A 72,089-nucleotide genomic window follows, 5' to 3' on the forward strand; every position below is an offset into this window, starting at 1 on the left:
AAAATACTATGATCTAAATAATTTCTGACAGCTGTATTTGTACTTATCTAAATTTATAAAGAACGATGTAGACTCTGGTAGTGGTTATAAATCCCTCAATACCCTCAGATGTTACAGTCTATGATTAGTGCACTGTGAAATCTAAAGATTATTTTCAGAATGTGCTTTTAAATGAAAAAAAGCCATGGCAGCTTCTTGGGGAATGCTGTTTGCAGTGGCCAGGCACTTAATTTTAATGCTGATCCCTAATCCTACTTCCAGTAATTCAAAAGTGGAAATAAAATTGTACTATTACACAATTACAAAGGCAGTTAATTCTGCCATCAGCAGATGTGAAGGCTAAAGATCCCCTTAATCACAGACACATGATGTCTGAATGATAGACTCCTGGATGAGAGAATAAATACCAATGTGAAAGTGAAACATTAGCAAACATTTCACGTAAAATGGAAGTTACGTATTGTGCAAGAATGTCTGAGTCACAGATACATTATATTGTAATATCAGATGTTGCAGACTGTGAAAATTATACCGTTAGTATAGGCAGAAACTCCTTCTGAACCCACCAGGCAGATATAACACACAGAGATCAGTTAACCTGCAACAAGCTGCGTGCGTTGACTATTATAGCAATAGTATTTTAATTGAATTCCTATGTGTAATTTATCTCAGGAATACATAGATGAATAAATGGTTTTGTATATGTGTGTCACTATTTTGGGACTGTTGCAAACTTCTACTATCATACAATAAGGATTTCTCAGAGGGACTCACGAGTTAGTGGTGTTTACCCCAGGGTAATTACTGTCACTCCATATGTTCCTTTCATCTGTCAGATACAGTAAATCGGGACAAGGTCTGCCAAGTGATGAATTCCTGCTTTCACGAATTCCTTTAAAGATGCTCAAACTTCAACTGTTCTTCTCAGACACCAGATGAAAGTAGCTTCAGCCATTAGACAGCTGAGTTTTGCTGCGTATATTCTCCCAAGACCAAGAGAATGGAGATTCCTTGAGGACATGTGAAGGTGATCGCTGACAACATATTCTCAGCTGGCAGTACTTCAGCACATAATAAATAGCTGGAATAAATCCAGCTATTTTGGGGGAGTTGTATAAAGACTAATCTAATTCAGAATTCCTGTGCAAATGTTAATAGGTAAAATGACATAAGATTATTTTAAATCCAGCCTGTCTTCCTCCCTCCTTCTGCACTCTCTTTCTTTTATTTTTCCTAAACATGTTTTTTCTTGGCTTTAAAGTCCCCAATCACATTTTCATAGTACATAATTATATATGGAAAAATCTGGAAACTGAAGGGCTGTTTAATTTCTGTGTATGCATATGGGCTATGCTGAAGTCCATGTGAGTTATTATATTCCTCCTAAAAGCATTGGAAACAGCAAAGGACAGCATGTTTCTGCAACTTGTGAAAGGCTGCAACTGTCTATTTAATTAGTCTGAGATGGCATTTTTTCTGGAGTCGGTTGAGTTAAGATGTTGTAAGCTGTGGACTGCTAGCTGTCTAGGCTGGCATGCAATAGCTTCAGGGTATTTGAACCTCTGCATTCACAGAGGAAGATAAGAATTTTCAAGGCTGCATATAAGCAATATGCTTTATAAAAGAATATTTAAAACTGTGCAGCTGGAGACCTTATATTCATCGTCAACAAAGCATAATTTTATTTAAGAGACTGAGTGTCCAAACTTACCTAGATATTTCTCTGTTCAGCACTCGATGAGTAAAAAAAAAAAAAAAGTACAGCTTGGTCATACTCCTGTTATAAGGCATGTGCTGGAAAAGACCTGGCTCAGATTTTGCTTGTTGCGTAATTTCACCATTACAGTTATCTGTAGTTCAAAGCAGGTTCCAGGCAATGTCAGATGTCTCGGTGTTACGGAAAACAAATGTTCATCTACACGTACGTTTCTCTCTGGGTATGTCTGCAGAATGCATTTACTGTATGTTCTGGAGTGAACTCCTGGGCCAAAACTGCTGCTGTCAAATTGTTATATCTCACTGGCAGCTAGGATCAGGCCATGGGGTGGCAATACTCTTTTAACACATTCAGCTCAGCAGATGTCTGTGCTTCAGATCACAGAGAGAGGAGTTGGACAAGCACAAGAAAAGGGAGGGAGCAGAAGAGTTAGTTCATGCACAATATGTTAAGGATACAATAGGAAATGCCATTCTCTGGTGAGACTTTATAAGCAACTCTAATTAGTGAGAGAATTGAGCACCTCTTGCTGGTTCAGGTAGTCCCCTGGGAAAGCAGATTCAATGTCTTTGAATACAGAGACAAAGCACTTTCCGTGCTTGCTGAACACTTTAACCAACCCTTATTGGCAGTGAAGCAGGGATCTGGCTTGCACAAAGGACCATCTTTGAGGATTAGAACTGGTACAGAGGGACAGAGTCCACCTGATGAGGTGGGGCAACAGCATCTTTGTCAAAAGGCTGGCCATGCTTTAAGAGCTAAAAAGATTGGGAAATGGAGGTTATGACCCACCGTTAAGTGAGGAAACAGAGGTTAGCAGTGGGAAGCAAATGATGCAAGCAGGTGGGAATGAGAGATATGTCAGGAATGATAAGAGAGGGGAAAAGGACACCTACCTATGTAGGAGGGGTAGATGACATGTTGGTTGAGAGCTTGTGGGTTAGGATCAGAAGACAGGCCAGTAAAGTTGACATTGTGGTGAGACTTTGTAAGAGAACACATGATCAAGGTGAGAAAGTGGATGAAATCTTTTTCTAACAGTTCATGGAAGTCTCTGGATCACAGATGTATTAGTTCTCCTGAGGGGTTTCAGCCTGACACCTGCTGGAAGGGCCACAAGGTGAGATGTCAGCAGTACAGATTTCTGAAGGATGTGAGGAATAATTTCTTAAACAGGAACGGAATGGGCCAACCAGGAGTGACATACAGCTGGATCTGATATTCACAAAGAAGAAAGAACTGCTTGTGGATATCAGTGGCAGCCTTGGCTGCAGTGACTATGAAAATAACAGGGTTTGAGATCCTGAGGGGATAAGGAAGGCAAAAAGGACAGTGTAGACCCTGTGTCTTAGCACAGCTTTATCAGACTTCAGCTTTATCAGACAACGGGCAGGTGGGATCCCATGGGAAACAGTTCTGAAGTAGCTCGGGAAAGCTGCCAAGGCCCTTAGTACAACATCCTCCAAGAACAAGTGCAATATACAGGACGTCAAGTAGCTCTGTCAGGAGACTGGGTGGTGTAAATAGGGAACTCATGACTACGCCCCAGTGCAATCAAATAGCATACAGGAAGTGGAAGCAGAGATAGGCACCAGATGAGGAATTTAGAAGGCACACAGAGATGGCGTTAGGAAAGCCAAAGTTCAAGTAGAGTTGAAACTTGCCAGAGATGTGAAGGGTAACAGGTACTTCTACCACTACATCAGTAGTAGGAGGCTGAACAAGGAATATATGGAACCATTGTTGAATGGGGTAGGCTATTTAGTGAGAGTGGACACAGAAAGCTGAGGCACGTAGCCCCATCTTAGCCTCATCTTTTGTTAACAAGGTCTCTTGGGCATCTGGACTGAAAGGCCAGGTTCAAGGAGGAGAAGAACTACCAGCAATTATGAGGGTTAATTCAGGGATGATTTGTAAGGATTCAACCCATCCAAGTACCTGGGACCAGACAGGCTGCACCCAATAGTGCTGAGAGAATTTGGCAATATTGTAGTGAGGCCCTTATGTCATTTTTGAAAGGTTGAGTAGATTGGGGAAGGTCCCCAATAAGTTAAGAGAGCCAAATGTTTCACCCATTTTCAAAAAAGGCATGGTCAGCATCACTGTAATTTATGGGATAAGACCATTTGGAGCCCATTTATGAGCATATGAAGGAGAAGAGGGTGATTTGGAACAGTGTGCATGGTTTCTGGAAAGAGAAAATCATACCTAACCAATCTCATTGTCTTCTATGATAAAATGATTGGATTTGTGGTAAGAGGAGAGAAATGGATGTAACTCACTCTCACTTTAGCAAGGTTTTTGACATACTGTCAATTTGATGTCAAATTACATAAAATTGACAGGTAAGGAGGGGGAACTGGTCAGTATCCTCAAGGCCATGGCAGCCACTCAGAGGGACCTGAGGAGTCTAGAGAGCCTAGAGGAATGGACCACTGGGATTCTTCCAAGAATACACAAGGACATGTGCAAAGTTCTGCACCTGCAGCAGAAGAACCCCACGCAACGATACAGGTTGGACACTGGCTGCAGAGCAACTTCACTGAAAAAGACCCGCGGGTCTTGGCAAACAGCAAGCTGAACATAAGCCAATGGTGTGGCCTGGCAGCAAAGGCTGGCAGCCTCCCGGAGTGCATGAATAGGAGCGGTGCAAGTAGATTGAGCCAAGTGATTATCTCTCTTGGCATTCATTAGACTGCATCTGAAATACCGCATCTGCCCTCCAATACAAGAGAGATGCTGATCAACTGGAATAAGATCAGTGGACATTCAGAACAATCAAGGGGCTGCAGCAGATTCTCCAGGAAGGGATGCTGGGCTTCTGTAACCTGGAGAAGAGAAGGCTCTACGTGATCCAAGGCAGAAGAGCAAAAGATAATGGGCATAAATTGAAACAATAGAGCTTCAGACTGGATATGAGAAAAAAAAAATCATCATGAATTTTCAAAGTCTAAAGTCTGTTCTATTTTCAAATAGAACAGATTGTCCAGAGAAGTTGTAGAGTCTCCATTCTTGGAGGATTTTAAGAATCAACTGGATAAAGCCCTGAGCAACATGGTCCAATCTCAAAGATGACTCTAAGACCTCTTAATGTCCCTTATAACCTGAATTATTCTGTAATTTTATGCACTTCATGGAGAGCTCATTGATGTTGGAGCTTGCCTCTGTGCCTCACTCTCAGTGGGCTTGGATGTGACACACCATGGATTCAGGTAGGGACTGGAAGAAATTCTAATGGCTTTTAGTGGAAGACACCTTCAACATACACTGGCCTTACAGTAGTTTGTGCATTGTGGTGCTGGTCAGTGTGAAGTAAGAGGTTCCTATCTTGTTTAGTTTTACCAAGTTCTTATTTCTTATTACCAAGTTCTTATTTCTTCCATCCTTTCCTCCTTCTTCTATCATACCACTGGAATGGTTCTGCTGCTGACTGCTTGGACTTGTGGGAATGCCAGTGGGACCTGACAACAGGTAGATGTTTTCCAAAGAGATGGAGAAGGGGACATCATAGTCCAGGAAGTTCTGGAAAAGGAAAGGGGAGTGGGACAAAGTGCTACACTGATTTTTACCACGTAAGGTGAATAAATGTAACTGCAATAGCACTGCCAGTAACACCACAACACCAGGCCAATTACAGGAAATGAAAGCAGATGCTGTTCAAAGGAGTTTTCCTCCCAGAACTGCAATCACAATATACATAACCAACACAACAGTTGCAGTATGCTCTTAACCACAGTAACTGATGTGATGTAACTGATTTCTGAACATAAGTCCTCTCCAGCTGATGACAAAAAGGGAAAACTCCTCTTTAACAAACCCAGTACACTCTACCATCTGTAGGTGGTCTACAACAACAAGAATGACGGGGACAGCTTTAAAAAAATGCTTGCATTCACAGTTCATTCCTTTCATGTCCTTTTCTCCCTTCTCTTGGGATTGAAGCAAATGCACAAAGCAAGGCAGTCACCAATGTTAGGCTTCTGGGTAGTCAAGAATCATGGCATGAAGACTGAAGATGGTGGTGACAGAAGAAAGAAGTGGTTTCTTAATTCCACTGGATGGACTTCACCTAGATCACTGTTCTTGATGTTGGATGGGAATGACAGTGTCCCAGGTTTCCTCTACCATAACAGACTTTATATGAAGGCCAAACTACAAGCAGCACCACGATGAATGCTCAAAGTTTTCATCTTGATCATCTTAAGTGAGATCATTTTTGACACATTCTTGACCATAGACCCCGTATTCCAAAAAAAAAAAAAAAAAAAAAGTAGTGCCTGTGCCAATGGGTCCTGCCTGTTGAGTGCAAGGCTTCTTCTTTGAACTACATTATAGGTCATTGAATAACACAAGCAAAGTGAAGTCAGAGTGAGGTATGCAATGACAAAAGCCCAAGAAAAAATGGTCACTCTACCAGGTGAATACATGGAATAGAAATCAAGGGCTAAACATAATTAAATACTAGAAACTGTTCTGAACCCAGAGCCTGGGACACAAACTTTGCCTCCCAAAAAAATCAGTGGACATTTAAAAAATGTTTACAATTCTGTATGCTTTAGTTTCCCAATTTGTTAAATGAAAATAATGTCGCCTACTTGGTATATTTTATAGGCTTCTTTCCTTCAATGTTCAAAGGGCTCTAAGATCTTAAAAGGGTAGACTGATGTTGAACTACAAAACATATTCTTTTTGACTGCCATCTTATTGATCAAAATCTATCATATATTTGGAAATACTCTCCCTGAATTGCAGTGACATTTCAAAACTACACAGCAGTGTCTGACAACATATGAAAAATAACCTGAAGACCCTTATTCCAAATAAGCTGAAGAGATGAGAAATTTATTCAGAATGCTGGATTAATGTTCTTATGTGTAAAAAATCTCTAAGATTCTGTAAGATAATAAAGCCACAAATAAATCAAAGTATAAATTATTTCATCTCAAATCTCTTTGGGTTTCTGATCTGACTGCAGCAAGAGGCAGAAAAAATGTTAAATTTCAGATCCTGCAGGAAAAACAAACAAACAAACAAAAAACTATTAAAGAAATCTGCGTGTTGTACATACCAAGCAATGTCTGTGTAACCAAGTTTCCATTAAGGACGTTTTCCAATATCTGACTGCACTGATGACATTAACAAAACCTTCCAACAATTTTTACATGACAATATAGTGATGTGGACACTTTTATTTTCATTCTTTAATGCTAGACTTGGTGAATATTGCATAAACAATCAGTGTCTGATACTTGTAAAGTAAAAACGCAGTCCATTTTAATAAGGGTGTGTACCTCTCATCTTGTCCACTGATAGTCTGGAGAAGGTAAAAATCTACAACTGTTCCTGCTGGTGCTTTTAATACTGACAAACCCAGCTGTTGGGAGCTTACTCAGATTTAATTTAATAGTCTTGATTTGATATACAGTCATGATAATGTGAAATACAGCAATTTTATTTATTATTTAAAAGACATAGAATCATAGAATATCCCGAGTTGGAAAGGACCCACAGGGATCACTGAGTCCAGCTCCTGGCTCCACACAGGACCACCCAAAGTCAGACCCTGTGTCTGAGAGCGCTGTCCAAATGCTCCTTGAACTCCAGCAGCTCGGTGCCATGCCCACTGCCCTGGGCAGCCTGTCCCAGTGCCCGACCACCCTCTGGGTGCAGAACCTTTCCCTAACCCCCAGCCTGACCCTCCCCTGTCCCAGCTCCATGCCGTTCCCTCGGGTCCTGTCGCTGTCCCCAGAGAGCCGAGCTCAGCGCCTGCCCCTCCGCTCCCCTCGTGAGGGAGCTGCAGGCGGCCATGAGGGCTCCCCTCAGCCTGCTCTGCTCTGGGCTGAGCAAACCAAGGGACCTCAGCCATCCTCATGCATCTTGCCCTCTAGGCCCTTCACCATCTTTGCTTTATCAAGAATGTAAAAAGAAGTATGTTATTCATACAGGTCTCTGTTGATCTTTGAAAGACTTAATTGTTATTATTAAACAAAGCTGCATGGATCAGGGGGAAAAAAAGGGGGGGGGAGGTTGAAATGCTGCACTAATTAAGTCTTTAGCCTTTGTTGAATCAGAGTTCACATGCGATAATATATTTTACTTTAACCCTAAGGGGCAAAGTTTCAACTTAAATTTGCAAAATTCTGTAATGATTACACCCGTTCTACATAGCAGTAACCACTACTGAATTTAATATGCTTATGCCTCATTTATATCAATATAACAGAGTGAAGCAAGGCCGAAGTATTTTAATTTGACTCTTCTTAACCTTTCCTATTCACACCGCAATGTGTATGTAATTAGTATGTATGAACGGAGTAAAAGTTAATGCTCCAGCAGTGCCCTTAAGAACTGGACTATCTGTACTTGCTCGATTGCCACTAAGTTCCAGGTAGAGCCATGCAACCTGAGCTATAGAAGATTAAAGCACTTCAATCCTGCTGCTTCTGTGATAACTGCTAGGGGTTGCTCAGAAAATGTTAAGTGAAGTTCAGGTTTTCCCCAGTCACCTACAAGCCAGAGCATTAAATCAATGCAGGAATTCGCTATCATTTCCTAGGTAGCCCCGATGATGATCAGAAATTTTATAGAAGATAAAATACAACATGATATTTTATTCATGAGTAATTCACAGTAGTGTTCACAGAAATATTGGGAGTTCTTGGCTCCTTATGATGAATTTACAGACTTTAAAATCTTTCTCAAAAAGTAAACAGAAATATCTACATGGAGAAAGATTTCAGTATGTGTTGCTTGTACAGACTCGTCCCACCATCTTGAGCTCATTTCCTGAACTAGAATAACTGATTTACTTTCACATGAACTACAACAATCAGAGGAAGTAGTTACTACAGCAATTAGCCAAAGGTATTTACATTGCTTGTAGTGTCCTTCAAAAGTGTTCTTCAGGCATGCATTTGCATACTACACGCCCTGATCTGATGGGTCTCCCAGTCTGCTCATCGCACCCATCAAGAAAAGAAGTGTGAGGTTAACCTTTGTGAGGTTATTGCCTGTACACAGTAAAAGGGTAACAGCTGATTCATGTCCCACATGGTAGTCATCTTCCTCCCTTGCTGGCATAACATTCAAGTCTTCCACAATCTCTGCCTGTGGTGACAGAGATCACCATTTATTGTGATGCCAACGGCCTTTGCTGTAACCTCCACAAGGAAGTTAGGGCAGGTGCAATGAGCTAACTGTTCATCACAGAGCTCACAAAACGCCTCCAGCTGCCCACCAAGCTTGGAATTACTCAGATCTGTATGGTTACAGTCCCTCAGTAATGTATTGTCTGAGCAACTGGTTGGGGAGTTTTCTGATTTAACAGGTATGAGCCACTGAGTAGATAGAACTAACAGAGCTCATAAATACATACAAGCTTTAAATATTTTTATTATTATTTTATTATTAATTATGTTATTATTATTTTATTATTATTTTATTATTATTAAAGAGAAGTTAAAATAAAAGCTTTCCTTGATTGCTGCCAACTGATTTATTAGGCAAGAGCATGCTTGAACTTCCAGGAACCCCCAAAAGCATAGAAGATCCGACTTTGGTGCTCCAACACAAAGTGAGGACCCCAGAAACCCTGCAACTGCTGAGTCTGAAGCTTCTAGGTTCATTCACTCTTCTCAGGGCTTCCAGCCTGCTAATTCACTTCATCTTTCTGGAACTCCAAGCAGAGCATCCAGGTTGTGCACTGCAGCTGAAGTGGGTTTCTGAACGCTGAGGTCTCTGCTCCAATTTCAACATTTTTAAAGTCTGTTTTTAATAAAATATTTGTATTTATGTTAAAAAAAAAATATTAAGAAATCCCTTTGCATCAAATACTGACATTTCTACCTTTGTTTCTAACATAAAGATTTTTCATCACACACAAATTGCCCACAAGGCAGATATTTCTGTTTTCACCAGCTCTGCTCAAAATTTGTTCATGTATCTATCATTATAACATGCCTGTAAGACAGAAAAATACAACCACCCTCATGTTACAGGGAAGAAATAGGCAGCAGGCTTGCCAGCTGGTAAAGAGGACTTCAAATGATACACCAGAGAACAGTGATAATAGCTTGCAGTTAAGTAAGGAAGGTCAGATTGGTAAGTACATGGGACAAGCTGATGGGAGCAAGAAAGCCCTTGGGAAGGATAAAACAGATGTAAAAGGGCCACCTCAGATGCCTACATGTAAACATACGCAGTTAGAGAAACAAACAGGAGCAGCAAGACTCCACATTTGGATACAGAGCTATGATATCACGTGAATCATGGAGACATTATGAGATAAGTTATACCAGCAGAATTCTGGCATGTTTGGATGGACAGATGGATGGACGGACAGATGGACGGACAGACAGACAAAGGCTCTGTATGGAAATATTAAAACATTGCTCAGGAACTCACGGATGAAGTCAGGAAAGGCAGAGTTAAGACTTGTGAGGGACATCAAGTACAACAAGAGCTTCTACTGCTGCATTAGTGAATGGGATGGGTGATTTACTGACTGTGGGCACAGATTAGTCTGAAGTACTCAATACTTCCTTCACCTCAGTCATCACCAGCAAGGTCTCCCAGGCCACTGTGTCTAGAAGTAGGAGCAAAGAATTTCTTTCTCCCTGGAAGAGGATTGAGGCAAGTACCTCTTGAGACATCTTGTCTCATCCAACATGATCAGATCACTCATACCCTGTGAGGTGAGGCTGAGCTTTTTTAGCCTAGAGAAGGCTTTAGGGAACACCTAATAGCAGCCTTCCAGAGTCTACAAGATTGAAACAGAGGAGGTTCTAGATGGATATAAGGGGAAAATAATTACTGGGAAGATGAAGCATTTGGAACAAATTGTCCAGAGAGACTGGGTAATCTCTGTCCTTGGAAATTTTCAAGACCTGACACGATAAAGCCCTGGGCAATGTGGTCTGAATTCCGTATCGACCTGCTTTGAGCAGCAGGCCAGACTAGAGATCTTCAGAGGTCCGTTCCAACCTGGACAGTTCTATGAATTATCACACAGAGTTGAAGTGATTTGCCTGATATCCATCAGGAAATGGTGAGAAAAGAAATGGGCTAGAGATTTGCCAAGAATTCAGCTCACTTTTTTTTCTTTTTTTTTCTTTTTCTTTTTTCTTTCTGATGCATGTCCTCTCTACACAGATCAAAATAATGCAGTATTTTTAGAGACTATTTAGTACACTGTTGCAGCCAGGAATATCTTATAAGTCCCAGGTCTGAATGTAGAACCAAAGCTCATCCTGATTGTATCTGGAGCTCCCATATCACCCTTGTGAGACTGGAAATTCACAGCAGTCCTCCTTGCCCTGGCCCTACCTTACACGCCATACAAAATAATCCCAGGTACATCTCTTGGAAAATTGATCTGCTAGAATAGATGCTAAGGTGGATAGTCAGCAGCCAAAACACCCATGTATGAAAATGTGAATCGAAACATAAATGAACATTCCTGATTTAGTGGAACTGCTGAGAACCTCCCCGTAGCCATGACTCATCAGAGGGGTGGGGAAGATTGCTCCAGCAGTGTTTGCATAGCAAAGGATCACTGACCATTTCTTCTACATATAGACTCTCATTGTTATCTTCTGGATCATCTATTTTCAGTCTTTCTTTTCACACCCACTCTTTTACATTGCTCCAGCCTAGATAGTTTATCCCTCACTGTTCTCTGTACATTTCCCTTGAGGAGGAAAAGTTTTGACTCTTTAGCAGTTCAGCATGGAATAGAGCATTGTTTCTTGAGCCACACAATCAGATTTTCCCCCCACCCCCTCCAGTTTCCATTCTCTATAAAAGAAACCACTGGGATTAACAAATGTACAATATTTATCAGGCCATCATAATGTAAATCTTAAAAGCCTCACAAATATAAACCTTTTAATTGGAATCAAATTGTTATCAAATGGAAGATCTTTGTGACAGTAGGAGTTAGTTGAGCGGATAATGCAAAACCACTGAGAAATATAAGGTGAAACAGAAATAAATCCTCTTAAAAGGAATATGGATTAATTTCCACTACTATGATCAGGTTGTAAAAGAAAGAAAAGAGTACTATGTAGACCATAGAAGGAGATACCTACAGAGAAAAAATAGATCAGATATCAGAAACCTTCTGCCTCCCCAGCAAGAAGAAAGGAAGTGTTGCCAGGAGCAGGAAAAGGGCTGCTTTAGACAGAGAAAATGTATGAGAAGATGAAAATATAAGGGACTGATTCAATGTAGTAAAATTAACAGCAGCTATGGAAAGTTTCACATTTCATTTGACACCGAGGGTTGTCATAAGCCAACTATTCACCTCACTGGGTTTGTGGGATCACGATACCTGAAACCTTTATGGAATGAATATTACTTGCTACCTGGTCAGCTAGAGACCTGACTTTTTAATTTTGTGCTAAAGGTTATCCTATTTCCATGTCTAAAAAGCAATAATGCCAGAGAGCTGATTATTGCTTCATCCCAAGCAATAACCTCACTGCTGGTTTGACACATAACTCCTGCCTCTAAAATCAGCAGTCTAAAACCTCACGCCTGTTTCTACTCACTTGGATATCTTAGGATCTAATCTACAGAGACATAAATATTAAAAGTCACCTTGCTAATGATCCCAGAGGAAGGACTAGCTATAAACAAGTGGGGTTTCAGGGGTGTTTTTTAATTATTTGGTTCATTTCTTGAGAGCACTGAGGAAGAAATGAGACAGTAGACAGGAACTGAGTTCAGGGAGCTTGGCAAACCAGGGTGAGAAGAGAAGCTGGCAAGAAAATACCGTGTGCAGGGGGCCGTGCTGTAATTCAGCTCCATGCAATTTATCGGATTGACAAACTCTCCAAACGTTGCCAAAGTGAAAAGGGAAAGCCAGACCCTACAGGTACTTGTTGGGAAGGCACAATCCAAATAACATTGCTCAAACTGGGATCCCACGTTGATTCCCGATGCAGCACAAGCTGTTACATAGCATGGTTGCCATCTCTCTTCCTCCTGGGCTCAGGCAGCTTTTCCTTCCTTTCCACTGCTCAGCACCCCTTGTAGCTTCTCATAATTTGAGGTAATACAGTGGTTGTTTTTTTATTTATTTGTAGAATCAGAGAATGCATCAATCTGGCATGTATTGATCAGAAATTGATGCACAATCTTCATCCCTATCTCCTCCTGCCACACAGCAGTCTTTCATCTCCATTTTTGATTTCATGTTTAAACACAGTCTTAAAAGAAAAATAGGACAAAGGCGAATAAAGTAGATTTTTTTTTAAAATAGCATTCATAGAAAACTCTGTGCAGCTGTATATAACGGAGTAGGTGCCTTTGTGTTTAGCCCAAAGACTTTCTTGGTGCTGGTCATTTTGCTTCTGTGCACACCCACAGCTGCTCCAGCACCTCGGCCTGCCAGCATCCACAGACAACATCCCTCTGCTTGCATCCAGCGAGCATTTCTAGGCCACGCTTCATGCACGCTAATGGGATTAAGGTCTTTGCAAAATGCAGCTGCAATCTTTCCCTTCGTGGAGAGCGAGAGCTGAAAACTGCCCACCCATTTAAATGACAGCCCAGCAGAAAGAGGCTGCTGCTCCCAGCGTGTGCCCTCCAGCTGAGCTTCCTGGCCAAGGGAGCCTAGGCTGCCTGCCAACCTGCTCAAGGTTGTCTGCCATAGAGAGAATGGGAGATGGATTGGGTCTGAAAGGGAGCAGAAGAGACCTATGTCTAATCTATACCCTAAAATCTGTGCTGGGAGCCCTGTCTGCTGCTCCAGTGACTGGATTTTGCATAAACCAGTCAACAGAGATCTTGTGAAGCACAGTGTCCTGTGCCAGTGCAAATATTGTGTAAGACCGCTGTTTTTTTAAAAAAATAACTTTTTTTGCCAAGATCATTTCTGTCTGGGACATCAGAAAGAAAGATCTCCAGCTCTGCAAAAGCGTGCACACAGTCACACACTACTTCATCACTTCTGCGATTATTCACCAAACGTGCTGACTTTAATCCTGCTCAAGTCAATAAATCCACTAACACCCTAAATTTAAGCACACAAGGTGGTTTTTGTGGGTTATGGGTTTAGGCTATTGTTCTAAATCCCTCTGTTTTCCTTCATTATTACCTTCAGAAGCAACAGAATGCAAACCCGAATATCATTTCCCATGATTTCAATTTCAAATTCCCTGATCTGAAGGTATTCTCTTAGACAATTACCACCTCTTTTATTTTTTTCCAGCTTTCCACTTCTGCACGGGAGAAGCAGAAGCCATGGCACAGCCAGCAGCAGTTCAAATGCACCAGCACTGAGTGAGCAGAAATGATTCTGCATCCGCATGCAGGGCTTGCTCACCTAGAGCTAGGATGACTTAGCAGAACAGCCCTGCATCTGTATGCAGTATCTCAGCTCCAGCCACAGGTACTAATATCCTTGCTGACGGCCTGAAAGGGCTTTAATTTTTCCCATAGCCAAATCCTAAAGCCTGTGATGAGCTGTTATGAAAATGGACATCACTTGGGGCTCAGTCCTGGTCCCTTTATCATCTAAATATTCGCACTCCTCGGGAACAGTAGGAGCGAGATCTTGTTCCCATTTAGAAAGGGTGCAAGAAAAAAAAAATCACACATTTCTTTAAACTTTTAGTGCAACAAAATTTTGTAGCCTTGTGATATTTTTTACCAGAATACTCTCTGCTCAGTGCTGCTTGCCCTCCGTACCATTCTTCTAGAGAGCAGAAATAAATTATTCATTATTTTCTCTCTTTAAAGAGACAGTATGCAAGGTCCTGAGCTCACTGAAGTCAGCGGTAGTTTGGACTACTGACTGGAGAAGTGCTGCCTGTTATGGGATCATGCCTAAGTAGAAAGTGTCTGAGTATGTTAACACGACCCCAGTTCAAGGCTGAAGTTCATGTGAGGAGACTGGTTGATGTCACCGGCTGTGAAACCGCCACTCCTACAACCGACGGGTTGAAGCACAATGGTAGTAAGTGTCAGGGCTGCCTCCTGTTTTTTACAAATCTGTTGATTTATCTCATTTATCTGAAAAAAAAAACACAGCACAAATGTTACAGAAACTGGGTGATCACCAATCTTCCATGTTGCCAACACAGCAAAACCAGAAATTCTGTGGAATCAGAGTTTCTAAGGTACTACAGGTTTTTCTTCCTGAGTATACGGAAGTAAAATAAATAGAAATATGACCTTCACCTTGCTAGAATGAGCATGGAGACCTGGATCACTGGGAAGCCATCTCTGGGCTTTCTAAACCTGACAACTGTAGTTTGGTGCTCAGATCTATCTGTGGCAGTGTGGTTGGACTTTGCATGTTTTGCTAACATAATGGCACATTGGGTGTTGTTAACCTGTTAACCTGTTGTTAATTCTTACCTGGACACACAACTGGACATCTCACTCTCTTTGGAAATGGTTCTTTCAAATACACAACAAAAGACTAGCTTTGTTTGAGGTTTCTTGTCCCTCCAAACCTTAGAAAACTCAGTCACACTCCATGGACAATGCAGTTGCTGCTACTGCAAAAATGCAGAGGCTCTGGTTTGAATCAGTCCTTACCACATTAGGCGACAAACAAACACAGAACTAGAAGTGGTCTCAGCTCCAGAGGACTTACAATTTATTGTTTTACTCCAGAGCAGTAAAAAGTGATTAAATTACAAATGTTATTCTACAAAAATGACAGTAAAATCTTCACACTGTACCATAACAGCACAAATTCTCCATCGGCCAAACAATGCTGAAGAAACTATTGAGAAGTACTTCTGAATCCTGGAATAAATTTACTGGAAATGGTTCCCTCTTCTTCCTGTAAAAGCCAGACGCATTAATTAACATGAGCTCTATTTGCCCAATCTGAGCCTCAGGGCACTCTAATGAAGTGGAGGAAATTTGGTCTGGGAGGCAAAGAAAATACTCTGTGCTTACTTGATTTAAAAGAAAAAGAAACTGCGCTGTTGGGATGTTTGGGAACCTTGACGTGTTGGCAAAGCACAAGTGATCCAGTCTAATATTCATGACAGCTACCCTCCTTCCTCCCACAGTCCACAGATAACATTTAACTAGCTGTGGAGGGTGATTTCAGCTGCACATTGTGCCTCAGACACAGTCGGTGTAGCTCAGAGGTTATCAATACAAAGTTCATTGGCTCGGGTGCAGCGCTGCACAAACAAGGTTCAACAGCGCTGAGTGTGTCGGTTCAGATCTGGAAGTGGCTGCGCTGTTTTTATGTGATCTGGGACGTGATGAGTAAGCTTTACTGACCAAGCTCGCTCCATTCACTGTGTATCTGAACCACACAACAAAACCAGGAAGACTCAGACGTGCAGCACAGGAACTTCTACTCATGGAAAGACATCAGATCCAGCAAGCCCCAGCTCAGGAAGGTCTGTCTTGATCCAAGCTGGTTCTAGGCAGATGCACTCAGATATCCATGCACAACACTTAACTCGTGAGGAATCTGGAGCAGTGGCAAAACACAGAGCAGAGACACCTGAGTGGCTCTTTGTGGAGGGAGCCTCAGGACTCAGCCAAAGCTGCCAGACTGTGGTGCATCCACAGAAACTATGCAGAAGCAGTGAAGTAGCTCAGCATCTTCAGAAACTTCAGGGGATCCTGTGGCATTCGTACATCTGTGTGGCAGCATTTTCAAGTTATCTCACCTTCACATTACTCTGGGCAGTAAAGTGATTGAACTTTTACTCCCTAGTGAAAACCTCAGTACGGGTTATGCATTGCATGTCAAGAAATAAATATTCATGTGCTGAATAAAGGCATAATCATAACCTGAAATGAGGTTAGCCTTATGAACCTGAAACTCACCTCTTCCAAAAACCAAGGCAAGAGGTCTGGCAGCATATCTGGAAGGCTAGGAATCCAATCCCCAGCTGAAATACATACATCTGCTTCTAAAGATAAGACCTAACGGTGAGATGGAGCTCTCAGGAGGGTATATAGAAAACCTGACCCATTGTGATCCACTTTGTGAAACCACAAAGCCTGATAACCATTTGAAGGCTGGTTGTCCTGAGATGTGAATCTTGCTGCCCCAGGTCCTGCGGTCGTATAAGCACCTCTTGGTAGGCTGCAGTTCAGAAAAAAGATGCTACACCATGGACTCAACAGGAACTTCAGTAGACAGACCACCAAGCAGTATTTTAATAAAATATTAGTTCGTGTATACACACACACACATAGACATACAGAGAGAGACAAAAGATCTAAACATCAAATTACATATAATCTAGTGTGTCTGCCCACCAAAAGGCTGTGCCATCTCCTGTAAACAGAGCCTTGCACTGGATTTAACCTTGTCCTATAGCACATTCCTCTTATTTTCAGACATGTTACGTTCAGTTATTTATACAGCCTGCATAACACAGAATTTTTAAAGAGTACTTTGAGTTATGATTTAATGAGGCTTCTACACAAGCCTTTGATAAACTACAAGGGAGAAACACCAGTGCTTGCTTCATTCACTGACTATGATTTAAAGTGATGTGTCAGGATTTTCTTTTATTCACTTCTGTGCAAAATAATCTACCTCTCCATGATTCCCTGTGATTGTGATTCTATTTAATAAGACTATTGATGGATACTGTTTTTAGCAATAAGAGTAAAATTCTCAAGCCTAATGAAATCTACTTGGATGGCATTAACATCTTAGCCAGTTGTGCGCTGACTAACTCCGGAGCCCCTTCCATGGTGAAAGAATGCCACAAGAACACAGAGGAAGCATTGGGGTGCTGCGGAGTGGTGTAGGGTGGGAAGGTTTAGGAAGGATAAAAGGAGATTGAGCAGACTTAGTCTTCAATTAAAAAAAAAAAAAAAAAAAAAAAAGTCTCCAGGCTCCGCTCTTTTCCTTATAGCTCCCAAATGAACAGTGGTATGCACTGAGGTGGAAAGACACAGATGTCCGATACCATCCAGCAATTCCAACCTGTCTGTCAGGCACAGAGGCATTTGGTGCCAACCTTTATAAGCTTAAACTCCACAAGTACTAGCTGCACCAACCCATACAAAACCTAAAGCACAAAGCAGGGCAGCTAGAGCTCTGTTTTGCCTGCATATTTGAACAGAAATGATCAGTAGTAAAGATAGTCTGTGTACTCTGCTCTGGTGAGGCTACACCTCAAGTACTGTGTTCAGCTTTGGGCCCCTCAGCACCAGAAGGACATTGAGGCCCTTGAGCATGTCCAGAGCAGGGCTACAAACCTGGTGAAGGGCCTGGAGCACAAGTCCTGTGAGGAGCGGCTGAGGGCACTGGGGGTGTTTGGTCTGGAGCAGAGGAGGCTCAGGGCAGACCTTATTGCTCTCTGCAGGCACCTGAAAGGAAGGGGTGGGGAGCTGGGGGTCGGCCTCTTCTCACAGGGAACTGGTGACAGGACCAGAGGGAATGGCCTCAAGTTGTGCCAGGGGAGGTTCAGGCTGGCAATGAGGAGCCATTTCTGCTCAGAAAGAGCAGTCAGGCACTGGGATGGGTTGCCCAGGGAGGTGGTGGAGTCACCATCCCTGGGGGTGTTCAAGGAGAGGTTGGACGTGGTGCCTGGGGACACGGGTTAGTGGCGGCATTGGTGGTAGGGGGTGGTTGGACCAGGTGGTCTTGGAGGGCTTTTCAAATCTTAATGATTCTCTGATTCTGTGATAATACTGACATTTAATTCATTGATATGCCATGGAATTACCACCAAGATAAACACAGCACAAGGGATTGGTCTGGGCTCAGAATTACCAAACTGACCAGAAATTCTTCAGGTGAGAAATTCACACTGTGCATAACCACGGTGTGTGCAGAAATTTCAGTCACGCGGCTCTTCTGTGCAGCTGTGACATGACTCTCACAGCTAGAGGAAATAAATACCCAGTTTTGCAATAGTGACCAAAGTGATATGATCTAATCTCCATCCTACTTTGGCTGTCCTTACACACCTCCCAGTACATCAGGCTGAGAACACATTTTCAGGAGAGCTTCCCCCAACTGCAGCAGCGGGCTACATTACAGGCTTCATATACATAAAATGCTGACTGGACACTTCTACTATGAAGAATATCACTTCTTATCAGAAATCCTCGGGGAGAAAAACACGTCCATGGATTAATATGGCTTTATTAAACCCACCATTAGGGCTCTGTTTATTAGAAATACCAAAAATGAGTACCTCTAACAGTGTCTCATATGTCAAAGGAAAATGTTAGAAGATAATTAATGAAGATCCCCGGCTCTGTCGGTAGGCTAAACGGTATCAGAACAGATTTAGCTGAACCTGCATTTAAACTGAAGGACAACATTTCCTTATGGGGTGCCATCTGAAACGAGAAGTTACACCCCACGTAAACTACAAATCCTTGTTTCAGTGAGCCGGGTGATCAGCCCGAAGTTGGGTTCAGGGATAACGTGGCAAATACAGCGCGGACATCAGGCTTTGAGGTCCCGAGGACCACCTCTCCCACTGCCGCAGCAGCATTTAATTTTTTCCCAGATGTCAAATACGTTCCCTTAACCAGCAACGCGTGATTTAACGCAGCTCCGTTCAGCACAATGCCATTTCCCATTAATGCCCTGACTTTACAATATTTCAGTGCAGATACAGCTTCGGATGAGCTTACAGGAGCTAAATTAAACCATTCCTCGGGCTCTGGCACGCCGTGAGGCGCAAGGAGCCAGCAGGAGGAGCGGGGAGATGCTGACAATTAAAAACGCCGTCTGAGCACATCATTAATCGTGGTACTGAGGGCTGGGGGATCCGCCACCAGCGCTCTGCAGCCTGGAAACGTCAGGGTTTTACGAAAAAAGGAGCCCTGTAGCGTGGGTCTGACTTTCTGCAATTTAAGGGAGCGATGCAATTAATGCGTTGTTAATTAGGGTGGCTGTTTTCCGAACGGGAACGAGGGTCTCCCCGTCTCTGCCGGGAAATGTGGCCGTGCGGGACGCTCAGAGGCAGGGGGGCAGCTCGCCTTCCACCTCCAGCCCCCCCTGCCGGGAGAGCCCTGCAGGAATTGGGGCAGGAGCAAAGCGAAGCCCCCCCCGCTCCCCCCACCCCGCAGCGCGCCCCCGCCTCCGACCCATGAGAGTGCGCGCACAGGGCCGCTCGCTGACGTCACCAGCCCCTCCCCCAGCCATCGCGCGGCGCCCTCGCGTCACCACCGCCCCTCCCTCCTCTTCCCCTCGCCCAATAGCGAGCCGCCCTCCCCCCGCCGCGCGGCGGCGGCCAATCAGCGCGCGGGGAGCGCCGCGCCCAGGCCCCGCCCACACAGCGCTGGCGGGGCCCGCCCCCCTCCCGCGGCGGCGCAGCCCCAGTCCGCGCCGTGCCCGTGCCCGCGCCGTGCCCGTGCCCGCGCCTCGCCCCGTGCTCGCTCCCGCGCCGCTGCCGGGGCCCCGGCGCCATGGAGTGCGCGGCGGCGGGGGCCGAGTTCAACATCCTGCTGGCCACCGACTCCTACAAGGTGCGTGGGGAGCCGGGGGGGGCGGCACCGAGCGGGGGGGGAACCGTTGGGACCGTTGGAAGCGTTGCCCCCCTCCCCCCCCCCCTCGGTGGCCGTTAGCGGGGCCGGGAGCCCCTCACGGGGCGGGGGGGGCGGGTTCGGCGCCGGGGCCGGTGCCCCGAGCACGTGTGGGCCGCGGCGGGGAGAAACGAAAGCGCGGCGGCTGCGGGAGGTTTCGTATCCGGCGGGGAGCCGGGCGTGCCCTGCGGCACCGGCACCCGGCCCGCCGGGCAGCTCCTTCCCCGCTCCCCAATCCCGTCGTTTTTCAGCCCAAAACGCCGTCAGCGCGGCAGGAGGGGAGTGCGGCCCGGCCCCGGGGCTGCCCGGAGCTGACCCCGCAGCCCCTGAGCACCAGGCCTGCGGGATGCCGAGCCCGGTGCTACACACGCTGCCTCATCACCTAGAAAAAGCTAACTTTATTTTCCCTTCAGGAGCTGACTTGCAATTCAGAGAGGTGTTTGGGGCGCTAAGCGCAGCCCCAGTACCACTGCTTACTTTATTACGGTCCCTAAAAGGTTTATCCGCTCACGGGGGTGCACGTTTCTACAATTCAGGCCCCCCTGTTCACAGGAAGGTGAGCTGGAGCCTGCAGGATGCTGATAAGATCTCAGAGCATCTCCTCGAGGGCTTGTGGAGCTGCTTTCATTCAGGGCTTAACCTGGCACCGCTGCTCTTTAAGGTCCACGCTCAGTGTTCACTGTTAACCTTGGTTCAAATGTGGGAGAGCCGCTTCTCTTCCATGTTTGGGACAAATAACACCCAGTACTGTGGGCATGGGTTTAAACAGCATCTATTTTAATTCTAACGTGCCCCTGCTTCCCTTAAATTCACTGCATCTGGTCAGGGATTAGTGCTAGGGAGGAGAACTGGGATGACAGACGGCATTTACTTCAGTCTCATTTGCTGATTTGGTAACAGCCCCCAAGTTGTAGAAATCCTAAAGGAGTCAAGTAAAGGGCTGAGTTTTTTTCTAGTTCAAATTTAATTTGGATGAAGTTGTCTGTGGCGATTAGGAGCGTTTTGTATTGTATCAGAAGCAGGTGGAGTTGCCTGCTTTGCTTTGTTAGGGCCATTCAAATTGTTTATCTTCCCATGTACTTTGTTCCAAGTCTTAAAAGCTCCAATATCGTTGAACAATGCTTTTACAAGTAGCTTCTTTTATCTTGTTAGGTAACAGGAGCGAGCATCACTTACCTTCTCCCTGGGTGATACTGTCATTTCCTAATCAATGAAGCACACTTAGTGGAAGCACTTTCAACAACAATCGTGCTAAAATAGCTGGTAGTCTACAACATCAGACTTCTTACAGGAGTTACCAAGTGCTCTGATTAGCAATTAGAACAAAATTGAGAGTTGATGTTGTGTTTTTCTTCTTTTTTTCAATATTTCTGCTCTATCCGCAATCGCAGCATCTGTTTGTGCGCAGCACACAACAATCACACCGTGAGGCAGAACACGTAGCTGTGCTGGGAAGTTTGCTTGGTGATCCTGACACAGATCCGTACGAGCTAATGGTGGTGGCGAAAGCCACGTGAAAATAAACAGCTCGGGGACAAAATGTGCAGTGTCCCAACCAGCACGGCCCTAGCTCAGGCAGCTGTCCATGAGTAACAAGTTGTGGTGTCCCCGGCTCGTATCTGTCACAACTCATTAGTTTGAGGCAGGACAGTGCTGGCTCCGCTGTCCCACTTCTGTGTTGCTACAATAGAAAATTTGGGATGGCGAGAAAATTGGTGACTGGTTTAAGTGCCTATCAAAACCCAGGAACAAGTACCGTAAAGCAAAGTAATTTGGTAGGCAAAGATTTTTCCACTGACAGCTGATCCGGCCTCCTCCCTCCCAAACCGCTTTCCTGTCTGGGTGTGTGTCACAGGACATTTCATCTCAAGTCACAGACAATTATCAAACACCCAGTTTCAGTATCGTACTTAATTCTCATGTGCTCCGTTTTCCTGGATAGGAGTTTATTCCCAGCAGGTGAATTTCAGACTTCCTCCGCCCTGAACCCAGTACTCAGATTCCTCTGTGAATCAGGGCTTATGGATCTGTGCAAGTGCTCCATGATTTTGAGATAAGGTTTCAGATTGCCTAGCTTATCTCTAGCCCCAATAACAATATAAATGTTTTTATATCTGATGATTTTTTCCCTCCCTCAGTACTTTGTTGCATATTCTTAAGCTTCTCCAAGTCCCCCAGGAGTATAACTCCCCGTGTGCTGGGTATTCAATGCCATCCCCTCCAGGTCTGGGCGTGGGCATCTGGTATGGTGTGTATGTGTCTTGCTAAACAACTAAAAATGTAGGTAAAACACATTTTTTAATTCTTCGGACCACAAGACTTTGAAGAAGATGACCCATGCAGAGTTATTTGGGGAACTGCTTTGTGTTAATGCCTGATGCAGTGATGATACTTCTAGCTGTGAAGCTTTTTGCTGGTGACCCGATGTTGCTGACAAAAGCCAGCACGTGAAGTCAGGATCCTTGTTGCTAGTTTGAGAGCTGGAGGAGGGGCCATCAGCAACTTCACTCCTTGAAGTTGACAGCTCCTCATGCAAGCAAACTGCATGCTGTCTCGTTCTGTCTATACCAGGAAGTTCCTCACTCTGGTTTTTCTTCTTTTTTTTTTTCTTTTTTCCTTCTTATCAGGGGTTAATGTGTCCTAACGTTGCCCTTCCTCCCATCCGGGCCGTAACATTCCTCCCTGTGGTGCCTTTCTCATGCCCCTCTCTGGCAGGTTTGCTCCCTCATGGTGCTTCCCAGAGAAAAGTCCCGTGTCCTTCAGCTCCTCATCCATTCGGTGCTGCTGACATGCTGCCTCTCTCTCCTTTCTCTTTGATTCCCAGCGCTCTGTTCATCCCACGTTTGTTTGTTTGTGCACAGGCAACAAATCTTCCAGGGAATCCCTATCAGAGACTGTCCTGGGGGCAGCTTGGCAGAGCTGTGAGCCCAGCCTGGAGAGTGTGAGGAGCGAGGGGAAGGGCTGTTGGAGGGAGGCACGAGCCTCGTTTGCTAAAGCAGTGATAGCTTCTGTTGTTTCTACCAGTGGGCTGCCTGGCTGCTGCTTGGGATGGTTTGTAATTAAGCTGATAGCTCTAACAAGCTGTGATGCAATTACTCCATAGGAGGAGCGACTTGCTATCGGGACTGTAAATGAGATCTGTTTCTCTTTCGGGATGCTCCGAGGCAGCTTAAAGATTTTTGCTTAACTCCATACATCTTCCATGTTGAATCTTAATTATTTGTCGTTGCGAGTGACTTCTTACACTCGGCATGGATGCAGAAGAGCACTTGTGAAGCATTTCACACCAGTGTGTGTTTATTCTCAGGCTCCAGCAGGCGGCACGTGCTTTATTTAGAAGGCTGTAGGTATGCGAGGAAGAGTCATGAGTAGCCTTGAGCTTATTGGGTTTGATTAGTACTCAATGGTGGCATATTATTCTTCTTTGGGGCACATATATGTGGATATATATTTATTTTAATTGATAGGAGTTGGACTCAATGATGCTTGTGGGTCCCTTCCAACTCGGGATAAGCTATGATTCTAATTAAAATCTTCTGGTAGGGGTGCAAATGTGTTTTGTTGCCTCCTGTAATTTTGCCAGTGGAAGATAACGGAACCTTCTGGGCTGGCATTCCTTGTAGGAAGCAACCTTTGCTCTGTCAGGGGCTGTTATCTTCCAAATTTTGACAGCCATGTGGTGGTGTCCCAGCCCCCAGGTCGTCATTGCTCCGAGGGAACACTGCAACGGGACAGGATCCAGACAGTTTTTAAATGAACGGGAAGTACACCTTCACTGAGTCACTGCAGCTTTCGTTTTCAAAAAGTTAAATGTGTCTCCTTTACATTTAAGGATCAGGAAACTTGTAGCAGTATGTGAAATACTACAGAGGACTACTTAAACATGTGTGAACAGAAAACATAAGGTGTTTTGTCATCTTTGTTATGATAATCTTGGATGCAAAACACTGGAATTTGGGGAGGTAAAGAAATCTGTTGTAAAGTGTTACCTTTTTTAAACATTTTTTTTTGAGCATTTTAGAATACATTTAGTTACAGTGCTTACACTTGACCTTGTTTTTCAGATGAATGTGAATGTGGTCACTTTGAGCATCTCTTGCTGTTATGAGCAGCTTCCTCAGAAGTTTGGTTATGTGCATGTGTTCACCTTTCTTTCCATAGTACTGGCTGATCTGTTAACTATTTCTTGCTCACCTCTCATCCTCTTATTTTTTAACCTGTAAGTAAGAGATGATGGATGAACTAGAATACAGAGACATTCAGATTGGTAGAATATCAGCTTTCAGTCTCGGTCATAACCTGAATTAGTTTCTCCTTCTCATCTATAAGAGCCCCAATATTCTCACTTAAACACTTCCCTAATCTGTGTTTGCTATGCTTGTGCCACTTAAAGTCATCTGGGGTCTCTCTGAGGCCATTTTCTTATGGTAATTCGAAGTTCATATATGATCAAAATAAGAAGATTGTACTTGACTATTAGGTTTTTTGTTTTTGTTTTTATGCTTTTCTGCAAGCACCTTGCACTTAATCTACCATTGTTGGATGCCTTTTTTTTGTTAACTTCTTAAAGGTTGATTCTCCTGTGGTTGCCTTTTGTGTTCAGATAAGTTTATTGTTTAACCACACCAACTCTGGGTTTGGTTTTCATTTCTACTTTTATTTGTGGTACGTGTTCCTTATGTGACTGCTTTGGAAGCAGCAAAAGCATCCTTGTTGCATCTGATTGCTCGTCGCAGGTTTTTTTCTTCCCAAAGAGGGTCAGCAATAACTGCTGTTAGTTATGTTAGTTAGTTAGTTACCCAGTGAGGTATATTTGATAAAGCATTTCCTTTGTTCCCAATTACTGGTTCACTTCCTCCGTTGTCAGCTGTGTTTTCCATGGAGGTTATGGGCAAGCTTTGCTTTGAACCCCTCCATGGGTTGAACCCGATGGAGGGTTAGGTGAAGTACCCTTTCAATCACCGCCTCCCTCTCCCTACACGAGGTTTTCACCTGGTAATACCAGCACTCCGGCTCTTACAGGTGCTTCTTCAAAGTCTCTCCAGCAGAAATGCCTGAAGCCCCCCTGCAGTAAAGTCACCTCATTCAGCGGGTTGTATGTGGGGGCGAGGATCCCCCAAACACATCTCTGCCAGCACTAGTTAGTTCAACGAGCCATTCTGACACCTCATCCTGCAACTTTGGCTCTTCTTTTTGTCACTTAGAACAATTCTTACCTATACTGACATGGATATAGCCCATTTTGTTGTATGAACGAGGCTTGCAGAAGTGAGCAAGCCATAATTTGTGCCTTAATAACTTTCTGCAGACCCTGAAGTGACCCAGTTGAATAGCCTATCTACCAACTTCCTTCATTCCACATTCCTTCAGACTTATTTTCTCCCTGATTCTCCCTTGTTTCCCCGCGATTCTGTGTTTCTGCCTTGGTTTCAGTAGCTGGGCTGTTCCATACCTACTTTGCAATAATTTTCAACTAACCCCAGAAAATTCAAGTACCTTCGTAGCTGAGCTGGCGTTATCTTATCGCTTGTGGAGTTACAGTACAGGCCAGACCCTGCTGGTAGATCTCTGTGTTTTGTTTTCTTTGCTGCAGACGGGGCTCAGAGGCATCTTTCTGATGGTTTGTGGTATCAACGTGTTGAACGCCAGGGATAAACCACTGCTGGAGAATTTGGCCACACCTGACTCCTGTACTTACGTCAGACCTGGTTCCCCTCCTGTTCTCAAATGCTTGATGTGTATAGACTTAAACAACCTTTTTAAAGTAGTTTCACTGCAAACTCTTGTACATCAAGGCTTATAAACGCAGGCTGTTACTCCAAAGGGTTTATCATCTAGCCTACAAAAAAAAAATAATACAGCCCTTTGCCTCAGTTCTCCCTGTTTTGTTATGAGTACCTGTTAATTCATTTCTCTTAAAATGTGACTTTTAATATTGGGTGTTTTCTTGGAGTGTTTCCTCGGATGCCTGACCCAAATCTGATTTGTGCTTTATGTTCTTCTCAGATGGCTGACTAGATTTAGCTACACAGATGAAGTCCTCACAGAGGTGTTCCTTGCCCAGCATGCACCTTTGCTTGGATTAAATTTAATAAGGAGCAATCACAACTGGAGGATAGGTGCGGTCCTAGTACATAACCTTGTTGTAGATGGCTGGTTGTCAGACTTGGAGTGGACAAAACCTAAACCACAGTCTTGAACTAAGTATCAAAAGGCATTAGAAGATATTTTGGAGTTCTGGTTTTTTTTGTTGGTGGTGGTGGTGATGGTTTTTTTGTAAGGGGTCTCTTAATCCCCTACTGGGACTTTGGTTTTGCTTCTGTTAGTTTCTGTAGAAGAGGGGTTTTCTGTTGAGTTTCTAGTCACTTCTGCTTATCAAGAGCCTGTCTGTACAGGTCCAGCTTCTGTCATCCCCTACCCGAAAGCATGGGTTTACCAATGCTGTCTCAATCTGCAAGTCACATAAAACACATTTCAAATGCCACCCGTTGTCATGGATTGTTTTTTCTACTCTTAAGTAGAATACAGAGAGAATCAAAACATCTGACAACAAGGGCAGCTCTGGCAATTTTCAAAGTGTACTTTTCCTTGTGCAAGCGCGTTGTAGTCCTGTTCGTGTGGTTGGTTGTAGAGTTTGTTTTGATTTGTTTTCCACGGGCGCTCTGTCTCTTCCGTGAGTGTTCCCGTTCCCTTGGGCTTGATCCTTCCTCATATTTCATTTATTTTCTACCCCAGACATTTGACTACGTATCCAAGTGCCTGCCCAGCACTCTGGTGCATGGCTATTAATTTCCTACCTCCCAGACATCCAGAAATCCCTGCTAACAGTGAGATCTGCAGTGATGCTTATTAAGCAGATGTGCCTCCTAGGCACCTTCTGTGCCCTGCCTGGTAGCTTGCGGGCACAGCCGGGTCCAGACAACTGCCCTCTGGCTGATGGCTGCGTGCTGGAGGCGCAGGGTGACACCGTGACTTAGCACAGCAGGGACATGGAGGGTTGGGAATGGATCCAGAGAGCTGCAGCTCCTGCTGAACCCGTCGAGAACAGGGGAAATGGCTCTTGTGGATGACTTCTCACGCACTCGGAGTAAGCACTGGTGGGAAGATTTGGGCCTTTCATGCTGTGCTTGTGCCTTTAAGTACCGAGAAGTCTGTGAGATCCTTGCGGACACCCAGTGGGGGTTTTTGATTTTTGTAGCTAAAACCAATAGCTCTGTAGAGCATCAAAGAAAAGCACAAGATATTTAAGATTGCAAAGGTGAAGTTTGCTTAGATGTGAAATATCCTAATTGCCAAGGATGTGTATTTTTCACTGTCCAAACAGGTTCTAGTATGTGAAGAATAGAATTAAATGTTACACATATAACTGTTGGAAAATAAATCATCTTTCAAGTACTTGATGAAATTTAATTGATAAACTGACACTACTTTCACAAGCAATTTTTATCTTGGTTGTCATCCTTAGAGATAACTTTTCTGGAAGCTAGTGGATATACACTTTCAGGTTAAGATCTAATCCAAAGTCAGGAAAAAAAAAATCTAAACCTGTGATTTACTGTTTGAGGAACTTGAGTGCATCTTTTTTAGGTTGAAACTGCCAGCAAGGTAGTTTGATGGAGCTGTTTCCCCAGGCATGCTCCTTAAAGGATAAATTGGCCTGTTGGCTTTCCAGCTGGGTTTCAACATTCAGCTTCCAGTCTACAGCCAGAGCACTGTTTTGGGATCGTGCTTCAAAGCACAGCTAGGATGGGAAGTCCATGAGGAAAACTGCATTGAAATGCACCAGGGGAAGGTGGCACCAACTCACCGTGTGCACTGCACATCCTAAGTGAGTTTGGGGCCTGTAACCCATTGATAGAGAGAAATGTTTAGCTGGAGGAGATGCCTTGGAACAGCGAAAGCCAGAGGTGTTGTGTTTTTTTTTAAGCTGGTAGCTGAGGGTCATGCAAGTTTTCATGATAATGTAGGTGCTAACTTCAGCAACCTGCCTTTGTAACTTGGATAATTAAACTTCGTTAAAGAGACTTGATTTGGCAGTCTCATGTGGGTATAGGTTTGGTTTGTTTGTTTGTTTGTTTTTTACCTTGCTTGAACCATTGTGGATAAAACAATAACGTTGCATCTTTTTGTTCCAGATCATATTCAAAGAATTGGGGTATTGGTTTGGGGAATTGTTTGGGGGACGCTGGCTGTGTGCATTTGGAGCTGGCGCGCTCTGTCGAGTGCTTCTGAAATCATGAAGCTGTAGCATGCAAATTGGATAAAGAATGAAAATCAAGTTAACTGGAGTTCCCAAGTGATATAATCAAATGAGAAGCCCCAGCTTAAAGTCCTGTCCCTTACATGCTCACAAAAAAGAACAAATTTTTTCACGTAAGGGGATTGCGTGGGTGCCCATACTCCGGTTAGTCAGCAAGACGTGACAAACAGTGTATTGTTAGACTGCTCTGTAGTAGGTTTTTTGGATTGTTGTGTGGTTTTGTGTGGTTGTGGTTTTGTGCGTGTGGTAACGGGGTGAGCAGAACTGCCTGGGCTGGCACTGGGATTCACTTTGTTGGGAGCTCTGCCTGGAACTGGGAGCGGGCATGTTACAATTGGTGGGGTGAGGCTTTTCCTAATAGAAACCAAATCTGTCGGGCAGTTTTTGGCTTTGATTTTGATGTGATTAGCAGTAGGCATTCTCCCTTTGGAGATTCAAAAACTGTTTTTTAAATTCTTTAATAGACAATTTTATCAATACAGGTTAAGGGAAACTTTCAAATGTTTTACTTTGAAAGTGTCAGAGGTGCATTTTTTAAAAAGACGGGACAATGTTAAACTGTCCTTTTTCCAATTCAGTGTGGTGTTGGAAAGGACACTCTTTAGGATGGTTTGGAGTAAGGAGTAGCAGCAAGTATAACTCGTAGTTGAGATGATAAGTGTGGACATTTCAGAAAAATCCAGATGTATTTCATGCCTTTTTCAAGTTTTGTTCTTGTGTGTGATTTTGCTTTACTCGGCTGTAGGAACAGTTTTCTCTTACGGAGTGCATAGACTTGTTCACAGACTTTTCTTAATAATTTTAGAAAAAATGTTGATACCTCACCTCTGGGTATGCCTTAAGCTGCTTTATGCATCCTGTAATTTCAACATTCAGATTTACAATATCAAAGTTACATCACTTTGTGTGTGTGTAATATGGAATTAGAGGTTTTGCATGGGGTTTGCTTTTTACATACTAGTAGATAAGAATTTTGCAGATTTAAGTTGCTAATGTTTAAAGTACAGCTGTTTCAAACAACACATTACCCTAAGTAAATTTATGGGTAGATTTATTAATTACCAGTAGTTAATAAAAGCTGGTGTGGCTGAATCCAGTTTACCTGGATATGTTCATGTGACCAGTTTCCATGTGATATGCGCTTTCGGACTGCAACTTTTCGTGCTTCCTCTATGCCAAATGAGAACTTTGTCAGAAATTGGAAAAAAGTACAAAAGGGGAGGTACAAACCCCAAGCAGATCTCGTAACAGTATTACCAGCAGTAACAGGTTTGTAAGCTGGCTTTAACATAATCTCAGCTTGAGAAATGCACTCTGCCCGTGGATAATGGGACGCTTGGGTAGGTGCCATTGTCAGTGCCTTCTTGAGTCTCGATGGCTTTCATCTGAATTGTGTGATTATAGCCTTCAGCACTTCAACTACAAGCAGAGACCTCCACGTTGGTAGTGGAAAACAGCTCTTGGGCTTGACCAAAGCATGGTGGAGTGAAAACTGCCCGGGTAGGTAGGTCAGTGCCCAGTGCTGATCCTAAAATCCCAGCCAGTGTCCTTCCCAGTTAGTCAAAGCAGAGGGTTGAGTGCTGGCCATGAAGGCTACTGGGGAAAAAGGCCTGTTATGGAAGCAAAATAAGATAAAGGAGACAGACCTCTGAACTGAAAATTGAAGAAGTGGGAAATCCCCCAAAGACTTGCTGACTGTAGAGTGTAAACAGGGAATAGTCCAGAAGAGTTGGAGTTACCGTAAGCTTTAACATACAAAGAGCTCTGCTGCAAACCCTAATATTGCCCAATGACTTTTGATTCCTCTTTTTGCAGTGTTGTTTCAAGTACTTACTGAAGTTTTTCTTAACGTAGGTTACACACTACAAGCAATATCCACCTAACACAAGCAAAGTATATTCCTACTTCGAATGTCGTGAAAAGAAGACGGAAAATTCCAAATTAAGGAAAGTGAAATACGAAGAAACCGTTTTTTATGGCTTGCAATACATTCTGAATAAATACTTAAAAGGTAACTGACTCAAAAGTAAAACTTTACCTGAAAATAAATACCTTAATTTTTCTGAAGTCTTTCTGGAGTTGTAGAATTTTAAACAAATCCAGACTATTTTGGTGCAGTACAGGTAGTGGCAGGCATAAGATATTATTTATGTGATTCTGAAAATGAGATGACCGCCCTTGTTAAAAGGTACTGACTTCTAAATTCAGGCACCATTCTACTGTTTCTTTGTGACAATGGGTTACTAAAAACAAAGAGATGTTTGTATCCCTACTTCAGGGGGTTAAATTGAAATGAATTGAAGTGGAGCAAGACTTCATAGAACCACGCAGAGGTACACGTCACATTTTGAACATGAATTTTAGTCTATTTGCTGATTTATTTAGTGTGTAAGGCAGTAATATCAATTTCCCTTAAATTTTTGTTGCCACTCAGATTGCTGAACAAGGCAGCTACATGTGAACATGTTTTCAATATTGACAATTTTAAGAGTAACATCTGAAAAATCCATGGTGGCATTTAAGACTTCGCTTGCTTTTTTGAATTATGTGTGAATGTCATCTGTTCTGACCCAAATGCAAATTGCCTTCTGCCAGGCTTGGGAAGGACAACTTTAGCCATATAGCTTACTTGTCTTTTATCTTGAACCAGAATTCGTAAATCTCTCTGCAAGTTCTGCCAGATATTGGAATTAGACTAAAATCAAAGCGCTTGATAATCTTTTCTGTAGCAATCTGAGGATTGTTCTCTAACATTGCAAATAGAAGATTGGTCACAAAGCAGCAGCAATGATTCAAGTAATGTGGTTAGTCTGTCTGTTTGTGTCACAGAAGTGTTTAATCTGATTTTTTAAGGCCTCTCTATAGGGATTCTTTCTGGAGCAGCGCAGCTTGAGACCTGAGCTAGTCAGGTTGTGTCTTCTGTGTGCTGAGTTGCACAATTGTCACACTCCTTCAGGAAAGTCACAGATAAACAAAACCCTTGACAGGTTATTAACCATCATAAAATAGAAAGCTGAAACTTTTCTTGAGTCACCTGCTGACCACAGTTCCCTTAGCATCCTAATCTATGTAATAAGTTAAATTTGATTTGAGCATAGCTGATTTACTGCACTTGACATGTTTCCTGTGTTGTTATTTTTTTGAGGCAAAGTAACTTTTCTGTGTCTGAACCTATTTGTTATTATTTCCTAATCTTTAATTTGTTTCTGGAACCACAGGTAAAGTGGTAACCAAAGAGAAAATCAAGGAAGCCAAAGAAGTGTATAGGGAGCACTTTCAAGACGATGTCTTCAATGAAAAGGGATGGAACTATATTCTGGAGGTAAAAACTTATGGAAATAATGCAAGGTCATCCTGAAGGATTTATGTATAAACTGTAAAATAAATTTCACAGTCTCTTCTTTAAATCAAGATATTTTAACCGTAATACCAAAGTGTGGGTAAATTTAGCTTTTTCATACAGTGTACAGGGAGTAGAAGCAGTCAGAGAATAATCATATAATTGCAAGTCCATGGAGGAAAAACAATTTTCATCCTTTTGGATGCCAAATACGGCTTTGCAGGTAATAAGGATTTATGGCTGCTGTCAGCCAGTTAGAATAAGTGGGGGCTTATTGGCAAGTCTCCATTTATAATATAGTGCTTAGTGGTTGGTTGCATCATTTATATTGCTTTCTGTAACTAATCATAACCATTTTTATTCCAATGCAGGAAGCATTACAACTTCTTGTATGTGTAAATAGTTCCAGAAAATGTATTTTGTTCAATTGTTTCCTAAATTTTCCAGAGATACTTAAGTTGAACTTCATTATGAAATACAAGGCTTGAACATTTGACACGCAAATCTTCCCAAGTCTTTCCTCAATTTATCCTCTTTCCCTTTTGTTTAAAATGTAGCAGTCTTCAAGTAATTGCAAATATCTCTTCTGTGTAAAGCCAGCAGATTCAGAGTAGTAACACTCTTCAGAGTTGTTCTAATTTCTGCTGGTGAATTAAATACCAGGTTTCATTGTGGATTCTTATGAATGGCATTTGACGCTTGAAAACACAATTTTTAGCCTTTTGCATTTATTTTCACATGGATACCCTGACTGGATGTATTTTTGGTGGCATCTGTGAATATATCTGGATGTCATCTTGCAATAAGGGTGAGCCATAAGGAGTGCAAAACAGAAAAGTGAATTTAAGTGTTGAAAATGGCAGCGAGGTAAATAACATTGTTCTCTAAGAGGGACTTAGATGTTTGTAGAGCACTTGTATCCACTTGAAACAACTACAACTGTGAATTAAAGACATATTTTTAAGTTATGTTATAGATTGTGGGCTACTCTAATCTGTATTTAATCTTGACCCCTCTTGGGCTAAACTAAATTAATACCTTGTTAATGCTGCATGTCTGTCCACACTGAGTTTTGATATGGTTTAACTAAACCTGTTTCAATGGCTTATTCAAAATAGCCTTCCCAAGTACCCTCTGTGTACTTTATTCCTTGTGTTCTTTATTCCTTGGTCAGATTTTCTTGCTAAAACAGTACATATATAAAAACAAATATAATTTCCATTTTGTTCTTAGATGCTAGTGGCGCTCAAAGTGGAATAGCTTGTTCCCTTTGGGTGCTTGTCTGCCCTTATGAGCACCCAGAGGTGTTCTATCCCTCTCTACTACTGCCTGCTCTCTTTGACTCTGTTAACTAGTATGTTGTGTTAGGTAAAGTGGAGGGAGCAATGGCTGTATGAGTGACATGCCAAAATGAATTTGAAATGTATGTACGTGAACTTGTACAGAGTAAATGAAGAAGTAAATACCTATAGAATGGAGGGAGTGGAAAGGAGGAATGGGATTCCTGTGGAATGAGGGGATGGGGTAGAGGCTGGAAGCAAACAGGAGCTGGTGAGGAGCATTAGAGATGTAAGCCCTGAACATATGGAGTTGATCTGGGCTAAAAAGGATATAAATGATGATTTTTGCCTGAAATGCTTACCAGACACACTCTGCGTACATTCAGGAGATACCTCATTACAGAAAGAAGCTGACTCTACCTGAAAATTGTGAAAGATGCTATAGCATTATGGTGAATTACAGTATTTTGATGAATGGTGCTATAGTGGTATGACACGACCCTGTTGCTTTTTCCGTGGACAAAATGAACACCTTTAGCAACTTTTAAATCTGTTTTGTTTTTCCACCAAGTTTACTTCTGATTGAATCAGTAATACATAATTTTGAGCCTTTTTGAAGGCTTCATTGTCCTTTATTAAACCAGAACTGTTATCTCCAAATTTGACAACTAAACCCTGTGTGGTATGTAAACACTACTTGCTTCAGTGTCTTACACTTCAGAAGAAACCTTTTAACTGTAGTATAGAAAAGATCTTCGTTGAGTTTTGGGCACTGGTAACAATTTTTGTTACCTTTAAAGAAGTAATATCACGCGAAGATTTCTGTCAAAAAGTATTGACGTGCAAAATGTTTTAAGTATTGTCAGTTTAGCTTGCAAAGTTATAATTACTGTTTTAGAACTACTGTTTGCAACTTACTCTTTTGCAGAAGGCATACTCCACAAAATACTCTTTCAGGGATGAAAGACTGAATTTGACAGAAGAATGACACTTCGAGATTGGATTTCATGTGTAGTGAATAGTTGAGATGACAAAATATTCTTTATGATAGATGCTAAATAGATCCTACTCTAATAAATTAACAAAGCACGCTTCTAGACCAAGCAAAACTAGCGATTTTTGTTTAAGATCTACATAATAGCTAAACAGTTGGGATTTTCTGCTTTCTTCATGTGAAAATCGCATAGCAGATATTTCTTGTTCTGTGAATAGAGCATATTTCTTTTTATTGACTATTTAAGCTTTTATGCATCAAGGAACGAAAGTGATAACCAGAATTTGGATTGATAAAGATACTCTATATAATTTATTTTTTGGGTTATGGAGTTTTACTCCTTTTTGATAAATGCGTTTTTCTTACTCATTTGGGTTGGTCAGTATATAAACAAACTGAATTATTTTTAAGGTCGAAAGAAAAAAATAAAAAGCTTTATCAATGAACTCACAGACTGACTTTTATCCACTGCAGTTAAGTATGAGAAGTAGGTTCCAACCTTCTGTTACCTAATAATATTGCTGTTTCTCACACAGAAATATGATGGCCATCTTCCTATTGAAATAAAAGCGGTTCCTGAGGGCTCTGTCATTCCCAGAGGAAATGTTCTCTTCACAGTAGAAAACACAGATCCAGAATGCTACTGGCTCACAAATTGGATTGAGGTCAGTTTTGGAAGGCTAGTATGTTTTTTCTAAATAAATATTAACACACTTAATTTAAGGGTTGAATCCCTTAATAGCTTAAAGAGATTCTCTGGCTGCTTTCATCTTCTGCTTTAAGTAAGCCTGGATTCTTTCTTTAGTGCTCTTACCTTTTCCCACTACCTGGCAAGTGACTGTAATAGTTTTTACAGGAAATCCACAGCAGTACTTTTATTAATGAGGAAAAGAGGAGGAAGGGAGATAAATGTCTGTAGCTTGGGAGCAATAAGTCCCAAGATGGCCAGTACTTACCTGCCTTATAAAGGTATTATAAAGGCAAATTACTTTAACCTAAAGCAAATTGTTGGAGCCATCAGTACTTCCTGAATGGGTGATGAAAATAAATAGCCCTTTTCGAACCTGATTAAATACCAAGTGAGGATTTTGGAATCCTAAGCAAACTTGCACCTAATAATGTGTTGGGTTTTATTTTAGACTATTCTTGTTCAGTCATGGTATCCAATCACAGTAGCTACGAATTCTAGAGAGCAGAAAAAGATTTTGGCCAAGTATTTGCTGGAGACTTCTGGCAGCTTAGAAGGACTGGAATATAAACTGCATGACTTCGGCTACAGAGGAGTTTCTTCACAAGAGGTAATGCTACTTTTCTAGTAATTGGAGAAGCCTGATCCTTCTTAACTATAAGGGATAGCAGCATGTATTTGTTAACAGTTACATCTATGTGCAGCAGTGAAATTGTGAATACACAGAGCACTGCATTTGGGCTTATGTGGAGTGGGTAAATCTGGGTGGGTGGGTGTGTCTGAGCTGTGTCTGACTGCTAGGCTGGGAGAGCTTTCTTCGATGTAGAAACCGTCTTTCCTGTGTAAATGCATTAAGAGTGTATTGGTGAAACAGGAACTGAGTAAAAGTTTTGTTTCAATCTAGTGCTAGCCAGTAACTGGTTTTAGGCTTCTATATTTGGGCTGGCGACTGAGAGCTGCATCTTTTTCAGACTGCAGGAATAGGAGCGTCAGCTCATTTGGTGAACTTCAAAGGAACAGACACTGTAGCTGGAATTGCATTAATTAAAAAGTACTATGGAACAAAAGATCCGGTTCCAGGGTATTCTGTTCCAGCTGCTGAACACAGGTAAGATTTTTGGCTATCAAAACTTTTTTTTTTTTTTAAATAGAAAAGTTACATGTTGTTAAACTTACTCATCTTTGTATTCAGAGTTTTTTCACTTAAAAGGATGAGGCAGGCTTAAACTGTTTCATTTATACCACACAGTATTAGCCATGACTGACCCAGCTATAATGGCTAAAGTTCGATACTGATGTCTTCTGCATGTTCTAGGGGCACAGCAATGGTATGTTTTTTTTAAACTCAAAATGTTTTTTTTTAACTCAAAATGTTTTTTTAAAATGTTTTTAACTATAAACTTCTTAACACAGTCTAAGTAAAGTAGGAGTTGAACTCAATGATCATTGTGGCTCCCTTCCAATCAGGATATTCAGTGATTCTGTGATTCAACATGTAGATGATTTTTAGAATGGACTTGGGGGCTTACAGGCAAAAAAAAGTAGTTACTGAGGATTCATGTTATGAACTTTAAATTTGTTCTAAACATAAAATAGTAGCATGAAAAATTGTATAAGATGCACCTTTAGGCTTTCACAGATCATGTTCTCCCTCCAAAAGAAGCTGTTCTAAAGCTTCCTATCAGCGTAACTAATTCAGCCAATGGATCCTTAATCTCGCACTGAGTTGTTCACAAGCTTGAGAGTAAGGAACTGGTCTCAAACAGGTAATTGAGATGAAGAAAGAGCTCTTGGTGTTGAGATAGGAATCATGTACAAGGTCAGGAGTGAGGGCAAACCTTTGGATTTCACTTGTGTGTGTCTTTGCATACTGAAATGAACACAATATAAAGGAAGGGCCAGTTGTGTTTTTCTCCTAGCAAGTACAAATGTAGTTCTTTTTAATAGGGTTATTTTCAGTCAGAATTGTAAGATAGATAACACAAGTTCAAGTGATTAGTTCTAACGTGATTATCTTTGAAGGTACATTACTTCATATAATTTTCTGGACCATTGCAATAGTGCTGTTCTAAAACTGCTGCTTGATCAGTAGATATAACAAAATTTGTCTGACTCATCTCTGATTAGCTTAATACTACAGTTAAATCAAAAAATGATTAATAAAGTGACTATAAAATCCTTTGTAATGAAAGGAAACATGTGGAAGCATCTTTTGTACAGCAAGTTGAAGTGGTAGTATGAGAGCAGGCAGATCAAGTGTGTTAGTTTGTATTGCCAAATAGAGACTGCAGTAACTCTTTTCAAGCTAGAACAACAGAAGAGTCTTGTGCAAGAGACCCAAATTGTTCCAAAATTGTTCTGCTGTTCCACAACTTCCAGGGTAAAGTGTTGTGTGTGTAGTGTTCACTTCTGGCACACCACCAGGGTGGTTCCTGTAACTGCCCCAACCTCCTGGAAGAGAATTTTTTGTCTCTTCATTACCATGATCCAGGGCTCGTGTACACAGAAGTTAGTGCTAGTATTTTATGGTACAAATTCAATGCACACTAGCTCTTACTGCACACCTACACTTGGTATGCGTGCATTTAGTGTTCACACACAAGTTATTGATGAAAGTTATGTCTGCTGCTCTACAACAGCCACATACAGGCAGCTGCTGCAGATCAGCTGGCATTGAGTAACCTAGTACCTCTCAGAGCAACTCTGTTTGATATGCTTGCCTGTGCCCTTGTACCAAGGATAATGCTCTGAGATTCCTGTAGAAGAACCTTTGTATCAGTGAGCTTAATGGCTTTAAATTGTTATACAAAAAAGGCAAATAAATTGTTTCTGTTTAAGTTTTTTTCTAATTTATGCTGCTAGTTCTCAACTTCCCTTTTTATAGTCTGAGGTTGCCAGAGCAGATGGTCTGTTCTTGTATTTGTAGTTCCCTAATTGTCTGAATGTCAAATTTAAGAGAAACTCTAACAAAAGTTTTTTTTTTTTTTTTTTAAAAAAAAAAAAAAGTAATGTGAAAGAAGCTTCATGCGTCCAGTGTTTGTTTGAGTTGCAAAGATGAATCCAGGTTGCTGTTAATGCATTTACTATCAGTGTAGCACAGAGCTCATAAAAATATAGTTTGTGCTCTCCTGTAATCACATTGCCTATCGTTATCTTGAATTATTTCATGTAGAAAGTACAGGATATGTGATTTAATGCAAATGCTCCTCTAATATGTATTTTTCAATTGACTTCACAGTACCATAACGGCTTGGGGGAAGGATCACGAAAAAGATGCTTTTGAACACATAGTAACACAGTTTTCTTCAGTGCCTGTATCTGTGGTTAGCGACAGCTACGACATTTACAATGCTTGTGAAAAAATATGGGGTGATGACTTAAGGCATATAATTGAAGCCCGAAGTCCAGAGGCACCGCTTATTATTAGACCAGATTCTGGGAATCCTCTTGACACTGTTTTAAAGGTAATGTTTTCTTAAAGTCATTCGTATACGTGATTGGGAAGGACAATTTTTTGTTTTGTAATGGCAGGCTAGTAAACATAGGAAAAAAATATTCTAACTTAGTATGTTTATTATGCTTTGGATGTTTTTTTATCTATGAAAAATCTAAATGTTTACCTTATTTAAATGTAGATATGGCAACTGTTTTGCAATCTGAATGGTTTTATTGTTTACTTCAAAATCATTCTTGCATACCGTTCCTTGAAGCCTTTACAAGAGTTACCAGTTTTGATGGACTAATGATGCTGGACTGATTCTATAAAGAAGTCTTTCATCACTTAGTAACAAATAAAAGGGAGAAAAAACTTGAGTATTGATAAATGCTAGGCAAATAAGACATTTTACCTCCAAGATTAGGTATCTTGGAGTCCTGTATTAACGTAATTTTGCTATTTTATGCTACAAATACATATTTACTGCTCTTCTCCCTTTTGTAACACATCCGTTTAAGTCAGTGACGTATGACCTTTAAGTTGAAAACTATTTCTTGCCTTCTAGCTGTAGAGAGAGAATGATGATTGTTGCGGTTTTACAACAAAAGTTGTTGTTACCTTCTGAATTTGAGGAGCTCTCAATACTGTTTTAATAAGAAAGTAGGGGAGATTTTAGGTATGTTGGTAGTCTATCAGATCCATATAGCTTTTAACACTTTTTTTTTTTTCTTCCTTTGGGGCAAATGACATAACAAATAGGAACTTTGAATAATCTTTCTCAGAGCTGATAAGAAAAATCCCATCTGGAGAGTTTAATTTTAATTATTGATGGCTAACAGAATCTTAGAAAACTGAAAGCCTCATTCACTATCTTAATGGAGGTCAAAGGAAGAGCAGAATATTCAGCTGACTCATGAATAGCAATAAATGACACAACTGAAGAGAGAAAGGAGGGCAGCATGGATCTGATAGCTTTTGGGTACAAGTGCATAAAGGCTACATATTCTGTGACTGATTTAATCTAACAGCTTTTGCTACAATGGCTGGCATGCTTTTTGTTTGTGTACCTACAGGGATATATTTAGAGCAGGATACATGGGCATACTTATGAATTTGTGCTTGGGTTTTTTTTTTTGGTTGGTTGGTTGGTTTGTTATGGTTTGTTTTTAGCATGAATCAAATGTGGAAATCGGTTTCTTTACTGGAATGGCAGATTTTTATTTTTATTTTGAGCTATTTGCCTTCTCCTTCCCATAGGTCTTGGAGATCTTAGGGAAGAAGTTTCCCATTACAGAGAACTCTAAAGGCTACAAACTGCTGCCACCCTATCTCAGAGTCATTCAAGGGGATGGTGTGGATATCAACACGTTGCAAGAGGTAGGAGATCCTGTTCGTGTATAAGGGTGACACTGGTTATATTGCTGTTTAATCTGGAATCTCTTATGACTAGTCAGGTGTTGCAGCTTCTGTACTGACCCCACCCTGCCCTTCATCCTAGACACTGGCAGTGATATCCTAACGCATAAAACACATTCATTAAAAGCCCACAGGGAGTTATTAAGATGCATAAAAAACTAAGAGGCATATCCTAATCTTACTGTCGTAACTGTTCTACTCCCACTGTCTCTCCCTTTGTTTGGTTTTATCCTGCTTGTCAAGCCTAATTCAAATCAAAACCTGGCAGTGTTTGGTCCTTTCATTGATACCTAAAGCACACTGCATGGCTGCTGTGCTGTAGCAATAGTAGTAATTAACTGGTTTAGCTCATCAGTTACGTATGCTCTGAAGAGTGCTTGCACTCAAATTTTGAAGGTGTGTTTTGTGAAGGTGACCGTTTAAAAATGAACATAATGGAGGTAAGGAGTCTACTGATTCAGCAACTAATGGAATAAAGGTTGGTGAAAGCCTCAGAAATTGTGAATTACAGGTCTGTGGTCTGAATCAAATTGGACTATGTTGCACCACTGAGTATGGTAAATACACAAATTCTTAGTAATAATATAAAAAGGGCAATTTCAGTAAGATCAAAAAAAAAATATGGTTCTTCAGTGGATGCTGTGTGCTAGAAACTAGTTACAGATTGACCACTGTTGGCTAGATAGAGATACTAATATAATGCAGTTATAAAGGTATAGGCTGCAGCTGCAGATGATGAGGGGGAGGAGGACTTGATTTTATCAGGCTTGTCCTGGGTCCTTCATCATTAACCGTATTGGAGTTCCAAACCAGAAATAAGTTGGATAAACTTAAGATGAATTTCACTGGATTTTATTGAACCTTGTCCTAGCTTCCGAGGCTGGCACACCTTTAGAGTCTTCTTAACAAAGTTGACTTTTGCTGCTTCTCAAGTTAGGTAAGAGAGGATAGCTTATTTTCTAACTGGCGTGAAACTATCTGCATATTTAACGTGGGCACATCATGTTAAGCTCAACCACAGAATTCCAAAGATGTTTGTCACTCAGATCCTTAGAGAGCAGTTAATACTGACATTGTTTCCTGATGTGCCAGCAGTACGCACCTTAGTTTTGTTCCTATAGCCTTTGAAGCAAATTTGTTTTCTTCCTGTGGCTTCTTGAGAATAATTTGTGCTAATAAGCTTAATGAAACACAAGCATGAGAGGTTAATAACTAGAAAGGAAGTCTTATGGTTAGGTACTAAGGGAAGAGACTTATTAATAACTTCTCAATGACTGTTAAACAGGATTTAAGCATGACTTGATGCCTGTGTTAGGCAAAATATGTATTTGTAGAGATTTTCCTGAGTCTGTGACAGGAAAAAAATGGGAACATTAATCCTTTTCTGTAAGGAACTCAAAAACTTCACTCTGTAGGTTACACCTGGCAAAATTTGTAGAGGCAAGCTCATGTAGTATTGATTGTACTCAAACGGCGGGCCACAAAGATACTGAAGGGAGCAGAGCACCTCTCCTATGAGGAGAAGCTGAGAGAGCTGGGATTGTTCAGCCTGCAGAAGAGGAAGGATAAATACCTTAAGGGAGAGGACAAAGAGGATGAAGCCAGACTGTTTTTGATGGTGGCCAGTGCCAGGACAAGAAGCAATGGGCACAAACTGAAACAAAAGAGGTGCTGCCAAAACATCAGGCAGTACTTTTGTGCTGTTTGTGTGACTGAGCACTGGCACAGGCTGCCCAGGGAGGTTGTGGAGTCTCCTCCTTGGAAATCTTCCAAAGCTGCCTGGACATGATGTAGTCCTGGGCAACCTGCTCCAGGGCAAGCAGGGGGTTGGTCCAGGTGGCCTCCAGAGGTCCCTTCCACCTCAGCCATTCTGTGGAAATGACAAAACTATTGTTCAAGTATTTATGTTAGAGGATAAAACGCACTCCTCTCCAAGCTCTAAACAGAGCAGGAAATTAATTCTGTTAGCTAATGGGAGAGGATAAGAGGCAGAAGGAGAAGTTCTTTGTTCAGATGATCTGCCTGTTTGTGTATCTTTCTCAATCAAACTGTGGCTGATTATGAGGAAAAGTCTTATCTGGAATATATAGAAGAGGGTTGAGGATTCGGCTCCTCAAGGCTTACGGAGTTGACAGAACTCATTGCTGCTTAGTGGCTGCCTTCTCATCCTTTCCTGATTCTGTAATCTTGCTCTGCACCTCATGTCAGCTCTGGTCATTAAACTGCCGAACATTAAACAAATTTAGCCCACAAATGTAGCAGCAAATGAACTTGGCCAAAACCAATTTTCTTTTGTTTTAATGAACAACATTGACTCATGAAAGGGGCCAGTAACCACCAGTACAACAAAAGAGTAAAACCAAACTGTTGTCTTGAGTTGGGGGAAGCAGAAAAGGAGGAAAGAGACACTTCTCATTTGGCAGCAACAAGTATTTTTGGAGCAAAAAGGCCACGAGCTTGCAGCCTAATTTTGGTCATGTTTAAGATGTTGTGGATTTCTTTCCTTTTATGTCAGCAAAACCCAAGTTTCTTCATTCTTTTCATAAAGGAGTTTACATGAACAAATCTGAATGCATTGGCGTGGCTATATGTTTAAAACCTATGCAAGTGATTGTTCTAATTACTTCTTATCAGCCTTAGATTGACCTGTTGGTATGGATCAGGTGAAAGGTAATTGGTACAATAGGAAAACATAGAATGAGCAATGACAAAGAGTCTCATTTAAATATCAGACCTAGCTGAAAGAAAAATACAGAAAACAGAGTGTAAACTGGATTTTAAAATTCTTTGTTTTAATAGGGATTGCTGGTAGAACAGGTAAGGAACCTTTTCTGACTTTCTTCTAGCATTTTCACTTTTAAAAATCATTCCAATCTGCTAACTCCACAATATACTACACTTTCAAAGGATTTTCTTTGAACATTCAATTTCCAGATGTCTTTAAATGGTTATAAAGAAAAACAAATCCTCTAACCTGGAGTCACAATTGATGTATTAGTCATGCTCATAGTGGTTAGGGCAAGCTAGTCAAAACCCTGTCACTGAAGCTGCTCTCTGTATAAATTTGGGAGTGTGAGACAATGAGTTGTTCTGCATTGTTTTTCTTCTGGAGGATTTAGTTGTTTGGGATCTCCTGCTTTTCTTCTTCCCCATTACTGCTGCTGTTTGCCATCTCTTCTCCATATCTGAGGAAGCTGTAATCTGGGGCGCTGCCATGGGTCACTGGTAGAAGTCAGGACTGTCTTTCAACTTAGTTTAGATTTCCCTTCCCTTCTGCCCCTCGCTGGCCAAAGATCAGTCTGACTAAGGAAATTCCTTGATAGAGAATAGAAAGATGGAAGCAAGTTCTTCACCCGGGGTAAGTAAGAAGTTGTACCTGTAGTATGAGATGAACAAACTCTCTAAATTAGAGCAGGATTTCCATCTGAAAGAGGGATCCCATTTCTTATCTAGGCAAAGGGGCTGAGCGGCCACGTCCCAGCTGTGTTATACTTGTACCCGTAGAATATGTAATCCTCCAAGTATTGAAGAATGTGAAATCTAAGCATGGGCACAGGGTATTGTTTATACCACATAGTTTTCCTAAATCTTGCAGACATATTCAAGTGAATTCGGTGTCAGACCTGTCTATAAAACTGGATAAGTTGTGGGGCAGAATATATTGGCTCAGGCTTGGCCAACAGTTTACCTGACTTCAGGCTTGGTCAGTGTCTGGACAGAACTTGCTCAGAATCCAGGTGGAGCTTACCAACACCTCCCTTTTCAAAAGACAGTGTAGATAAGCAGAGCCATGTCCGGGAGTCAAGGCTAGCTTCTTTCTGTCTTATTGGGTCTCATAGTTGAAAGGGTATTCAAAATCCCTTTTTTTACCCTTCCTTTATCACATTCAGTAACTTCTGAGGTGCTTAAGGGAGAATCGCGTTTGCACCGTGATGATACTAAATCCCTTATCCTCCATGGATACCCGTTTTAAAACTGCTTCCAGAGCTTAATCACCTGAAAACATACCTTCCTTTTGTAGAAGGTCACTGTCTGAAAGGGTGGAATGGCTACTATAAAAATCCACAGGATTTTCACGTAATGAGGCAGTCTTTGTTCAGGACATAGTCCTGAAACCCAAGGGTTTCCCTAAGCAAGAGTCACAGAGGTGGAGCCAGTGATTGCTTTTGCTTGGTTTCTTCGATAAGGCTGAGTAAGTAGTTACTCAGGGATGAGGAAGACGCACTGATGGTATCTCTACTGGGAAAATCTGCTAAAAATCTAGTGGGAAATTGTTCGAGGTGTACCCTCAAATTATGGCTCTGCAGGCCACCTGTACCCTCAAATTACGGCTCTGCAGGCCACCTTTCGTGTTGGCTGATTTCTGTCAGGCATTCAGACTTTGAGAGTATCCTTGAGACAGGCAGTCTACATGTGACTAAATGGATAAATAAAAAGAAAACTACTATATATTTTTGTTTACATTAACTACCCATTTACCATTGTCTGAAATTGGAGAGGTCTTTTTTTTTTTTTTTTTTCCCTCCGTATAAAAGTTTGATTTTGCCTTAGCTGTCCTTTGAAGAAATGACTTCACATCAGTAACTCCTAGAACAGTCGTGTTAAGTGCTACCATAGTGTTTTCCTTTGCAGGAGGACAAAAAAGATTACCCCATTTCACATGACACTGATTTCTGAAAGTCTGCACTGTTCCATGTGGATTGTGTGCTTCCATTCTGCTCCTCACCTTCCTTTTTCTGGATGGATGGGATTTTGCTATTTCACCTCCTCTAAAGTTTTCTCACCCACTTTTGTTATTGAAATATTTAGGAGATGGGAGTTCAAACACTCTTATTGGGGTCAAAGCCACCTTTTCAGTCTGCAATAGGGATAACAGGTCAGGGAAACAAATCTTGCTTGCTTATGAGCATGACTAAGCTAGCACCCATGACTCCAAGCTAGAGGATGCTATGTTTGTGTGGATAGTGTGGTGAGGAGGATGGGAATGCTGTAGTAAGTTTTAAATTGACTGTTGATACCTGTGCAGTTCATGTTAATCTGTATCTGCTTGAGAAGATGCCAAGGCAAACATTTTAAGCAACTTTATGTATTTCCATTTCCCATCCTCTAAATTGCCAATCTTAATTCTAGACGTGATATTTTTTCAGAACTGCTCTGCTGAAGTCATTGGTCAAAGCGGGTAATATCTTTCTGGAGTTGATGAGCAAGATGATTGCTTTGTTTGAGGACACAAGCTATGCTTTGAGGACTGCCCATATTTCTGAAAAATCAGAAGGCTCTGAAATAACTCCCACGAAGTCTTTTGTTTTCTCTAATTGTCTGGGCATTGTATTGCTGTGCTACCCTAGTTTGGAAAGGATATGTGCCAGCATTGTAATAGTTTTTCAGCAAAAACTTTCTATAATTATCCTGTGCTGTAATTGCAATGAAAAACGCAAACAGTATGCCAAGTATTGGCAGCCTTGTTACATATATCTCCTGGAAACTGAATGTTAGTTGGTTTAATTGTCTGTAAAAGCATCTTGTTTAAGTAGTAGTATATTTTATGGAAAAAAATGGCATGGTCTAAAAGCATGTTCCATCATAGTTTTCTTTTTATTATTAGATTGTGGAAGGAATGAAGAAGAATAAATGGAGTATTGAGAATATCGCCTTTGGATCTGGCGGAGCGTTGTTGCAGAAACTAACCAGAGATCTCTTAAACTGTTCCTTCAAATGTAGCTACGTGGTGACCAATGGTCTTGGGGTATGTCTCTTACTACATCTGCCATTATGCTGTCAGTAGAGGCCTCTTGAAAACTGTTTCATGTTTCCTGTTACATTACCACCGTCTGCATAAGGTACACAAGTCTGACAAAGCCCGATGTTCCTTTCATTTTAGGTAAATGTCTTCAAGGATCCAGTAGCCGATCCAAACAAACGGTCAAAGAAAGGCCGACTGTCTTTGCATAGGACACCTGCTGGAGATTATGTGACACTTGAAGAAGGCAAGGGAGATCTTGAAGAGTATGGACAGGTATGAATTGTCAAGATTTATTACATCATTCCTCATGCAAAAGTTGACTGACAGAAAACAGGTTGTAACTTAATTTCACACCTTGTTTCCAATTGTCTTTTTGTTCATCTCCTGTCTCACTACTTCAGAAGTGTCCCCAGTGCCAAATTCAGTAACAGTAGAGTGCTAGGATGTTAGTAGAATGTTCTGGCTTGAAAACTAGTTCACTCTATTTTGTTTGTGTTTGGAAACAAGAGACTGATGCTTCTTTTTCACAAAACTAGTGTCTCACAATGTAGCAGGACATAAAAACTATTAGAGTGCCCAAAGGAGAGCAACAAAAATGGTTAAAGATCTAGAGGGCAAGATGTACAAGGAGCAGCTGAGGTCCCTTGGTTTGCTCAGCCCAGAGCAGAGCAGGCTGAGGGGAGGCCTCATGGCGGCCTGCAGCTCCCTCACGAGGGGAGCGGAGGGGCAGGCGCTGAGCTCTGCTCTCTGGGGACACTGACAGGACCCGAGGGAACGGCATGGAGCTGGGACAGGGGAGGGTCAGGCTGGGGGTTAGGGAAAGGGTCTGCACCCAGAGGGTGGTCGGGCACTGGGACAGGCTGCCCAGGGCAGTGGGCATGGCATCGAGCCTGACAGAGTTCAAGACGTGTTTGGATAATGCTCTCAGACACGACGCTTGGTCTGATTTTTGGGTGGTCCTTTGTGAAGCTGGGAGTTGGACCCTTGTGAGTCCCTTTCTACTTGGAATATTCTATGAGAAAATGTTAACAAAGTACTTTTGTATGAGTCATATATTTGAATAGTAGCTTGAGGAGGAGGGAGGTGGACAGGCTTAACTAAACCTGTTTCTACTTTCGCATTGAGATTTGTAAATAGTTCCTTCAGGTGTTAATGCTCTACCTGGAGTAGTTTCAAGATGCAAATTAGTCTACAAAGTCTGTTCCCTTGTTAAGTCTTTACAATCACAAAATTAAGTGCTATTTCAGTAAAATAAGTGCAATCTTTAGGCCAATCTCAGCTTTTCAGATGGAGATCTGAAGTATTCAGTGAACTGGCAACAGAATGCTTAACTGTATGTTGAGTCTCTTCCTGAATTAAGAGTATTGAAAGTAAACACATTATCAAATTGCACTTCAGTCATTAAAAGCTGGAAAATTGAGTTTTCTGGTACGTACAAGGACATTTCTGTGCTACAAGGCAGAGGGATGTTTCCAGGCATGCTGTTTAAGCATAAAAGTGAGATCTCTGAGAAATTTAAACATAGAAGACAAACAGTTATGTACTCTGTAGATAACGTGCTCATGATATAAAGACCTAAGAACAAAAAAAAAAGACTCCAACTGGGAGTGTAATAATAGGACGAGGCATAACCACTTTAAACAGAAAGAGGGTAGATTTAGATTAGATATAAGGAAGAAATCCTATACTATGAGGGTGGTAAGACGCTAAAACAAGTTGCCCAGAGAAGCTGTGGATGCCCCAACCCTGTAAGCGTCCAAGGCCAGGCTGGGTGGGGCTTTGGGCAACCTGGTCTGGTGGGAGGTGTCCCTGCCCCTGGCAGGGGGTTGGAACTGGGTGATCCTTAAGGTCCCATCCAACCCAAACCATTCTGTGTACTTTCAGAGTTCTGTATACACATATGCATGTATCTGTTTGTGATGCACATTCATGTATATGTATTTATAAATATATATGTGGGGGGGGTATATGTACACACAAATGGGAGTTGATGGTAAGAAGGTCTTCCAAACAACTCAGTCACATCATTTGGGATCTGAATTAGCTTGATGTGTGGTCCCTTCATTTTTGACAGGGGAAAGAATTTATAAAGTAGTTTTCTGTAATGGGATGTTAGACGAGGTTGTATATGTGGTACAGGTTCTTTGGAACTCTGGGAAATGGTGAGGAGGTGTGTTCCTTTGTGGGCCCCGATTCCCTATTGCCATGGGTTAATAGTCAATATGTCAGCAGGCAAAGCAGCTGTCCAACATTGCTTTTGTGCTAACTTTTCTGTGCAAAGCTATGTTTATTGCCCTTTCACTGTGCTAGTTGTGAGCACTTCTTGATGCATTTTTATAGATTTTCCTAAGAGTCCACTTTGCATAAAAAAGAGTTGTGGTGTTTTTTTTTTTTTCCATAATTGGTGTAGAGAAAATTAAGATTTAATCTAAACTTCTGTAATTGAATTGTACTTAAAATTTAGTTGGTTGTCTCCTTTCCGACTAGCTGGTCTAGTGGGATATATTTAGCGTATGGATTTTTTTGTCTTTGGCTTCATGTGGACAACTTACTTCAGGGACTTCTCAGCACAAAACTTCTGTCTGTGCACAAGATGGACTAAATCGTTTCTTCTGTCTCACTTTTAGGGAAAGGTAACAGACAGCTGAAAAGATATAGTATATTGACAGTCAAAAGCTCTCGTTTCATCAATCTGGCTTTTAAGTTTATATGTAGCTTGTGTAATCTGTGTTGTTTGTTCATTGGCAAACGAATCTTGCTAAAACAGTGGTGTTTCTTGCAGGACCTCCTTCATACAGTATTTAAGAACGGAAAGGTAACGAAGTCATATTCATTTGATGAAGTAAGACAAAATGCCAGGCTGAAGAACAGTGAACTAGAAATGGCGTCTCACTAAGTTTCATTCCTTGTCCGTGTATGTGTGTGTAACAAGTATGTACTGCATAGCTACTGGGTTTACTGTACAGATTTGTGTGTTTGTGTTTTATGACATTGTAGCCAAATTATTTGTTGGTTTATGGACATACTGCCCTATCTTTTGCCAGTCTTTAGAAAAGATGAAATCAGGAAATGGTACTTACAATGTAAAACATATTTAATGCTAAAGTGTGCTTTTTAGGGCCCTTTGCCAGTAGTGACTCAATCTGGTATTGATCTTTTCACAAATGAGACAGAGCTGAGAAACTTTTTTATATATAACAGAATATCACAAAATGGATTTACATAAAATTATCATGATTGCTTTATGTTTATATTTAACTTGTATTTTTGTACAAACAAGATTGTGTAAAATATATTTAAAGTTTCAATAATTAAGTCTTTCCAACTTTTCATGATTTTTATGAGCACAGACTTTCAAGAAAATATTTGGTGGGGGGGAGAATCCATTGCCTTTTGTCCATTAATCAGCAAATAAAACATGGCCTTAAAGTTTGTTGTGACATTGTACCATTTGATGACTAAATCAGGACTTGTATCTCCTTAAGATCCCATAGAATTGCTGACCTCACCGTTTCTTGTAGTTGTCTGTATTTAGTTAATCTACATTAAAGAAAATTACTGTTCTTACTAGAAGGTTTAGGTACTACAGACCTTGCTGGCATGGTAAGGTGTATAAACGGAATGCCAAATTTGAAAGGATTCTCTACTGCAACTTAACTTGCCAAGTCTATCCCACTTGGCACATGCACCTCAATATTTTAAGAGTAAAGTTTTTAAGAGATCTCCTCTTCCACTATAGAATATATGTGTAAAATACTGAAATATGGAAGCGGTGTATTTTAAAGTAATTACACTTCTGGGTTTATTTTTCATATACTGTAAGTGACATGACTTTAAAGCAAAATACTGGACTCGGTAGTGCACTTTTTTACTTTTTTGTATTTTTTTCATTGATTTGCCTTTTGTCAGACTGGATGTTAAATTGTAAAAAAAAAAAAAAAAAAAAAAAGTTTAACTATTTTTGTTAACAACTTTAATAAAACTTTATGCTAGCCAAACTCCTACATGAATGGCAGACCTGTTTCCCCTTCTCCCCTGTCTCGTTGGGGCAAGGAGGGGCTTTTATTTTGCAGAGGGTAACTGTAAAAACAAGGTTTCAGAGAGAATTTTGAACTGTCTGCACTTGATTGTACTTGCTCTCTGCATATGTTTGATTTGAATATCTGCTAGAAGACAAAACTGTTGAGGATTTTATTTGAGAAGCTATGTAGTAACCTCTGAAATGTTTGGTAGTATTGTAGGGTGGCTCTCGCTAGAAAAGGAATACCTCCCTTATTTAAAGAAAAAAAAAGCAAAAACAAATGGTTTCTGTATTTTGTTTATGATCAACTGTCAGACAATGACTTAATATACTGATGTAATTAATGCTTCTAATTAGAAAACGATGTTACAGGAAAATGTTAGGGGTCCTCTAAAATCACTTAAGCCTACAAAAATTATACAAAATATGCTTTTAAAGGAAGATTGAAAAGCCATACTTCATCGTTTTTATTCTGTCACCAAGGACCACATCAAAGCATTCACAATATTTCCAGGGTTTGTGGTTAAGACATTTATGCCCAGTTTCAGTAGTTCTTGTTAATAAAAACTTGTTTTCCACTCTTAGTGTATGTAATTATACATTTAAGTGATGTCTTGTTTCAAAAATAGTGCTTTAGTAAAACTTTAAATGCTGACCTTTCACACTGAGGAACTGCCTTCCCTTTGCTATTAATGATATTGTTTGTATTTGGCCAAGAAAGAATTTAAATCTGGACTTAGGATCAATAGCAGGTAAATAGTACAGAGCCTATTTTACTCCTCCAGATATGTACTAGGGAATTTTATGATGTACGGTTTAAAAAATAAGAGTAAATGCTGCTTTCATTCTGTACCAATAAAAATTTTGATAACTATTAACTACCCATAACTGATATTTTTGTACTTGAACAGTGAGGATATGCCATGGAAGCACTGTTTTCTTGTGTAACAAAGAAATGCATCAGTAGTTGTTCAGTGTTCTCTAAAACTTAGTGTGTTAGCTGGAGACTTAAAGCAGATTCTCTACCTGTGCATGTCACTCAGAAGGTTGTCACGTCACTCATTTTAATAAATGCTAATATCTTTTTAAAGGGGGAGGAGGGAGGCAGAACACCTGGTGCTATTCACACCTGAATACATGTCTTTGTGTTTGGCAGTTTGACGTTCTGGGCATCAAGGAGTTGATAAAACTTACTACAGTGCTTGAACCATACAGTATCCTGATTCTTCCACATAAAAGCAAGCAGCATGTTTAAGTTTGCTTTAAATTACTAGATTTGTAGTCATTGATATATTTTAATTATCCCCATTTCATAATATAACACAGTATTTGTATTTAAAAATAGGAATTGGGAGTTTTGTGTTAATACACTTATTTGTAACCATATTTAGCATAAGAAACGGATTTTATAAAACTATTTTTTCTTAAGCTGCATGATTATGAAAAGATGCTTTTTTCATACTTTGAAAGACCTGAGGAGAGAACAGAAGAGTATTTAACTGTTCGGTTTGCCAAAGTAAAAACAACATTTAAACATTTTTTTTGTGTAGGTTTTTACATTCCTTCTTAAACTGTTTAGTGAAGAATAAGTATTCCTCACTTAAATCCTCTGTTAAAGTAATTTTAATGTATTTGACATCAAATACCAGTATGTAATACACATGGAAATAAAGTTTAGTTCTGGCAGTGAAAATAAGAGCCATTTGACTGTGTCTTAAAGTTGTGATGTTGGGCATCAGATTCCATTCATGCGCTCTTTGTTGCCAAACACAGATTGGAGTACAGCTTGCTGTCATAGTCTGCTGTAAGAGAACTGCCCTGTTGGCTCGCTTGCAGTTTGTGGTCAGCTTAGTTCTAAAGAAGAAAAGGAAAACTGGATTATTTTTTTTCCCTCTTCTGTTTTTCTCTTGCAAAGTGTGAGCACATCTGTACTTCAATATCTGGTGTGCTTTTGCTTAAAAATGGAGCACTTGAATTTGCTATGAGGTCATATCCTCCATTTACATTTCACAAAATCCTTTCTCAAAGATTCATTATTTTTATTTAGATTTTTTACCTCTAAAGCGGTTAAAAATGCTTTAGTAGCTATCAAAAATATCAGCTTTTTAATAGAGAGAATGTCTCCAGTCCCTTTGGACAGGATTTTCCTAACTGGAAGGAATAACACATTTGGCTCCTATATAACTTTAAATTGTACCTTAAGCACAGTCTCTAACATGTGTAAAGATTATTTATGTTTCTTTGTTGCCAGTCCCTTTAGGTTGTGCTGAACTATAAAAAAGGACACCTGTAGCCTACAATAATGGCCTTTAACACTTGAAATCAAAGTCTCTGTTATCTTTACAGAGAGCATACACAGCATAAGTGGTAGGTAAGCAGGGCTCTTCTTCCTTCTTTCCATGCTGCTGCAAACATCCAGGTGTAATGCTCCAGCTCTTATTACCCTAGGTAGCCTTGGTGCAAGTTAAAAGTGACTGCCAGTGGTAAGCGTGCTTTGATGGGCTCCCAGATCATCGTGCAAAGGAGTCTACAGAGGAACTTCAAGCCTCAAACTGTGCAGGAGAAGGCAAGGGATTTGCAAATGTCTCTCTTTTTGCCCCCCCCCACACCCCCCCCGATTTCTGCTGTAATGATTAAAATAGTATCTGTGCTGAGTTGCTCAAGGCTGGAACTATGAGTTTGTGTTTGAGCAATGGTAATTACCTCTCCATGAAGTAATGTGTGTTTCTGCTTGTCCATGAGAGTCCCATGGGGATCCTGTAGGTACACACCTCTGTGAAATTTGTAAGCAGCTTAGTGAAAGGCAATCCCCTTGTTTTTAACCTGACAAATAGAGGCATGTTGTGTGGGGAGCTGCATGCCTTCTAAATAACTTGGCCATCAGAAATAAGGAAATTCTGAAATTGAAGCTACTCCATAAAGTCAGGCTTGCTGAAATCACAATTGTAAACCCTAGACATTTTTTTCATTGCTTTACTGATAGCACAGCCAACGTTGCTAATCATTTAAAAACACCCATTTCGTTTATCTAAGATATTTGTTTTTTATGGTAAAGGATGAGAAGTACTTAATACAGCTTTACCAAAAAGTATTTTCCTGTAGAGTCCTTGTATTGATAGGTAACCTGTTTTCTGCTGTAAGGTAATACAGAGTGATTCAAAAGACTTGGGAGTGAAGTCAGTAGGATTCGTCTCAAGTAATGTATTTTGATCAATATTGTTTCCTTACAGCTCTTTATCTCTGCTTTTTGAATAGAATTTTTAGACTTTTCAATTTCTGATGAGGTTTCCTGGAACCAGCACTGTAGTTCTCTATCCTGCTCCTGGCTGGAGCAGGGAGGTCTCCTAAGGAGAGGGAGGGAGGAGTCCCTCATGACTCTAGCAGTGTTTTTACTTCCCTCTTCTACAGCTCCTCTGAGAAGAAGGACAAGTTTATAGCTAGTTTATAGCTAGTTTACTATTAGGTCAAAAATCAGAACATTTGGATTTTACAGCTCCTTTTTCTCCAGCAGTTTAGGTTGTATCTAAATCAGTTAACATTGCTTCTAGATATAATTAAACAAGGATACTTTATTACTATATGCAACACTACGTTGTTGTTGTTTTATTGATTTACACTGTGAGACTTGGAAATCCAATTCTTGAGGGTTGTTCCCTATGCCTGTGTCAAGTACATATATTGGATAGAGCCAGGGAATTATAAATTATTGAAAATGGCTTCAGCATTTTCTGAAACTAAGGTATTTAAGAAATTCAAGTGGATGGATAAAGAATGCATGGAAGGATCTGAGGGGTGGGAATTTTCACTTCTTTGTCACTAGATTGTGTTATTAATGTAGCTATTTAAAGCTTTCACATCACCTCTTTTTATGAAAGAGGATGAGGAAGCATTTTATAATGACTGAGTATTCATACCACCAAAAGAGTAATAAAAAAGTCAGGTGAATTGCATGGACTAAAAACCTTATACCTGCTAAAGAAAATTGATTATCAGTCTTGATCTTCATTCTTTTTCTTACTAAAGGGAAGAGAAGAAAGCTCCTTTGTCACATTGATTGGGATGCAGTTTCCTCAGCTGACTAAAGAAAGCAAGCTAGCATGCTCTGCCCTTTGAGGGAGTTTTTCATGTTCCAAGAGATGTTACCCTACTTTTAAGCCTAAGGAATTGTGGCTTGTTTTTTGGTGTGTCAGAAAGATGACCTATCCAGCAATTTAAGAGGATAATCTGCAGGTTAAATGGCTTTGGGTATGGGTATGTCTGTAAGTCACAGAAGGGTCAGAGCATGACAGCTAATCTCCCTCGGGTGAGGGTGCCTCCCCTTGATTTCTGTCTCAGCTGAGGAGGTTCGAGTCTATCCTGTAATCTGTTGCAAGAAGCATTGAGGCTGTTCAGCCAAAACAGGGGGTGGCCGTGTCCATGTGATAACAAAGCAGTGGTGTGCTAATGTGCCCCAGTCTAACCTTAATCCATTTTTCAAGGCTTATAGCTACTTGTTAAGCCAAATGCCAATGACAAACTTCATTAAAGCTACCATTCTTCCCACACCCTGTGGTTTTTGCAGCCTCACCTCCAGCACTCTTGCCTGAAGACCATTATTTGCTTTTATTGCAGCTATAAATCTGCACAAGGTAAAGGGAAGATTTCACCTCTGTACAAGGTTTTGCAATCTTTACACCTTCAGACAAAAGCAAATAGATTAGTACAGTAAAACCAAAAAAGAAAGCTGTCCTGGTGCAGCCTTTCGTGTCCTGACTTGTGACCATGAAAACGTTAATACACATGAGCCTGGCAAAACCAAAAGCATTTGTTCTCTTAAAAATTATACATGCTGTGATGCCATATACTGAAACACACAGTTAGTCTTTCTAATTGCTAAAACATAGCTGAATACTCAAACATTTTAGCTTGGTTTCTGCAGCTGCTTCTTGACTCACCGGTCTCAGCCAGATTCCAGAGGCTGTGCACACACAGTTAATCCCATCAGACAAGGAGGCAACGCTGCACACAGAGCAGCAAGACGAAGTGCTCAAATATACAGAGTGCAATGCTGTGTCTCCTAACCACTGTGAAATTCCAAACACTCTGAAATACACATCCTGCTGCAGTCCTGATCACCTGAGGGGGGAAAAATGCATTTTTGCTGGGTTTCGTTAGACTAATTCAGCTCCAGCTCTGCTTCTACCTGTGGATGCTATTCCAGTGGCTATTTTGTCATACGAAAGTGTGTGCATGTTCCATCCCTGATTGTTTTTTTTTACAGCCTGTATGAAACTGGGAAAGACACGTAAAGAGTTTTATCAGTTTCTTCCATGCTACAACAACAGTCCTGCTCAAAGGCACTGTGAGACGAGAACCCATGTGGTTATTGAATATGTGGTGTGCTGTAAACCAGCATGAGAAGAGCATGAAAGTGACTTTGCAGGTTGTGATATGATCATAAGTAGGAACTCCTTCCCAAGTCAACCAATTAGACACAAACACTGTCACTCCGGTGATTGTTGTATTGTAGGAAACATGAGAGAGGTGTGTTGGCTAAGGCTGCCTCTAGTTCTTTTTCAGCTGACTTTCTTTATCCACCACTCCCAGCCTGCAGATCATGGATTTCCCAAGCCACAGGAAACACATTGTATTTACCAACTTATCAATAGTCTTTTCGTTCTTGAATTTGTCCAGTCTCTCCTTAAACACCATGTGAACTTTCAGCATCTGAAACAACCTATTGTAATAGCACAGCTTAACTACACACGGTGTTAAGAGCTAGTACTTTCGTTTGTTCTCATCCTGCCAACAGCTACTTTCTCGCTCTAAGTCTTCCCTTCAGAAAAGGAAAGAACATATTTCACCTTTTCTAAGCCATTCATGTGTATATAGATCTGTATGGTCGTCCTACTCCTGGCTGAACTGTCCCAACCTATGTACTTATTTCTTGTACAGAAGCTCTTCCATGCTCTGGATCTTCATTTTCATCTCTCTAAACCTTTTCTAATTCAAGTTCATCCTTTTCTGTAATGGGACAATATCAATGGAAAGTTGTGATGGATGCAAGAGAACCAGGGCTTATACGATGGCATAAAGCTCTGTGTTACACCCTCTGTCCTTTCCTAACACTTGAACTGCTTAGTTTGCTTGGTTTTATTGCTACTGAGCTTTGTACTGGCATTTTTATTAATCTATTGTTTATAACTCTGGGATTTTGTGTTTAAGTGGTAGTAGATTATTCATAATGCATCATTTCATGTGTGAGGTAGAATTATGTGCTATGTACATCAGTTTATGCTTATGTACACTGGATTTCATCTCCAATCTTAATTTGCTGTCATGGTGTTTTATAAGATCCTTTAGCAATTCTTTGCAATCAATACATGTCTTTACTACCTTGAATAACAGCATCTCCAGCAAACTGTCCCCTTGTTACTCATCCTTCTCTAGACTGTTTCATAATATGTTGAGCAGCATGAGTTCCTGCACAGATCACTAAGAAACTCCACTCCTTTCTGTGAAAGCTGAGTATTTTTCCTACTGTTTCCTATCTTTTGATCAATGTTTTGTATATGTAAGTACCTCCCCTCATATCACAAAATTTCTTAGCTTCCTTGGAGATGTCTGATAAGCAAATCTCATTCTATGCCTTTCTGGAATAAAAGTAGGTTATATTAAAAGGATCTCTCTTACCCACACACCTGTTGTTTCCTTCAAGGAACTCTGGTCTGTGAAACGTGACTTCCTCTTGAGATGTCATCTGGGGACATTTCTTTCCCAGCTGTTTAAGCTCATTCCTACCACCACAATTTTGGAGTTGAGTTTGTCCAACTTCAACCTCAGCCACTTGGCCTTTCTATGCATTTCTCAGCAAGATCAAGAATCCTTTGAAGATTTAGAAAATCAAACTCCAGAAAATTCATGGCATTTGTGAAACTGATCCTTGCTCTTCTGCTGTCTTTGCCATACTGGAAGGAAATTCTCAGTGGCAAATGGTGCAATTCTGCAGTTTTATTCATCTGATAATAGTCACCTAGTTCAGCAGAGTCCCTTGGGACAAGATAATTGTTCTTTTATACATGCTGGCTGTACAGGGATCACATACATCTAAGTATATATACATATATATATATATATATATTACATACACAAATCTCTATATATGAATAGACAGATGAATGCATATGCATGTATATTCTATATATAGAAGGAAAAGTCCATAAAGACTAAAGACATTCTAACAGTGTTCTTTCATGGGCTGTGATCTTTCATGTGCTATGATTTTTCACAAAGGCATACAGGGGTCCTTGCCCTGTTTCTTCCTGGTAGCTTCATTTTGTGGATGGAAGGGTTGTGTAATCAGCCTTTTCAGCTGCCAACTGACTGGTAGCTTATGCTGAAGTGTTCATCTATGATTACTCCTAAATCTGTCTATGAATTATTGCTTGCCAAGACAGTCTGCATGTCTGTCTCTGGTGTTGTATAAGTTGGTATTTAGCTACCTGCCAGTGGGTGTCACGGGACTGTGACCAGGCAAGGCAGGTTTGCATAACAGTAACCCATCTTTCTCCCTCTTCACTACCTTCCAATTTGCATTTTCCACAGACTTTTCCAGCAGCAGTTTTATGCCATTGTCTAGTTCACTGATAAACAAACTGAACTGTAGAAAAATGACCCCAACCCTTTGGCATTCCTGCTAAAAGTGGTTACACTTGGTGGCTCCTACTGACCAATATGAGTCATTGACCAGAGATCAGTGAAAGAACCAGTTTTTAATCTATATAGTTAATTCCTTAATAACTCCATGTTGCACAAGTTTTTAAAACCAAATACAATGGTGTACTAATGCCCTAGAGGAATGAACATGTCACCACAATGTTTTTTGTAATCCAACAGATCTGCAATCCCATCATTAAAAGGACAACAGCATTCAGACCCATGCTCTAGTAATTGCCTTTGCCACTACTGGCCACTAAAGTGCTCTGAACTGGAAGGGTATAGATATCTCCTTCTCCATTAAGGACCTCCTTCTCCATTTAGCTTTGAGCAGGAAGTGCTGCTGGCCAAATCCTCCTTTCTGCTGCAATTCCTAATTACAAAAGGAAATACCTTTAGGGAAGGAATGTGCTGAGAATATTTGGCTGGAGAAAACACTGCTCTCAGGGGAGAGGCAGGAGCCGTGTGTTGGCTTGGTAAAGTCACACAAGAAGAGGAGACCATCACCCTGGGGGCTGGCCTGCCTGGCACACCTCTCACCTGACAGCTCTTCCCTCCCTGGGCACAGGTCTGTGTGAGATCAACCTTTCTGAGCCACAGGACCAGAGCCCAGCTAGGCTGAAATGGGGCTCCTGGGCCATGGGCAGGGTGGACAGGTCCCACCTGAGGCTGGACAGGGCAGCCAGAGGCTCTTGGCACCAGAGCAGAATCAGCAGGCCATCGTGCAGCTTGCAGCTCTATTTCTGTGAAATTAAACCCACGTACTTGGAGGATACGGAAGGTGGAAGACAGCTGTGGTGGGCCTCAATCCAGTTGATGCTACGTCCCCAACACGCTGCTTCAGCAACATTTACAGGCTCCTGAAATGAGCATAAATGTGGAGTTCAGCAATGTTTATGTGCCAAAAGTCAGCACAAAACAGTGAGCAATGCTGATGAGGTAGAAGAAGATAGTCGAGGAACAAAACTTGTAAAGGGAGGGCAGGTTCTGGAGATACACAAGGTTCAGCACGAGCCAGTGATACCCGCTGCCCGGCGGGGAAGGGCAGCCAGCCCCCAGCCCGTTACACCAGCGGCAAATAGTCAAACACATAAGCCAGCCCAGGTGATTTTCTGTCAGCAGAAAGAAGATAATGCACAGAATGAGTCTGGGGCTTGCTTGCTTTTCAAGGAAAGCCAGGAATGCCATCATTTAAGCACAGGAGTTTTGTTGAAAGGGGAGGCAGAGCTCTGAGGGGCTCTGAAGCTGTGGGCATGGATGGGATGAGCACAGGCAGCAGCAGGAGCACACCACAGGCACAGTGTGTGACCGCTGATGGACTTTTCCACAGAAAAGGTCTCCACATGTGTCTGGAGAAGAAAGTCCTGGCCTTCCCCATGCTCACAGGTGCCAGGCAGCTGCACAGAGAGCAGATCTGCCAAGGAGGAGCTCAGTGACTGGACTGTGTCAGCCAGGGCCTGACCACCCGTGGTGGCACCACAGACCTCTCTGGGAGGTCTCTGCGTTTTTAGAGCAGCTCAGACACAGATATGTGCTGTATTTTGGGATTATCTAAGTGTGACGGAGATAATGTACTGGAATACGCCTTTCAGAGCCAGCTCTGGTGGCTTCCCTGGGTTCCTGCAGTCCTGCTCACTCACCAGGAGTTTTCCTCTTCTGCAGAAATGCTCACACCCCCACCACAGCCCCAAAGCGCAGCTCCTTGGGGGCTGTGAAATTCTTTGTGGGCTAGCAGAGGGCTTTGCTTGGTGTGGTTTCCAGCTGTCCAGGACGGGCCCTGATGTGGAGCAGCCCCTCCTCTACCCTCTGGTGGAGCCACCATGCTGCCCTGCCAACCTCCCAGCTCCTGTGGCCTCTGGACAGCAGTCTGCAGCTCTGGGGCCTAAGAGGCCACTGTGGTGTTGGTATTGCCAGAGCAAACTATGGCTGATGCCTGTATAAAATTCAGGGTGGTGAGTTACATCCAAACCAGGCCTGGATCAGAGAAGCACAACATCGAGAAGAGTGTGGGGAGGCCAATGAACTGAGCGAGGATGAAGAGGACACTCCCCCCAAATGCCCAGCATACCACAGAATGACAAAAAGGATTTGTTATGCGAGGCATTTTCCTCTTTCATATCCCTCCCGCTCATCAGGTGTGAGCAGGGAAGGGAAGTCATCTTCTGGCATGCACACACAGCATCCCTCCATGCTGAGCCATCCCAGTGGGATGTGTTTGTGTTTCAAAACTGAACTCTAAAGACAGCCAGGCTATAAGCTGGGGGACAGCACAGTCCAGACCACGGCACTCTGCAGGCAGCTGTGTGGATGCTGGATCCCTCTGCCTGCATCTAAAATAGCCGAAGGAATGGGCGCTGCCACAGGAGTCCTGCACAGGCCAGGGCTTTTTTTACCAGTGACCTTTCAGCTCCCAAACTGGTGACCAGCACGAGCAAGGAGCAGTCCCTGGAGCGACTCTGCTCCCACCTCCAGCGATGGCAGAAGTGCATCGTCTTCAGGAAGCGTCAAGCTGCTGGCCAACACTATTGCACCTGCCGGGTGTCTTTATGGGGATTATTTCCTTCAGGGAGCTGCCTGCCATCCCAGAACAGGGTGTGGGTTTCTCTGACCTGTTGGTGCAGGCCTGGGACAGAGTATCCCCCGCTGACGGGTAGGTGTTGGAAAAGCTGGTGGCCCATGTGAGATGAGCCTTGCACACTGACACTTCTTCTGCATAAGGTCCTCTTCAACAGGCTCAGTGCTAGCTCAGTGCTGGTCAGGACAGGACAGTAGACAACAGCAGAAAGGAATAATTATTTCAGAAGTGGAAGAATCCAGGATTCTGTGATGCCTTCCTCTGCCACTTGAATAATAAACCAGCAGACCACAGTGTTTGTAACTAGAGTCTTCCCTGTATTTTTAGCTACTGATCTATGAGATCATTTTGCTATTTTGAGTTGTTTGTGACTTGGGACTTTTCTGCTAGGAACATGCTGAGTGGGGAGGAGAGCATACCCTGAGCTGCCAGTGAGGGTCCGAACAGTACCCAAAAAACTGGACTCATTTCCTGAGCTGTTTACATCTCCACAGCACCAGCAAGCCAGAACATGAACAATAGTTTTGGAAATGCCCTCAAGGTTGCTTCTCCAAGACACAGGATAATAAGCACAGACCCAGGGAAAGTCCAGACAGTCTTCATTAAACTGAACAGATCTCTCCCTCACACAGGCGGAGTCTGTTTGTCCATCTGGATGCCATCTCCTGTGCCCTGTTCACAAGCAAGCAGCTTTTTGCTTAAAGCAAAGAATGCAGTTCCCACATATGCTGTCATTTGATGCACGGGTTTCAGTGTGAAGTGTCCCATGTGCTATACATTTTACATGAATCCGAGTGTTAACAAAGTGCTCGATGCAGCACCACACACTCCTGCCTGCTGCTTTAGGCAAAGCCTTGCTTGCTCTGGTGGCTCCTGAAATGCAGAGCCCTCCTCCTGGGCTACAGGCACCAGCAAGTGCCAGACATCCCAGCCTCAGCAATTCAGTATTTTCAAAGCTTCAGGATCCCCAGCTCAGCTACCAAAGTTTTAAGCTACTTAATTACTTTTTTTCTACAGTATTTCAAACATATAAAGTGCCTATAGAAGTCCAAAATGCATTTTACTCCCGTGAATGTTTATCTGTTTTTATTTCCTATTCAGTTAGAGGAGAGTAGAGGAAAATAAGAACTTTCTTTCTCCAAGAAAACAAACTGACCTTTTGACTGTTATGAAAGCCTTTATACAATAACTTCAGCAAAGAGAGCTGGAATTTCTCCTGTGAAGCATATTTTTCCTTTAAAAATGCCAGTTTGTTAAAACCAGAACCGTTGGCAGAAAGGCTTGGTTTCAATAAATCTGCCCATTGGATGCACAGTTAGCAAAGTTTGGAGACAACTGCTGAACTGCTGAGTTTGTCAGCAAAACCTTTCAAATATTAAGTTTACCTACAAGTTTGAGTTCAATAATAGAATGAATCAAAGAATTAAATAGAACTGAAATAAAAATGAAGTGGGTTTGTTTGTTTGTTTGTTTGTTTTTGCATTCTTTGAAACAAAGATGTTTAAGCTGACCTAAGCAAGAAGATGTGATCATCGCTTCATAACAGTTTTGTAATTTCGATTTTTGGGGAGCAGGAAAGTCCACCCCCCCAAGGAAGAGCTTTGTAACCAGCCCCAGGAGGAAAGTGGAGCCTGTGGGGCTGCAGCTGCACACCTGTGGTCTGCAAGAAGCTGCCAAAAGTTCCAGCATTACTTTCCGGTACACTGATGCAAAAAATAAAAGAAATAGGGCAGCCCCTTCTGCCTCATTTCCCCCACCCCTGCAGCCAGAAGGTGGGACACAACCACTGGAAGGTTTGCCCGAACCTATATGTGGCACAGGGAGGACAGGTGAGATGTTGGCTTGTCCTTGTTTGTCCCTCTGTCACTGATCTCCTGCTATTTGATGTTTTGTTTTTATTTCTTTCTTCCAAATAGCGCAGCTTCAAAGCAACAGAGGAAGCATTTCTGGCTCTCTCCCTTTTTACCAAAGGAGGCTAATGAAAAAAAAAAGAAATAAACTTTACACTAAAGGCACATCTTGCTTCTCTAAAATATCTAGAAGACTTGGTACTGTTTTGCTGCAGATTTTTATCCCAGAAAGGATGTATTCTTGACTGAAACTAATGTGATGCATCTTTAGAGCAAGATAAAGGTCCACTCAAAACCCTGTTCTCTGCTAAAGATATTCTTTTCCAGGAAATAAGGTGGCTAAGGGAAACCAAAGGAAATAATTAAAGATAGGTAAGTAAACTGCCTTTCCATTTTTTGTTTGTTGTTTTTTTTTCCCCTACTTCCCACACCAGAGAAAGATTTGAGGAAGCACACAAAGCCAATTACATTCACCCTAATTATGGGGGGAAAAAAAAAAAAAAAAGTGGTGTTTTTTAATGGCCAAAAAAGAAAAAGAAAAAAAAAATTAAAAAAAAAGACAAAAAAAAAGTCTTCATCCTGGAATGACCCTCCAGATCCCACACTGGCAAGGTGCTAAATGCACTTCCCAGCTGGGTGAAGTGACGCTGCCTTTGGCCTTACGCCCCATGGCACACCAAAGGCATGAAACAAAGGCTCCTCGCGGGTACCTTTTATTGTGGCTTAGGGCCAAAAAGTTGATGCTAATGACTTATATTTGCACAGTGCGTTTCATAACCCACCGGGGTTGCAGCAGAGCAGGTTGTGTGCAGCTGTGCCCATCTTATTCAAATTCCTAACAAATGAACGTGCAGGTCTGTGGTTGTTCGAGAAGACACTAAGTGCCCTATCTTTCCCCCTTGTTGCTTGATAACACATCCTGCTGCAATTCTTCCTGAGAGCTGCTGCCGTTGATTTTTATCCTCCAGGGGCTGAAATGACATTTTAATACCAGTCAGTGTATAATCAGTGCCAGCCTGCCTTTGCTTAGGTCCCCAGCTGGAGCAAGAGATGTATTTATTTGAAACCAAGAAGGACAAAACCATTCCCTTGCTGAGATGATCATTTCCAAACTGCTCTCCCTGACAGCTGTACATGAGGAACCTTCATCTGGAATTAATGTCTTCAAAAAATCACCCATCATTTATTTTTTGCCCGCTTGCAGCTTAGCCAGACACTTTCCAGAATAGCCAGGAATAAAATGGCATAGTGGTTGTCTCTAAAGTTCACAGCACTGAGTCTGAAAATACCCAAGAATTGAGCTATCATGCTTAAACTTATCTAATAAATATAATAAAGTATAATATACAGAGACTTTTCTGCATCTGAAACAGGTAATTCAAGTGTCATAAAAAATCCCAGCCATAAAGAAAGTCCCCAGAGTTTTTGCAGTAAATCCAGTCTGAACCCTGGAGGCTTGACCTCATCCTGCAGGAGCCACAAAACTCCCAAGGCAGCCAAACTGCTATAAAAACACCTCCACAGCTCCAGACCTAACCCAGCAGCTTTGGGACTGATCTACTTTAGTTTTCTCAGCTTGGAGTCGCTGAGCTCTGACAGGTACCGTGTCTCACACCTGGCTTTGCCTTTCCATTGGAAAGCCTCCTGAGCATTAGTTATGATCCTTTACTGCTTGTTTTTGTTGTTGTTTTGTTTTGTGAGCTTTCTGTTGTTTTGTAACCCATAAAAGTCATCCATTCTCCAGATGATATGGTGAAGATGAGAACCAGTCGGTGGGTAAGGAATTGGCTGGATGGTCACACTCAAAGGGTTGTGGTCAAAGGCTTGATGTTGAGGTGGAGACCGGTGACAGGTGGCATTCCTCAGGGATCGGTATTGGGACCAGCACTGTTTAATGCTGACACACAGGAGGGAAGGGATGCCACCCAGAGGGACCTGGACAGGCCTGAGAGGTGGGCCTGTGCCAACCTCCTGAGGTTCAACAAGGCCAAGGGCAAGGTCCTGCAGCTGGGTCAGGGCAATCCCAAGCACAAACTCAGGCTGAGTGGAGAATGGATTGAGAGAAGCCCTGAAGAGAAGGCCCTGGGGGTGCTGGTTGATGAGAAGCTCAACATGAGCCAGCAATGTGCACTTGCAGCCCGGAAAGCCAACTGTGTCCTGGGCTGCATCAACAGAAGTGTGGCCAGCAGGGCGAGGGAGGGGATTGTGTCCCTCTGCTCTGCCCCCATGAGACCCCATCTGGAGCCCTGTGTTCAGCTCTGGGGCCCCCAGCACAAAAGGACATGGATGGATTGGAACAAGTCCAGAGGATGCTCAGAGGGCTGGAGCACCTCTCCTGTGAAGAGAGGCTGAATGAGTTGGGGTTGTTCAGCCTGGAGAAGAGAAGGCTGCAGGGAGACCTTACAGCAGCCTGCCAGTGCCTAAAGGGGCCCTGCAGGAAAGCTGGGGAGGGACTCTTTGTCAGGGGTATAGTGATAGGACAAGGGGGAATGGCTTTAACCTAAAAGAGGGGAGATTTAGATTAGATACAAAGAAATTCTTTACTCTGAGGGTGGTGAGGCCCTGGCACAGGCTGCCCAGAGAAGCTGTGGCTGCCCCATCCCTGGAAGTGCTCAAGGCCAGGCTGGATGGGGCTTTGGGCAACCTGGGCTGGTGGGAGGTGTCCCTGCCCATGGCAGGGGGTGGAACTGGGTGGGCTTTAAGGTCCCTTCCAACCCAACCCATTCTATATTTCTATGTACTTTCTTCAAGGTGAAGTGGTCCAAAGAGCCCCTGCTGCCGGGCTGACTGAGGTTTGCCACAAGAACGGCAAGAGCTTAGGTGAGAGGAGAGTCCTTGGAGGGTGGGAATGGTAGAGCAGCTCTTCAGAAATCAGGATGCTGGTCTGATCCAGATGGGACAAAAGAAAACGCTGATATCACGGCACGAGGACCTTTGAAGGACCTAGTGGCAAAGCAAAGCAGAGTGTTTCTGGTACATGCAATAGGTCTGGGCTGTTTTGAAATCATTTCATTCTGAGGAATGCATTTCCCATATGAAATACCTCCTGCTTTATAGCAAACTGTTGTGGGCTTGCTGCTCACGCCCATATTGCTAAATAAAAGAGGCCAGGGATGGCTGCCTCACCCCGAGGCGCTGGCTCTGGCCCTGTTCAGGGACTTGTGTGTGGTGGAGGCTGCAACGCAACAGCCACTGCCACAGGCACCACAGGCCGGCGTTTCAGGCTGCTGCATGTATTAGAATAGACAGAGCCTTTCTCCTCCCCTTCCTCTCTCTTTTTATTGCCTTTGGCCCCAAATCTTTCAAACAAATGCTTTGTGAAAACAAGTACATTTGGGCACAAATATTTGGCCCACATATAGCTATGAAAATTATAATGAACCTTGCCTGATTTCACATCAGAATCAGCAATTAGATAGAAAGCTACATAGGAACCCCGCAGTTAGGATCTAGAGATGCTTTTTGCCCTGAGAAAGGTTTGATATCTCCTGGAGCAAAAGACTGGGTTTGTCCTTCTCAGAGGACACCACAGGACAAAGATTTGTGCCACCCAGTGCTGCCTTCTGCAGCAGACCCCATGTCAGTGATGGGTTTGTTCAGGCTGGCGTGGACTCTCAGAGGCTGGCATCTGCTGGAGTAATCCCATGCACACGACAGCACATCTATGTCTTTCGACACGTAGGTGACAACCAAATGCCTTCACGACCGGGTTGAGCAGCATGTTGGAGCTAGGTCACTTGTCTGACAGCACTGTGGGATGGGATCATGCACTTCTGTGTTCCCAGCACTGGGTACCCCATCCCCAGCTGACAGCCAGCTGGTGGGGACACGGCCTCCACCACCTCACCGTGGGGTTTCCACGTGTGTGGACACAGAAATGCCTGCACAGCAAGTGGACAGTGCAGCCTCTGCATTGCACAAGTCACCACATCATTCATCCCCGCTGCTGCAGCATCACCGCTCTCACCAATCTGGTTTCTTTTTAATGAAAGTAGATGGACTTTAAAACCCTGGTGAGGTGACTCCAGGCAGGGGAAGGCTGACATCTGGCTTGGTCTAGCTGGGCAACTCCAGACAGCTGCAGCTGAACTGAATTTGACAGCAGTTAGTCAGAGTTGGGTAGGGACACAGCAGGACAGGTCTGAAGGTCATGGCATGCTCCCAGAAACAAACAAAAAAAAAATGATGGCCACTGCCCACAAGATCAATGAGGACATTCTCTATGGAGTAGGACAAACAGCAGGTGAGGCTGGGAGGGAACCAAGGAAGGAAGAAGGAGATGCCATGCAGGTAGACAGGCACAAATAGGTTTCTTTTCAAGGAAAGAACTACTTCTTAAGCAAGAATAGGAAACCCTGGAGAAGGTGAGGACGCTGCTGATGCTTCATGCTTTGCTTCCAAGAACTAGACAGGGAGAGAACTGCACCGTCCTGGCCCCAGGGCATGAGGCGGATACCAGGCACACCAGCCCATAATAAATAATAATAATAATAATAATAATAATATGTTTTGCTTAATCCACATTGATTTTAAATTACTCATGATTTGAGATGGTACAGCTTTGAGTTGGTACAGCTTCTCAGTGGGGAGCCCTGCATACGAGATCATCAAATCACCAAATGGTTGGGGCCAGAAGGCTGAAGCTGAGCTCCTATTCCAACCAGGGTCCGTGGAGATGAAGGCAAGGTGCCCAGTGCGTTGTCCTCTTGGGCCTTAAAACCCCCAGGGTGGCTGTGCCCGACTCCAGTCTCCTATAGATCCCCATGCATCAGATACAGGTCCCTTCGAGTCATTAAATGCACGTTGCTGCAGCCTCCTGTACGTCATTTCACAAAATCCCCAGTTCCTTGGTGCAGGTCTCCGTTCCTGCACATTTTAAAGAAGGTGAACTGACCTGAGCCTGCTCATATGCCAGCCAAGCTGAAATGTTTGCAGGTGAAACAGAGACTCAGGTTAATGATGACAACTGGAAGAGTTACTAGGGCAAAACATAGCATCTTGGAAAGGAAACTGCTGCGGGTGCACACGAGGCTATTGAGCTGTTTTGATGGGGAGCATCGATTTTCCTCTTCAGTCAATTGCTGCCACACAACTCACAAATACTCCCTGCTCCAACTTTGTTCAAAAGTTCAAATTTGCCTGTGGTGCTGGGAAAGGGTTGATGAAACTATAGCTCTTTTTGACTTGTCTTTTCTTGGCAACACAGAGAGAACAAATTGCAAGGAAAAAAAGAAACAAGAGGAGGTTGGTCCTTTTTGCTGAAAGGCTGAGCAGAGAGCACAGCATCGTCTCAGAGGAAGCACAGAGGCAGAAAACCACAGCAGAGCCAGGAAATCCTAAGTTCTCCCTCCTGAAGTGACCTGAGAAGGTCTTCTGGTCACTGAAGACTGTTATCCGCTTCCCCAAGGCAGCGCAGGAGTTAAGAGTGCAAGCAGCTGCCACTGAGTGACAGGACAATAAATCTCTGTCTCAAGGGCAATGGGAATGAAACTGCCTCAAGTATTATTGGAAAATCCCTCCTCATTTCTTACTGTGTTCAACCAAACAGAATTAAATCACTATTTTTTCCCCACTCAGAGCTGTGCATCTTGTAGATAAAGGAAGACAAATGTGTAACTGTCCACCTCTGGCAGCCTGCGTGGTTGATGCTCTGTGCACAGGAGCTGTAGAAAATCACCTTTCAGGGAAGGTGACGGCTTGTCCTTACAGGAATCAGGCCCTATTTTGGTTAACTTGCTTTTTTCTTTTAAGTAGGGAAGATCCAATATCAACATTGCTGTCATAGCAGCAGCACAAGGAAATAAGTGATTTCCTGTCTGAGCGTGTTCCTCCACTCTGCATTTTATTTTAGTGCTAAACCACAGCCATGCATATCACTCCACCCTGCCCTGGGACACTTCACCCCATTCCCTGGCATGGGGAAAACATCACAGAGGCAAAATATGCCCCCAAATGCTCACTCTGTACTTGCTCCAAATGCCTTCCCCAGAAATGCACTGCCACAGCAAAGTCTTCTGAGGACTTGCAGTAGCTGAGGGCCCATCTTGCAACATATGCCCCTTCATTTTGGAGTGGTCCATGAAAATGGAGCCAAGAAATCCAACCTTTGGCACGATCTTCACCCAGAAATTGCTCCAGAATCCAGAAGATAATGAAGCCCTCTATCTGGCTGTGCAAACCATGGAGAGAAACAAGACAAAACAAAACACCAGCAATCCTTCTTCTTACTTTTTCTTTCCTTAATAATAACAACAACAACAACAAGACAAAAGATCTAACATATCCCAAGAGAGGTAGGATCTGCTTGGGTATGGTGCTGCTGATGTCCATGGCATTGGCAAGGGCGTTCAGGGGTCTTACCATAACACAGAAATACAGAAAACATACTGCTGGCTGACTGCAAAGCTCACAGTCATCACCTGCTCCCTCACAAGCTTTTGAACGAGCTCTGGCCCCGAGCAATGTGCCCTTGCACCAGCTGAAGCAGGAAGCAGCAGCTGGGTGCAATGTGACCGCCTCTGCCCAACGCAGCTCTCACAGCAACCAAGTCATTATTGGCTTTGCTGCAGCGTGGGGCAGCTCTGGGGGCTCTGCTGCCTCCAGCCCTGGCTCCCTGGAGGCACCTGGGCAATCTTCTGCATTTGTCAGCGTGTCGGAGATGAGTCCCAGGCTGAGGATTGATTTTCTTAATAGAGCAGTCAAAATAAAGAACATTTTATTTACACACAGTTGAAATATTCTGCTGGATCCAATATATTATGCTTTGTGTCTGTTTAGCTGTTATTCTATTCTTGTTATCAAAATAGGAAAGTTTCAGAAAAAAGCCTGCCTTCAAAATGAAAAATAACAACATTTTAATTGAAAATGTGTAAAAATTAAATCTTTTTATTTCTATACATGTATGTAAGACACATGTAACACACTAATCAAAACTTTTCATATCTCATTCCCTCTCTTGTATATATTGTGCCATTACTTTTGTCCAAAAGTTACTTTCTGAATTAGAAGCAACTTTTTGGTCAACACAAGAGAGGTTTGGGGGTAATAAGACATAAGGCCCAAATCCCAAGCCTTTTTCTAGTTCTGAGATTTTGCATCTGCTCACTTTTGCAACCACCAGCAGAACTGTTGGCTCTTCTAAGTGCACCTTGTGTGAAATTCAATCCAGTGTTGGGGTCACCATGAAAATCAGCCTAGCCAAGGTGTAGAGGTCCTACTTGAGAGGTACGTGATCTATAGGCTTGTGATGGTTCATCGCACAGGGCTGAATGTGACCTTTAGATCCCTCCTTTGGCTCATCTGCCACCTTGTACATTATCTTTGGGACATTAATCACGGCAGGATGAGCTCTCCAGGGAAATGCTGCAGTGTTGCCAACATGCTGATTGCTGGTCCCATGGTACACAATGTACTTCTTAAGTCCCCAGCTTCTGTAGTCATATGATTAAGTGAGGATCTCAGCTTTCACAATTAAATGTAAGTTTCTAGCTATTGAGACTGCAGAGAAATGCTGGAGAATGTCACCTCCTAAAGGTAAAGGATCAGAAGACAAATGGAAAGGAATCTCAGCTGTATTAAGAGCCTGTTTTTTAAGTCAAGTGCATGGCTTGAAAGCTGCATGGTTTTGAGGGCTAACTACTGACTGTTCAAGACTTTGAATAAGAAATATTATTATGAAATTATTGAAGAGACAAAAAATTGCTTCTTGCTTTCTTCTCCTTCTCTCCCTGCCCTTCTTCCTTCTTTTCTATGGCTCCAGCCTGTTGCTGACTCTCCTTGATGCTTCTCAGCCTGGAGATACCACTGCAGGAGGATGCTCTTAGCAGTCAGTCGGTGTGTGAGTGCTGGGGATTTTCCAGGGTTACAAAATGTTTTCCTTGCATCTGCCAAAGCTAACGGCAGCCGTCGCTGAACACGTGCCACTGGAAAATCACAAGCAGGCTGGCTGCCAACTATGCAGAGCTCTTTGGACGGAGGCATGTCAGGGTCTTGTGAGTGAAAGGACGCTGCCGTGCCTGAGCTGGCCGCGGGCACATGACAGCCCACGGCTGCATTTCCAGCCAGCAGGCCTGGGGCTGAGCCAGGCACTGCCTGCAGATCCCTGCTGCCAGCCCTTGAAGCGAGCGTGGTGTGATGACGGCCCGCTTGCTGTCAGATGAGCACACTCAGTTGTTAATGGAGGGCTCTATGTAGAAGCGAAGTGGTCAGCCTGGGACTAACAAAATGGCAGCTAATGGCGTGCTGACATTCAGTCACAGTTCAGTGGGTGCACCTGTAACATGCCTTGAATCCCGTGCCAAGCCATTAAAACCCTCTCACTCGGCAATGGGCATTTGTCAAAAAAAAAAAAAAAAAAAAAAAAAAAAAAAAGGTTAAAAGAAAAATGCTGAGGAATTAGTCTACTGTGAGCACGTGAAGAGAAGTGTGGGAAATTTACATTTACACTTCCCATGTAAGACATGGGCAGAAATCAATCAGACACATCCGAACACTATCCATACTGGATCATTTCTGGGGCCTGTCTGAACCCACAGTTTGTCCTCTGGTACTGCCGAAAACTAGGGGGAAAGCCCCTAAGGCTGTGGAAGGGCTTTTTCCAGCCTCAAATGAGTTGAGACACATGGGATGCTGTGTGCGGTTTTGGACAGCTCAATATAAAGACATAAAACTATAGACAGTGACCAAAGGAGGACTGCAAAGATGGTGAAGGGCCTAGAGGGCAAGAATGTGTGGAGCAGCTGAGGTCCCTGGGTTTGCTCAGCCCAGAGCAGAGCAGGCTGAGGGGAGGCCTCATGGCGGCCTGCAGCTCCCTCACAAGGGGAGCGGAGGGGCAGGCGCTGAGCTCTGCTCTCTGGGGACAGCGACAGGACCTGAGGGAACGGCATGGAGCTGGGACAGGGGAGGGTCAGGCTGGGGGTTAGGGAAAGGGTCTGCACCCAGAGGGTGGTCGGGCACTGGGACAGGCTCCCCAGGGCAGTGGGCATGGCACCGAGCTGCTGGAGTTCAAGAAGTGTTTGGACAGCGCTCTCAGACACAGGGTCTGATTTTGGGTGGTCCTGTGTGGAGCCAGGAGCTGGACTCAGTGATCCCTGTGGGTCCTTTCCAACTCGGGATATTCTATGATTCTGTGGATTTGGTGAGGAACTCCATTTGCTAGGGGTACAGCCAGTAAACTGGCAAAAAAAAAAAAAAAAAAAAAAAAAAAAAAAAAAAAAAAAGCTCTTTTGTACATCCAAATGAATCCACCATTGTCACAAGGTATGATCCAGAGAAAAGCTGGCAGGAAAGGCAGAATCCATGTAATTGCAGAAGATCATAATTTTGGGGAGTATAGGATAGGAGAGACTCTTGTGTAACACACACAGAGAAGTGCAGGACATTCCCACAGGCACACACTCCTCTGTGTACATCCGCTTGTTAGGTTGATTCTACACTCATGCTTTTGCATTGAAGCCAAATTCTTTAACTAAAACTCTATATTTCCATGGAAGATGCTCAACCGCACTCATTTTTTTTTTAGGATATGACTTCCAGGCAGTTATTCTTGATTTATAGGAGCTTAATGAAAAAACAAATGAAGCTCCATTTCACAGAAGGTTCTGTCAAAGCACTTAGGTCCTAAATTCTGTCTTCCCTTAACAATATGCATTTTAATCAGGTACTTGAAATTTACAGCATAATGTAAATTATGTCTAAATATGTTATGTGCCAAGCCTATATATACCTGTTTGAGGGAGCTCCAAAAAAAACCTCTCTCTTGGATGCTAACAGGAAAGTGTAGAGAAGGTAAAATTATTAGGTACTATGTATAGCCCAGGATTCGGTGTGTGCTCAGTGCAGAAGGGATGAAGAGAGGAAATAACAGTGGATTTATGCCTTTGCAGCAGCAGCCAAGCTGGGACAGCCTCACAGTGTGCTGTCTGTGACCCTCTGAGGTTGCTCCAGCTTTATGTTGGAGTAATACGCGCTGCTGAAATGCTGCCTGGGGCCAACAGGCCAGCAGCAAGACTGATTAAACCAGCTACTGAAAAACTCCCCAGCAAGCTAGTCAAAACATAGCACTTCCCAGCACTGAAACAGGACTCCTGGGTTTGATTGTTTAAATTTTATGTACACACATACATGCTTGTACAGCAGACCATGACGGTGAGGTGACAGCACACCAGGCATTGCCTGCGGCACATCAGAGCCGAACGTTTAAAGTGCTGTACACAGGTAAGGCACATGTTATGGTCTGTGCTCTACTGACATGCAGATATTTGCTGAAAGACGTATTGCAGAGACGGTGGCACCAGGACACCCCAGAGCTACCATGTAATTAGGCAACCTGGACTTCCCTTCCAGGCTTTCTATTCTACAAAATATTCTCAGAGCAAAGGGCTCATTTGTGAATATGATGAATGGCTAACTAAAATGCCTTGTACAGCAGGATGCTCACAGGGCTGGGAGCAGACACAGCAGCATTATTATTGCCCTGCCCACCTGGCTTCTTGCCAGCCTCTTGCTGCCTTCCATCTTCTGTCTCCTGGAAAATTCCCCCAGGAATGATTAGCATGAGAGACATCACAGGAAAAAAAAAAAAAAA

General features: G+C 42.4%; 1 protein-coding gene across 1 annotated transcript; it reads left to right on the forward strand.

Annotated features, from left to right (window-relative positions):
• Positions 1-19,990: 19,990 nt before the first annotated feature.
• On the forward strand, positions 19,991-50,262 carry NAMPT (nicotinamide phosphoribosyltransferase). The gene is made up of 11 exons (XM_084284140.1): positions 19,991-20,149; positions 30,321-30,477; positions 31,685-31,788; positions 34,617-34,745; positions 35,220-35,378; positions 35,740-35,876; positions 38,007-38,232; positions 39,462-39,581; positions 45,226-45,366; positions 45,502-45,636; positions 48,146-50,262. Exons 1-11 carry the CDS (start codon positions 20,090-20,092, stop codon positions 48,257-48,259), a joined length of 1,482 nt encoding a protein of 493 aa, XP_084140266.1. The 5' UTR covers positions 19,991-20,089; the 3' UTR covers positions 48,260-50,262.
• The last annotated feature ends 21,827 nt before the right edge of the window (positions 50,263-72,089 follow it).

Source organism: Netta rufina (assembly GCF_964035555.1).
Source record: "Netta rufina genome assembly, chromosome: 1".
Classification (NCBI taxonomy): domain Eukaryota; kingdom Metazoa; phylum Chordata; class Aves; order Anseriformes; family Anatidae; genus Netta; species Netta rufina.

Coding starts and splice junctions, on each gene's coding strand:
- NAMPT (XM_084284140.1), top strand. CDS start 20,090: ATGGAGTGCGCGGCGGCGGGGGCCGAGTTCAACATCCTGCTGGCCACC. Junction 35,379..35,739: donor GAGGAGTTTCTTCACAAGAG/GTAATGCTACTT, acceptor CATCTTTTTCAG/ACTGCAGGAATAGGAGCGTC. Junction 38,233..39,461: donor CTCTTGACACTGTTTTAAAG/GTAATGTTTTCT, acceptor TCCTTCCCATAG/GTCTTGGAGATCTTAGGGAA.